This window comes from Spermophilus citellus, assembly GCF_964194105.1.
Source record: "Spermophilus citellus genome assembly, chromosome: 5".
In the NCBI taxonomy this organism is placed as follows: Eukaryota; Metazoa; Chordata; class Mammalia; order Rodentia; family Sciuridae; genus Spermophilus; species Spermophilus citellus.
Genome location: NC_138186.1, coordinates 160656105 through 160717052, shown reverse-complemented (window position 1 = coordinate 160717052; position 60948 = coordinate 160656105). Strand labels below are relative to the sequence as shown.

The following is a 60948-nucleotide window of genomic DNA, read 5'->3' as shown; positions in this document are numbered from 1 at the left end:
GCCCTCCGCCACGCCCATCCCTGTCGGAGACGCCCCTCCTGCTCTCCCACCCGCCCCTCAGGACAGCCTCGCCCCTCTCTACGCCCCGCCTCTCCCCGCCAGCTCCGCCCCCACAGCTCTCCGACCCGCCCTCAGGACAGCCCCGCTCCTCCCCGCGAGCTCCGCCCCCGCCACGCCCCCTCAAATTTGGCCCTCAAGAACTACGCAGTGTTCCCGTGCTGGCCCGGAAGTTCTCGCCAACGCTTCCGAGAGGTCTTTTAAAACCCGCGCGTGCGCTCCACGGGGGTGTGGCTAGCTCTCGCCCCTATTTCCAAGCTCTGTGCAGCGTCGCGAGACCTACTCTGTCCCGAACTTCCGGTTCTGATGGGCCTAGTTCTTTGGGCCGGCCATGCGGGGCGGGCTTCTGTGGGGCGCTGCCCGTGTTCTGTGGGCTGGCCGAGCTGTGGGCGCAGCCCGCCGGCCCCTAAGCTGCAGTAGCCCGCCGCTGGAGGAGCTGTTCGCCCGCGGCGGGCTTTTACGGACCTTCCTCGAGCGCCAGGCAGGGTCAGAAGCCCAGTTACGAGTCAAGGGGCCAGAGTTGGTAGCGGTCACCAAACTCCTGAGCGAGAAGGAGCGGGAGCTGCGGGAGACCGAGCACTTGCTGCACGGTAAGGGCCGCGCCAGGGGAGCGGCGTCTGAGCGGATTGTTTTTCCTCCTTTGCCCTTTCCATTAAGCCACTGGCCAGGTGTCCACACTACTGAGTTTGAAGCTCTTAACTAATTTGCAGCCTCTTTTTTTTGTTTTGCATGTCAGGTCAAGACATACTTACACGTGTTCTTTTCTCATTCTTCCTTTTTGGCGCTCTTGTGCTCCCTTGCCACAGTGCTCCGCCCCACTTTATTTCTTTGTTGCCTATCCTCTGGCAGGAGCAAGGACAAACAAGGCACTCTACCCAGTGATGGGCTCCAGACCAGTGTAAAGAGGTGCGACTTAGGATTCGATCTTAAATCTAGGAATGTGCATTTTCTACAGTTTCTCAAGTGACTTTCATGCATTCGAATCTGGAATGGGCTGAACTTTCTGCACTGCTACCAGCTCCCAGGGATGCCAAGGTGCTGGTCCATGGGCCACACTTTGGGTGGCAAGGTTCCAGAGAGGGCTGCAGTTTATTGAGGGACACAGAATTAATTATACAGTTGATAAATGAGAACAGATATATAGAGATGAAAAAAGACCCAAGTAAAGAATTTGTTGGTGTTTTAGAGGTGTAAGAGCCTAACCATTATTAATAGTTTATTGATCCCTTATCATGCTTGAAGCTTTACTAAGCTTTCTTTATGGGTTAATTCAACCAGTTCACACAAGCTATGAGGTAGGTACTATGAACCCCATGTGACAGAAGAGGAACCTGAGTCATAAAGGTAAAAAGCAGCACAGATTATATATGGAGCCTCCACTCCATAAGATCCACTCCAAATCTCACTCTTTTAACCACTGTTCTCTTAATCTAGGAAGAGAGATAAGGGGAATGGCAGTTTGGAACCCTTTTGTAAGGAAAATCAAATATTAATCTAAGATAAGAGGTTGATTTATCCTGTTGGCAGAAGGGAGCCAACAGAAGTTTTTTTATTAGGATGCAAATGATAGAGTTGTAGGAAACCTGAAGTGTGGCAATTTAAAAGTCACCCTGGAATGGGATTGAAGATGCCATGAAAAGGGGGGCTAATGGAGTAGTGTGAGAGTTAAGAAGAGTCTAAGTGACTTAAGAGAAAAACAACATGTGATTTTTTTTTTTAAAAGAATTAATTAATAAATGGTATTGAGAAAAAATATCTTGGGGAAAAATTAGATTCATAACTTAAGCCAATCTTAAAATCCAAGTGGATTTTAGGAGTATTTTAAAAATCAAACTTAGAGATGTTAACAGACTGTTAGAAATTGTTGCTAAAAGAAATTGTCATTCAGGAAGTCTTGAGATATTATTATGTGGCAGACACTACTAATTACCAAAAAAATATGGAACAACCTTTTAGGTGCTTACAGCTTAATGAGGAAGAGAGATGTTTAAGAAGATAAGTAAAAACAAGTGGGTGAATGTTTTAATTTCTATATTAAAAAGCAGAGTGTAATAAAAGGAAAAGTTGGCTTTTAAATGGATCTTGAAGGATAAGCAAGGAGTTGTAAGGTGGATCAAGAGAACAGAATTAAAGGCAAAAGTGATCAGTAAGAATAAAGATACTAAATTGGGAAATAGAATAGGTGTTGTGATAGTATAAGAAAAACCTGAAGCCAGAAAGACAATTAAGAACCTTGCTTGACAAAAAAAATACAAATTTTTTTTTTTTAGACTATAAAAAGTTAGTATATGAGAAGTGACATCTTTCTAAAGAAAAGTCATTGTTGGCACCATTGTTGAGGATGAATTGGAATATTCTCCAGAAATTAGAGTGTTAACAGAAGAGAAATAATAAATCTGGCATTGTATCTCCAGCAGTTTGGATGGGAAAAGAGGTGATGACAATAAGCAATTACTTTAATGGTTGGAGCAAGATACCCCTCTAGAATGGGGAAACTATAGTTGGTGTCCTATAAATATTTTAATGTATGATATTGAAAGACAAAACAATTAGTATATTACCATTCCCTATGAATAATTCCTCAGTCTAAACCCTCTAGAACTTCTCTGTCCAGTGTAGTAGTCAGAAGCCACAAGTGGCTATTGAGTGTGTAATGTGACTAATTTGAATTGAGATATGCTGTAGGTACAGAATCTCAGTAACTTTGGAAGCTGAGGCAGTAGAATCATAAATTCATAGTCAGCCTCAGCAACTAAGTGAAGCCCTAAGCAACCAGACCCTGCCTCAAAATAAAAAATAAAAAGGGTTGGGGATATGGCCCGGTGGTAAGCCATATCCTGGGTTCAATCCTCACTAAAGAAAAAATTTTTCACATTTTTATACTAGTAACACATTGAAATTATAATATCTTGAATATACTGGTTTAAATAAAATGTAGTCTTAAAATTAAACTACTTCTAGACTCTAGCTCCAATCTCCTTAGCCTTGCAGAACCGAACATTTCAGAACTGGAAAGGCCTCATAGAGTCATGCAGTTCAGAACTTTCATTTTACTGATGTCACCCAAGACTCCAGAAGTTGGGTCTGTTGCTCCAAGAGCAACTTAGGGGTTGAGTTTTAGCTAGAATTCATTTTTCTTTTCCTTAACTGCACATATTATCCATTTCACCTAGTTTCTTCCATACCATATCCTGTCCAGTGTAATTTTCTTCTTTTCCACCAGTGCGTCCTGTACTTATCTCCATTTTGCTGATATCATAAGCTCTCCTTCAGCTAATTCTTTCCTTTTGCACAACTCAAAAATAAACTATGACTGGGGATATAGCTCAGTTGGTAGAGTGCTTTCCTTGCTTGCACAAGGCCCTGGGTTCAATCTCCAGCGCCACAAAAACTGACTGAAAAATAACTCTTTAAAGGTACTGCTATTTAAATATTTAATCACATAGTGCTTTCAGTTATTATTATGGATTATTTTTTTCTCCTCTAGAAAAGTATAAAGAGAAAAAATGATCTATATTCCTGCCTTAAGGGTACATCTTATATTCCTATTATCACCAGAACCCCAGAAAGGTTGGTTCTTAACAGATAAGCACACAGATACTCTGTGAACAGAGTTTGATCTTTCACAGAAAGAACAATTGGTAATAGCTAAAAAAGGGTCCCATTTTCTCCTTTTGTAGGCTGTCTATTATCTATAGAATAAATGAGGGAGTATATTATGTACGTCAAAAATAAAAATTCAAAGATGAAACAAGGGTAAATCCAGAGAGACAGGAGCATTTCACAATAAAGGTTAAGTAGGGTACTTAATTATACTAAGGAAATATTTACTAAGACAATAACTTTCTACTTTTTGATTCAGTTTTGGTTTAAGTTCCCCCTCTGGTTTTTTGATCTTGCTAGATGTATTCATTTGTTATTGTTTAGCCTTAGTTGAAAAACTAAAGGTTTGTTTTTTAATAGTTAGATTCATTTATACTTAACCATCAGGGGAAAAAAAGTTTCTCTTCTCACAGCTACTTGCTTACGAAAACTAATGTAGAAATGCTGCTTTTAATGTAATTATTAAAATGACAAGATAGACATTTTATTTTTCCCTTCAGCTATACTAGCAATAAACCTGTTACCCCGGAGACTTGTTAGCAGTTTAATAGTAAGTTAAGAAAAACTCAATTGCTGCTTTTTTTTTTCCTTAGATGAGAATGAAGATTTAAGGAAACTTGCAGAGAATGAAATAATTTTGTGTCAAAAAGAAATAACTCAGTTGAAACATCAGGTACAGTATTGGTATAAAGAACAAATCATGTCATTACTTCCTATGTATTTTATTAGAAGTTTATAATAAAATCAACAAGTAAGTAACTAGATTTTTACTATTCAGAATAAGCTTTTTAACTTAAGTTTTTCCAGTCTTATTGAGGAGTAATTGACAAAAATTTTATCTACTGAAGGTATTCAATGCATACATTATGAAATGGTTACCACTATCAACAAACTGGTCTTTAAAGTGGAAAAAATATATTTAGTGTGGTCCTATTTTTATACCAAAAGGATTGTAGAGCTCTCACAAAAACACAAATGTCTCATTAATAGCACTTTCTGGAAAAGCAATAAAATATCTCCCCTCTTGTTATTTTAAGGGATCAGAATGGACAGTGGGTAGAAGAGGTTATAAAGAGATGACAGACTGTGGGCACCTCAGGGGCAAGAATGTGTCTTTGTGTCTCTAGTACTATTAGAGTGCTAGTCCTAGAATTCCAAAATGACAAGTTTTCTCTATTAAGTTTAAAAAACACAGATGTGATTTGAATCCTTTTATTTTTTTCCCCCTTTGAGGCTGTAATTTTCAAAAGACTAGTGCTTCTTTTGCATATGTACTGCTCACAAGGAGTTACCTACTTTTTAATAATTGAACAGGGAAGTGTTATAAAGCATATAAGATCTCCAAGGAAAAATAAAATCAAGCCAGTAAGTTTAAGATGAATTTTAAAACATTTATTATATTAATAACATTGGTACTCCATGGAAGTACCAATTTAATTATATGGTTTTAATTGGCAAAATGGTTGAATAGTACTCAGCAATGTTAAATTATTTGCTTAGAGAAATTTTAGGTTAACTATCTTAAAGTCCTCTATCTGATCATTTAGCTTTTTTTCTTGTTATTAAGTTTCAAATAATTCTTAATTATAGGAGGGGTAATATTTTATGTTTACAGATTATCTGTCTTTTGGTTCCCTCAGAAGAAACTGATGAAAGTGATTTGATCCTGGAGGTAACTGCAGGAGTTGGGGGTCAGGAGGCCATGTTGTTTACTTCTGAGATGTTTGATATGTATCAGCAATACGCTGCATTTAAAAGATGGAATTTTGAAACCCTGGAATACTTTCCAAGTGAAATAGGTAAGTAAATTGTTTAATTTATTTTGGCACAGTATAGTAGTATATTACTTATCTACATGGGACCTAGAAAAAGGGTTGGCAAGACCATGACTGGGCTTCAGAACTTACTTGTAAGTAAGTCTTAAGCTGTTTGATGCTCATCATTGATTACAAGCATAGCAATTTTGAACAGCTTATACAGTCTAATGGATATTCATTCAGTACTTAATGCTGAATGATTAATGGTCTCTAAAAATGGACTTTACATGTTTCATTGATGTCAGGTAGCACCGTAAATGCTTTATGTTTAATCATCATAAGCAATAAAGATTAAATGTCAAAGTAGGCTTGCCAAAATGAGTATATTTGCAATCTCTGTTTATGTTTTGTGATTCTTTTAAATATATTTCAGGATAGTAGATATAATAGTTACTTATAAATGTCAGGAATAATAAAAAGAACCTATCTTCCCTATATTTTCAAGGTGGCCTTAGACATGCATCTGCCAGCATTGGCGGTTCAGAAGCCTATAAACACATGAAATTTGAAGGGGGGGTGCATAGAGTACAGCGAGTACCAAAGACAGAGAAGCAAGGCCGCATCCATACTAGCACCATGACAGTGGCAATATTACCCCAGCCCACTGAGGTAAGGTTAGTAATCCCCCCTTTTCTAGCATAGTGCCCCTTGTCCTCCACTCCCCAGTAACACTCAAAATTTTACTGAATTGAGTATTTCTTTCTCTTAGTATTTGGCCTTCCTCACATATTTTGAGTTAATTCTAAGAATCAATTATCTTAGTTCAAAATGTAGTTTTACAAAAGATGGTAAGAACTAAATATTTATAAATGATCCAGTCTTGCTTTATCAAGTTACTTTTCTCCACCACTAAAATAGACATTGTGAGACCATCTCTCTAGGTAAAATAATACTAACCTACTTAAATACGGTTGGGTAGCCTTAATAATGACTTTGCTTTTTGTGACTGGATCCCCAGATATTATTAGAGCAAGGATAATTAGTTAATACTTCATAGCCCAATCACATTAACATTGTTATGATGGTTCCTAGTGAGTATTATTTATTCTTAAAAAAGTAATTCTCAATCTAGTTTTGTATTTGTTTTTTAATTTCTCTTCTCCCAAAAAGTGATTGGTTTTCAGCATTTTTCAAAATGAAATATACATGGTTTGAGAAAGAAATTTAATGGAGGGTTTCTGTTATTAATTTTGAGAGAAAAAGTGCTGTTTGACTCTATGTAATAGGGTTAATAGAGTTTCTTTAGTTCTGATGTTTGTGTGAAGCATAGATGAGGAATAGTTAAGGGAGAAAGTAAAGTAGAATAAGTAGCAGGAATCAAACCTAGGTACTAGTCACTTCTGGTTTAACGTTTTGGAGATGGTAGGCACTTTCAGGAAATGATGGGATACTGAGGTCCCTATTACCATCTGACGCTTCTAGCAACTAAGAATTATGTAGGGAGACATGGAGGGCTTAGGGAATGGTAATATTCTTATTGCCAAGATTGTGGACATGTCATAACGCAGTTCATAGCTTATGGAAACTTTTAAACATAGCGCTTTTTATAATGACTCCTAAGACAAAGTGTTGTCCTGATGTCAGATCACAGTGTATCCACTGAGTCTAGACTCTTAGCATCTTGGCTTTTGCTGTTTCTACTTGTCTTACCTTTGCCTTTAGATGTGTTTGAAACAAACCCTGCACTCAAGCTACCAATTTTTCCCCCTGTGCTAGTCTTTTTGAACTCAGAAATAGTCTACAAATCTCATTTTAGCTTAACACATTTCTAATAATAGCTGTTTTGTTGTTCATGTGGTAAAAAGGGAGTATTTGCAGAGAAGCTAAGTCTAGTTTTTGAGGATTAGAAAGGATTTGTTTTTGTTCTGTATTATACTTAGATTCCCTACTCTTCTTTAAAAAAAAAAAAAGGAAAAAAAGGTCTAAAAATAGCATCATTCCAACTATTGTCTATTCTTAAAATTTTAAAGTCTCAACATGAATAATATACATGACATGTATTTATTAAACAGTTCATCCTTATCTACATAGTTGATAAATGTAAGTTTTTAAAATCTTTTTAAACTTCTCTTTCTATGTATAGATTAATCTGGTGATTAATCCTAAAGATTTGAGAATCGATACTAAGCGAGCTAGTGGAGCTGGGGGTCAGCATGTAAATACCACGGACAGTGCTGTCAGGATTGTTCATCTTCCAACAGGTATGTACTTATTTTTTTAACATAAAACTAAAGAGTCGCTTTCTGAAGGACTTGACTCATTTTCCACTGCAACAGACCCTTTAGTCACCCAAGGACTATATATTTATTAAAGACAGTTATCGATTACTTGATTTAGAATCTGCACACGATACTCTGCAGGATAATCTCAAAGCCAGGAAAAGAGGGAGTTCTGAACCCAGGGAATTTCCATGTTAATGACTATGAAGAGAAAGTACAATCTTTCTAAATGGCCTTCTGAAAATTATATTTAATATTCTTAGTTGTTTAAGAAAAATGATCACAGTGAAGTAATTGTCACTGGTTATATATCTGAAAATGCTCTAAATCACTACTTCTTGTCTCTTTTGGGGAGAGGGCAACATGGACTCCTTTAAGAAAATGAAGCACTTGATGTCCTACCCAGAAACATACCTATATACATGCAAAGTTTTGCATATAATTTCAGGGTCATCTTCCCGTTGAGTTCATTCACACACCTATTAGGCAAAGGGACTGAATCTAAATCTTTAAGTCTCCACTATACACCAGGTAGAACTAAGTGTGCTTTACCAGCCTTAATATAGTGATTTACATGTTATAAAGAGTATTTGGAATTAGCAAACTTCTGCTATCTAGAAAGAATATAAGAACCTCTGTAACTGATCTCAAATAGGCTTATGTCCCATTAACAAGAAGTGGTTGATGGGAGTGCTAGATTGATGTTTTTATTCTTTTAAATATGGGAATATCCTCATGTTAAACTTCAAGGTCAAATTTTATGTAATATAGAATATAATAACAGTAATGAGAATAAAGAAAATCCTCAAAAAACATTAATAGTTTTTTTAACTTTTTTCTATAATTGTTATTCAAAAACTTATTGTAGTTAGCTGAGACTAGGAAAATAATCGAATGGTTTGTGTTTATTGTTTAATTATATATGTCTTCAGTATGCAAATGCATTTTGCTATAGTTCAGACTTAAATTTCACTTTTGATAAACTTTAAAAAGCTATTTAAGTTTAAAGTCTCCTTTTTATATGAGGGTCCTGTTTTTCTCCCCTGAAAAGATAGAAAAAGAATGAGAAGGAAAAGGAGTATTCCTTCATATTAAGTAAAGAAGATTTTTCTATTAAAACTCTAATTCTCATAAAACTATTCAGGTGTTGTTTCTGAATGCCAACAAGAGAGGTCTCAACTGAAAAATAGAGAGATGGCCATGAAAAAGTTGCGTGCAAAGCTGTACAATATGCATCTAGAGGAAGAAACAAGTAAAAGATACAGTGCTAGGAAGATCCAGGTAAAATTGAATTTAAAAAAAAAAAAAATGTTTCCACAGGATAGAAAATGTTCTTAAATAACTGAGTTTTTTATGTCCAAACTCTTTTCATGTATTGTCAAAGGCAGAAAAACAACTCAAGTAGGTTGACTGAGGTATATACCTGTATTACAGTAATTTTGCTCCCCTGCCTTCTATATTCAAAGGCATTCTCAGATTTTGTCAGTTACTGAAAAAAAGATATTGAGTCCCATTCCCTTAATTTTTAACCCTTGGAAGGCAAGTATGGTGGCATACACCTTTAATCCCCTGGGGAGACTGAGGTAGGAGGATCACAAGTTCAAGGTTAGTCTCAGCAATTTAGCAAGGCCCTGAGCAACTTAGTGGAACCATGTCTCAAAATAAAAGATTAAAGGGGCTAAAGATTCGGCCAGTGGTAAAGGAACCCTGTGTTCAATCCCTAGTATCAAGGAAAACAAATTTTTATAACTCTTGCAAACTGAACTGAACTTTTTTCCTTTAATATTTTAATTTTGTAACTTACACAGCCCTTTTAAGACCTCCTCAGTACGGGGCATTCATCATCTTATCAACACTCAAGATGGCTACATTAATTCACAGAGATTATGTATACAATATCACTATGCAGTAGATACCATTTGTCTTATTTTTATGTGGTAAATTTAATCTATATCCTGAACTCATAGAGCATTGAAGTGGTGGAGACAGAATTCAAGTATTAATCTTTATGATTTTAAAGCCCACATTCTTTTTTTATCACATCCCATGTCATTTAGAGATTTAACACGTTAAAACTTGAAGATGTCTTGTTTTGTGATTCAATTGTAAATCAAGAATTTAGTGAGAGTAAGTTAAGTTTGTAGGTCCAAGTTTTCCTGATCTAATTGTATCTCATATCTTTCTTTATACATGTATAGGTTGGAACTAAAGGAAGATCAGAGAAAATAAGAACATACAATTTTCCACAGAACCGGGTCACAGATCACAGAATAAACAAATCACTGCATGGTCTTGAGACTTTTATGCAAGGAGATTATCTACTGGATGAACTTATACAGTCCCTGAAGGACTATGCTGATTATGAATATTTACTAGAAATTATTTCCAAAAAAGCTTAGGTTGGTTTGTTATTAAAGTATTTCATATGCTCAGGAAAATACTATAGCACATCAATTGTGTATACTCATGAGTATTCTCTTAAAAAAAAAAGTTTTTACAGTGGTAAGCAATATACATATTCGTAATGCATAATTAATATAGATCTCAGTGCATTAGTAAAACATGATTGCTGCAAATCTTGCGGTCTTCTGTACAAGAAACAGATGAACTCATTTGTTTCTGTAAGATCCTTAAAATTAAATATTTTAATATTTAATCGAAAAATTTCTTTAACTTAAAATATAAAATAGAAATATGACTGTAGATACCATAGTAGTCAGAAGTCCTGTCATTAATTGAATTGGTAATAGAATTAACAAGTGAGAATAAAAGAACACTTAGGGTACTCTCTTTCAGTGTACTAAGACCGAGAGTACACAATGTAAGACCACCCTTGCAAGGGTCTTTACTTCCCCATGATGGAGTGGGGCCTATTAGAGGGTGTGGGTATATCCCAATCAATGATGGAAAGGTTCCTGGTTTGCCCAGGGCCAGAGCTGGTATGTAGCTGGTGCATTAGGCCTTGGCATTGCACCTCAAACTCTGAAGGACTGGTAAACAAGAAGGTTTCTGCCAAAGTATGAACAAAACTGGATGGTAAGCCTTAGTGCATTTCCATATCTAGGGTCTTCCAGAGAGGCAGAACCAATAAGATAGATAGATATATATATGGAAAGATAAGATTGACACACATGATTACTACATGAAAAGTCCAAAATGTGCAGCACGAGGGAGCTGGCTGGAGACCTAGGAGAGTGAGTGGTGCAGTTCCATTCCTAGGTAGTTGACTAGAAAACTCTTGCTTAGGGGAGGCTGGTCTTTTTATTCTATTCAGACTTTCAGTTGATGGGATGAAACCCATTGACATGGAAGGAATCTGCTTTGTTCAAAATTCTCTGATGGAAATGTCAATTTTAAAAACTGTCTTAACACATTTGGGATTTTAACAATATATATTTAAAATTGGGCTGGGAATGTAGCTCAGTGGAAGGTGTGCTTCGTATGTGTGAGGCCCTGGGTTCAATTCCTGGCACAGCAAAAAATAAATAAGATTTAAAAATAAAATACATATTGGTGTATTATAAACACATGCAGAATAACTGGCAAATATGATCTGTGAGCTGACATGGGCTCCTACTTCATTCACTATTTATTCCTAATTAATCAAATGGAATTCTGGAAACCCATGAAACTTAGATAAGAGTACAGAACCATCCTAATTCTTAATATTTTAAGATCCCTCAAATTTGTGTATGTTTGCCAAAACACACAATACAACTGTATTAATTAAAAACCATTCATTGTCACTGCTTATGCATGTCACCACCATGCCTACATCACTAATGTTGACCCCTCTGCCTAGAAAACTTACTCCACTTACTAATGCAGATTTAAGATCCAACCTAAAAGGCATCGTGTCCCCTATAAATAATTAACTTCCTTCATCTGTATTCCATAGTACTTTACTGTATGCTATGTGTAGTCTGAATGTGTCCCCCTAAATTCACATATTGGAAATTTAGTTTGCAATGCAACAGTGTTGGGAGGTTTGGCTTTTGGGGAAGTGTTTGGGTCATGAGGGAGGGCATGAATGGATAAAAGCTGTCATAAAAGGTCTTGAAAAAAGGGAGTTGGGCTCTTTTTGCCCTTTTATCTGTCATGTGAGGACACAATACTCAAAGTACCTTCTTAGAAGCATAAGAATCTCTCCGCAGGTGCCGAATCCTTGATCTTTCTTTGATTTCTTAGGTTCCCAAACTGTAGGAAAATTTGTTCTTTATACATTACTTCGTTGTTCTTTATACATTACTTCGTCTGGAATTGTTACAGCAATACAAGACAGTCTAAGATACCACAATATCTGTATGGCAACAGTTACTTCAAAATATTAATTTACTGGTTTATTTGTACTTTTATTAAAGACAAAATTGTGTGCTAAGGAATAGAAAAGGATGAGTCAGCTGGTGCCCAACCTAAGGTGGGTGCACTACTGAGGATTTTTCAGTTTTGGGGTGGGATACTCTGGAGCTTCAGCTCTTAGCCACACAATTATTAGGGCAATGAACACCCAAGATTCTACACTGCTGTAGTGTGGTATTCTGTAGGTAGGTGTATGAAATCCATTTTTAACTTGTTTATGGGGACATGACCCTATTTTAAGGAACATCTGTTTATCTAGACCTTACACTATCTCATTAATGCATAAGATTGTGTTTTCACCATTCTTGTCTCTTTAGGACGTGACATCACAAGCAGTAATACCTGAAGTATTTTTTTCTAGAAATTTGGTGTATTGTTCATAAAGAACCAAAACTGAACTTATTTAAGAGTTTACAGAATGAACTAATCAAAACTCTATTAGGTTGAATGACAGTTTTGAAGCCATAGATAACTTTCAAATGAAAAATCATAATCCTCTATAACTCACCATTAATGGTACCACTTTCCCTCTCTCAAATTTAAAATATAGACCCCTTAGATTCCTCTGCTTCACATTCAATTTACTGCTAAGATCTATGTCCTCTCATCCTCTCCAATTCCATTACCACTGACTCTTGTCCAGAATTAATTCTCTCCTGGTATACTAGTTACCTAATTTCTCCCTGCATCCTCTCTAGATGCTGTATAATGCTGGCTACAAATAACCTCCAGATTAATCTGTCTACAAAACAAGCCTCTGATCTCAACATTCCTTTGCTCAACACTGTAATAGGTCCCCACTGCCAAATAAAACTACAACTATGCATACAATACATCCATGACTGGCATCTAGCATCACTACTACTCCCCATTAGGGAAGTGATTTTACATATCTACCTCCTTTATGCTCTGTCAAATTAAAGACCCTTGCATGTAAGCTTTCCTCCATTTTGTTCCTTATACTGTAGATAGCCACCTCCTCCAATTCTCTCAAGAGATATACCCACAGCAGTGGTTCTCATTCAGAGGAGGCTCAACCCCCATGGAATTTCTGGCAATGTTTTAAGAAAATTACACCTTGGAAAGGTGAATGAGAGATGAGTGATGCTGCTGAACACCCTGCAATGCACAGCATAGACTCCACAATTTAAAAAAAAAAAATTATCTAGCCTAGAATGTTAATAGTGCTGATGTTGAGAAACCCTGTCCAATGGATTACTCCTTTATCCTGGCATAGAATCAACCTGTGTTCTATAAAAATTCCTTACTGTAACTTCAAATGTATTTGATCCACCCAATGTTCTATTATACCCTTATGTTGTGCACCTAATTCCATCCTGCACTTCTTGACCCCTTTATTAAAAAATGTTTAATGTTATAAAGCAAGCCCACATATAATAAGAAACGAGGGTAAGTATACCATGTTTCAATTATTCCCATATACATCACCCTATATGTCTTGGATGCACTAAATCTGCAAAGAGAGTTGATCACCAAGAATAAGGGCAATTCTCTAAGGAGTTCATTTGCACCTAAAAACCCTGCAACTCTGGTGTTGATTTGCATAAAAAAGAGGTCTGTGCTTCTATTGACATTTTCTAACTTTATCCCTAAAGATGAAATTAACAGGTGTCATGAGCTTGTTAAAAGTAACAGTTAAGAATAATCAAAGCTCAAATCAATTAAGTAATAAACTAAAAAGGAGTGGTACAAATTATTCCAACATGTAACTAACTATGCTTGACTATATTACCTTATTAAAGTTATTTTTCTAATAATATGTCAGCCTTCTTTGGGGGGGGATCCTGCTGAACAACACTTGTAAGGGGTGGTTAAGAGCCAAAGGTTATATTCCATGTGCTCAACTAGTTTAATGAGAACCCTTCCCCACTCTCAAATTTCCTACCTCTGCCCATATCTGAAAATAAAGTGAATAAAGACGATTTCTAAAGTCAAACAGGGAAGTAATATAAAAATGTGGTCAACAACCAAGACCCCAGTAAATGTTCCAAAGCATAACAGAAAACAGTAAATGGACTTTCTGAATCTCACTCCTAGTTGTCATGAGTTTGGTCCTTTGAGCCTTTCATCTTACCATGTGAGAACTGTTGTCAGAAATCTTCCCACTCCACAGTTTTAGTTCCCACAAAGTGAGAATTGACTTCAAAGCACAATTACCATAAAATAAAAATAATGCCAACATCTTTAATGAATTAACATTAGTTATTAATGTTAATGTTAGTTGCACAGTACATAAAAGAACTTTATATAGTTTTAATATTCACTCAACAACTCCTATGCTAAAATCCATTGGACAGTTACCCAAAGCAAGAAAAACTCTTAAAAAAGTTTACATGGAAACCTACAACACCCTACAGGATCTAGCTTCTCCCTACCTCTCTGCTCATTATCTTCCTTTTTCCTCCTTGCTCAATGAGTTCTAGCAAGGAAATTTGGTCTTCCCAGCTCATGTAGCTGTCTGCACTGCCAGCTCAACAAGTAGACAATGGTTCAAAGCGTCAGAAACTGTTCTGATCCTCCAAAGTTCTTAAAACCTATGTCTCTCTCCTCCCCATTCTTGATTCATTGTTTTATGTTTTCTTAATGTTTACTAGTATCCTTGTCAATTCCTTTCCCATTTCCTGAAGGACAGGACTCTTTGTCTTTCTAACCCAGTATTTCCAGGACCTACCACCAGAGTCAGGCTAGAATAAGGTGAATGGGACACATGCTTCAGGTACAAAACTTAAGGGGCTAACATATTTTAGCACCCAAGATTAATATTACTGTAATGGAACATTATGAAATGAAGATGCAAAAAAATATGAATTAATTATAAAAATTTTAGGTAAAGATGGATCCAGCCAGCACTTGTATGACTCATCCTAATCTTGGCCCTGCCTCACACAGGAACTGTGTGAACCAATTGCATTTAACACTAACTGAAAGCCAACTGCCAACTCTCCCTTCCTGAGACTACAGGAAATTAAAGGAGGGGAAATAGTAAAAGGCGGGGATTGGGGATTTTTGAAAACATACATCCTGTAGCTTCACTTAAGGAGCCAAAACCTGAGTCCAAGGAATGTACCCTCACCACTTAGGCGCATGCTCAAATAATACCAGGTTCGGCATCAGTAATAATACGGTGCAATATGTCAGCAAAGATTTAACAATTACTACATCCACTCCTGTCATCGCTAGGAAAAACATTCACCCAGCCAGAGGTCTTCAGTTCAAGAAAGTTGGGATTTTATTTCTTTGAACAGCACTAATGTCTCTTGCACTTAGCCCACGGAGGAAAGAAAAATCAGGAAGGCATACATACAAATTCAGTACACTTAACGTCGGGGGGTAGAGAATCAATGGTGGTTGAACAACTACAGCCGAAAATACACCTAAACGCAATAGCAAGGATTCACGTTCCGCCACGCCGGAAGGCGTAAACAGTAGGCTCCATTCTCCCGCCACAGGGCGACTAGCTTCAGGGGCCCCGCCTCTATACAAGGTCGCGCACCTACGTACCGCTACCTGCTCCGCGCCCGCCGCGCCCCGCCCGCTCTGGAGGGAACCGCGGGGCACTACAGTGCGCAAGCGCCAACCCGCCAACTCTCTGGCCTCCCGCCAAAAGCGCCTGCGCAGAGGCCTTAGACGAGGGGAGGGGCAAAATTAGGAGGGAGAGGCGAGCGCGCCTAAATCCTAGAGAGGCGGGCTCCGTAGGGCTTGGGGGAGGGTTCGTCTTCCGGAAAGCCTGGATTCCTGGACGACCACAGTCGCCGCTCACCGGATTCCCGCTTGTGAGACGATCGAAGAAAGTTGGATATCGTTTGTTCCCGTCAGAGATCTTCGGAGAAGCCAGAGCTGTCTTCTGGCTAATAATGGGGCTTGAAGGAGGGCCGTTCCCAGGACGGCGGAGTGAACTGCGGAGGGTGTACGCATGCGTGGTAGGCTCTCTCCACGTGCAGCTGGACCGCGGGCTCCCTGTCCTCCTAGGCCCCGCCCAGACTGCAGCATCTTTGGGGACTAGTGGAGCAGGATGGAAGGGGGTTGGGCTTCGCGGCTCGGCCCCGCCTCAGCAGCCTTCAATTGGGCGTGGGCGAGGACGTCCCCTCCCATTGCCTTCCCATTGGCGCGCGCGTGGGAGAGACGCTCCTCATTGGGCCGCGAGGATTTGGGCACCAAATTCAAAGATTTTAAAAGTACCAGCTGGCGCCTTTTAAGAACTACAGCCCTGTGAAGCAGGCACTCGTTTGGCCGCTGGTGTGGCCGAAACCACACCTGAGGCGGACCCCAAGTCCACTGGCATGAGCTGGCGCCCCTGCAGCTGCGTCACACGGCCTTTCTCCTGCTCTTGCAGCTCTTGCTCCTGCAGCTCCAGCGCGCTGACAGCCGCCGGGCGCCCTCGCTGCCCAGACGGTGAGTGAGGGGAACCCGAGTGTAGTAGCGCATTCAGTTAGGGGTGCATGGTGAGGGACGCAGTCTGCTACACCTGACCCTGCATTCTCCCCAGCCTGGTCGCGTGGCCTCTCGCAGGACCCTGGGGCGGGCGACGGTCGCGATGGTTCTCAGATGGGGGGAGAGAGAAGTCTGGGGTTCTGAAAGGGGAGGCCAGATGTGTTGGGAAGCGGTGGCTGACCGCGGGGTCCCGCCGCCCATGCGGAACCTGGGCTGAGCTGCGGGGAGGTGGGGCGGTGGCAGACCAGGTTGCAGCTAATCCCGGGAAGGTCGGCCCGCCCCACCCGCTTGAATGGGCGCCAAAATGCCCCCTCCCCGCCCCCACCCGCGCTGGAGCTGACAGGCTGCGCGCGGGACATCCCAGGGCCGCCAGGTGCGTGCCCCTCTCCCCGCACCTCTCTCCTCGTCCTCTCTTCTGCATCCACGCACACCTCTCAGCCCAAGCCCGCTCCCGGATGCTCCTCCTGGGGCTGGCTGGCGGGCGCGGGAGATCCTGCTCGCGGTGATCTCCCGCCTCCCGAGTCCCGCGCCCGCAGGGGACGGCCCACCCACCCCGCCGGATTTTCAGGGTCTACTCCCCTCTCCCGCCAAATGGAGAAGACCCCCCCCCCCGCCCCAGTCCCACATCGGACCAAGCTCCATTGGGACATCCAGACAAAAACGTCAGTTTTATCCTTTTTTTCTCTTTTTGCTCTGTAACTCAATCTCAAGGCCTAGATTCGAAAGGGAAGGGTTAAAATAAAAGCACTTTTTAATACAAACCTGTGAATTTGTCTAGGGTATTTAGCCAATTTGTGAGAATTGAAGAAGTGATTTTTATTTGGCTGTATTCCTGAACAGCTACATAGTCCTTTATTACAAAATTTAGGTAGATTGGAGGGCACTCCAACGCTTATTTTTATCTTCTTTGTTGCCATCTCTAAAAGAAGTCCTAATGCATTATTTTACCTCACAAATGGCCCCAAATGGAAAAAATAGCAAATCTGTATTCCAGTGTTTGGTAATGTCTCATTCATTAGAAAAGGAATCAAGTAGTAAAAGAAATTAATTTTAACGGGTTCAATAATATATACTTCTAAAATATCCTGATACCTAACTCTGCCTTCGAAAATCTGAACGTTGATGTCTTTATGATGGAATTTTTTTTTCCTCCAGTTTTCTAACTACCTTTCTCTCTTAAAAGTATTTACTGCTTCCAAGGTTTTATTTCCACCTGTTTACAGATTTGAGAAAACTAAATATCACATCCAAATACTTTTGAAAGTAGGCTTTCCTAAAATTTTCTGTTGAGGATTATGGCTGATTTACAGCTTTGGCTATAGGTCTTGGCTCTCAAATTCTTAAGGAATAAGCATGTGTAGCCTTGTGCACATGGTGGTTATCTATAGAGTGTCTAGATTGGGAAGTTAAATGGAAGGTCAAATTTGTAGAGTTTGTCATAATACCACTTGTTTCATGATTGAACTGAGTTGGTTAATAAGAGTTTTTTAAAATGCAGTATTTGAGTATCATTAGTATCTGTTTTAGGGAAAATGAGAATAGTAATGGAAGGACACTGTTCCAGTTAACAAAGGCTGGGCAGATATTTTCATTTGAACTTGGATCTGTTTCCCAAATTTTTGCTTTGGAGGATATTTTACTGCTTTTAAATGTTAATGACATGCAACTTGAGGAGTATAAGGAGTTTAATTTCTTCCTCCCATTTTATAGACGAGGAAACTGACTTTGAGAAAAAGTCATTGCCTTTCCCCAACTCTGTAAATAAGGCTGTACATTGGATGGCTCAAACCTTAATTCCTAGGGTATTGTTATTTCACTTTCCCTGGTCATCAACATCCAGTACATTAGCAACATAATTATGTCTTTATCCTCCTACATAATAGACCTTGAACCTACCCAGTTATTTTCATTTCCACTTCAGTCACCTTAGTCCCCAACTCTGTACTCCTATGGTAAAATACTTTTAACTAACCTCCTAGCCTTCACTTTTACCTTCCTGCACAGCTTTACCACAGCTACCAATGATCTTTTTAAAATGTAAACCAAATTTCTCTCCTTTATTTGGAACAATGCAAAGGTTCAACCTACCCTATGACTGTTCCACTTCTCCAACATTATTTCTGAGTCATTCTCCCCATTTTACTAAGTTGCAGCACTATTATTACTCTTTTTTGAACATTAAAAATTTACGTTTTGCTTGCTTGTGTTTCCTTGCTTCCTTGTGTTTCCCTGAATCTGGAATTTTCCTAACAGATTTCCACAAGGCTTCTAGATTTCAGAATATCACCTTCTCTAAAGGTCATCCCTGATTAATGTCTTCCTCACTCCATACTATCATTAAATATTGTATAAATGAATGAAGAGGCAGAACTGGACTCTTGACCCTATTTGCTAACTTCAAGAGGCTATAGAATCAAGTAATAATCTCTCCCTTTATCTGGATAGTATCAGGTCAATTATGGATACAGATAGTTCCCAAAGAGTTTGGGAACACTTGACTTGGTCTTTGGAAAGTACCTGACTAGTTAAAGGCATGCTCTTAGCCTTTGCAAGCAGTTTACTTCTGCTTCCTTTCCTGTTGACAGTGGTATTTAAATCAACCTACTTTTCAGTATTGTTATGGAGATGAAAAATTCATTACAGTCACTTCATATGTTAAAATTAAATCTACAACCAGTATCCAGATTTTATTTCCTTTCTCAAATAAAAACCACCAAGAGCATCCTGTAGAACCAAAAAATAAGGAATGTTCAAAAAACAAAATGATGTGTCATTTGCAGATATGTCAAATGAAAGTCAGCACCAGCTGAAAGAGCTTGCCATAGTGAAAGCTGGAACAAGTTGAGAAAAAAACTTTAGTAGTATTGGATTATGATTCAAAACCCATGAGTCTATGCTGATATAAATGGTTGAAAAAGGAAAGAAATGGGATAAAATAGATAAAATCTGCAGAGAGATTCCAAAAGATTATGTATTTACATCCCTTTGAAAAATAGAAATTTAGACAAAAAGTACAAAAGTCAGCACTTCTCAGAAGTATAAGCTGTATAGTGATTTTTCTTTTTAAATACTATGATATCAGGAGGTAACCGAAAGGAGAATAACCTGATCAGTTCAGCCTGGTGCTTAAGATAAACATTGGAAGTGATAAGTTACTATATTAATAACTTTTACCTTCTATAGGATGTGATGACAGCATTTTATTTGTGTCTTTTTTTTCCTAAAAACCCACAACCCCAAACCATAACAAAAACATTAAACAAATACCCATTGATGGGCATTCTATAAGGAAAGTCAGAAATTGGCACAAACAAGGGGTGTCTACTGGAACATGACAGTGGATCTTGGATGGGATTCTGGAGCACAAGAAAGCAATAGGTAGAAACTGAAAACAACTAAAATGTGTATTTTACTTAATAATGCATCAATATTTGTTCATTAATTGTGACATGTACACCATGGTAATCTGAGTTAGGTACTGGTGCTGAATGTATAGGGGATTCTGTAGGGTTCAAATGGAAATACAGTGGCTGGCGTGTAAGGCTCTGGGTTCAAGCCCAGCACCAAAGCAAAAAAAGAAAAGTGTTGGCACCATAGTGATAGGTACAGATTCTAATCTTGGTCTTAGCTAAAATATTAGGAAATGCTGACATTTTATGTCCGTCTTCATTGTGTCAGGCACTGTATTGTTTGTTTGAGATTGCATCATAAGCAATAGCAGTTGTGTTAAGGAATTTACAGTAAGCTTACAAATTTAAAATTGATTGAGCTAGGAAGCAGGGTTTGATGTGGTCTAAGAAGACCCCTCAAAAAATAAAATGAAACATGAAGCTTAATGTGAATAATAAACTAGGAGTTAACCAGACAAAGGCAGCCAAAAAGATATTCTGGGCAGAGAAAATATATACCTTGAATGAATATATAACTTCTTGCATCATAAATTCTGGCTTTTTGATCACTTGTAAACAGATTTGTGCCACATTCCCAGGTGAGATAGTGGAAAAAGCAGGGGATTTACAGTCCAGTGTTATGGCTTTCTTATCTCATGATCAGATCTTTTGCAATCTACTTAGCTGAGTTTGACTCTGCTCCATTATCAAAACAGGGTAATGATAACTTTTTTTTTTTTAAGTGAGGACTAATTAGTGGTTTGAGAATATTGGAAATCGCAAACTTTTAAACAAATGTAAAATATTTGAATCATTGCTAGCTGTATTTTAAAGGACTGTCTATTTAAGAAATGGTGTTGAATAAAAGAGGTTCTATAGGACATTTTTCCCAAACCTAGGTCCTAGAAACAGGGAATATACCTTTGAAAAAGGAGTTCCTGGAGGTCAGCTTCATGCCTCTTTGCTTTAGGCACCTAAAGTAAAAATTATGCCTTTGATAGGCTGCTTCTGTTTTTTTATCTTCTCATATAAATTGTGATCCTATGTAAATCAAACTTAATTCTCTAGTTGACAAGAATAGGGGAAAAAGCCTTGATTGGTGTTTTTTACCAATAAAGGAAACCACTTAATTTGTTCTTAGGATTAGGGTTAATTGGGAAGTTAGAATTTACTTATGTACTCTTTTTTAATATTTTTTTTAAGTGGACAAAATACCTTGTATTTTACATTTATGTGGTGCTGAGGATCAAACTCAGTGCCTCAAGCATGCTTAGGTGAGCACTCTACTGAGCTACAACCCCAGCCCTATTTATGTACTCTTAATGTCCCTGAACTCTTAGTTAAAACTTAATTTTTAGGTTTAGTGGGATACTAACGCATAGAACTGTCACTGTCTGCTTTAGGAAGTTAAAGGGAGCCTCCAACTGCAAATTTACTTGATAGAAAGGTATATTTGTGCTTTGGATTGAAAAGTTTTGCTCTCAGTAAAACCAGTTATATTAATATGGACAAATTACCAATATTTAGTACATAAAAACGTAGTTTACTTGGGAATAAAGGAAATGTTGCTATTACCACCTCCCTTGTGCTGTATTTGGTGATAATTGGTTATTGAAGACATTTGTTGTTGCACCTTGTGGTTGGGGGCTGCTACTGATGTCTAAGAGTAAAGGCTGCTAAACAGCCACATTGTCGGGGGAGCACATAAGAGCAAGAATTAAGTGAGTAGAGATAGAGAAACCCTGCTTTATGCTGCCTTCTCCATGTGTCTTAACTAATGTCTTGGGCACTGAGGATTGTGTAAAAGCACTGATTAGATCTTTCACTCTTTTAAGGTTAAGATTGAATCAGTAATTAAGAATTCTAATGAGTAATGTTCAGAAATAGTTACATGATTTGTTGATAGTATTTTTTTTTCTCTTATGCTACTTATAACCAGTATGTTGTCTTAAGTTGTTTAAAGCAATTGCACAGTAATTCACACCTGCTGACCTATTCCCCTCGAGTTATTAAATATGGTTTTATAATGATTGGAGTGTCATGTTTTATTTGTCAAGTCTTAATTCTTACTGGTAGCTGAAGTACTTTGATTCTTTGGTTAATTAGTCATGAAACACCTTTGCTCAGTGATTGAATATAGCAACATTTTTAGCACGTTAAGCCAGATATAGAGAGATGTCCATTTGACTGAGTTTATTCATTACAGTATACAAACACTTTTAAGTATATCTGCACAGTCACCTAGAACCTCAATCAGAATAAAACTTGGAGATGAAAACTGGGAGTTCAGGTATACATTAACGTATGAATGTTCAAAGTCCAGGGTAGAAACACTGATTCTAGAAATGTTTGTGATTACTTTGAGGATGATTTTAACTTTGGGCCCTACTCTTTGTCATATCACATTCCTCATTTGTTACATGAGTTCAGATGTATATGGTTCCTTTTCCCATTGTTTTTTACTTAATCAAACGTAGATTCTAAATAGTCAAATTTTACACATATATAGATTCAAAAGCAATCTGTCCTGAAGTCTTCAAGAATATGTATGTCTATAAGATTTAAATATTTCCACATGTATTGTCATTTCAATTAAACTTGGATAATTTCACAGCTTTATAGGCAAATGCATGTAGGCAATACATAGTTCTAAGAGAATGCAAAGTTATTGAATCTTGCATATTCCAATCTAAATTTTGCAATTAAGAAGTAAATGTGTTCTTTTTGTAGGTTGTAAAGAAGAAGGTTACACTTTTTCTGGCAAAATGAAGTGTGATTTTAATTGTAACCATGTTCATTCTGAATCGAAACTGGTAAAACCAGATGAAAGTGGAAGACAAGGCTCCTACACTCCTGCATATTTAGAAGGTTCTTGTAAAGACTGCATTAAAAACTATGAAAGGTTATCATATATTGGGTCACCAGTTGTGAGCTATAGGACTAAAGAACTTGAACCTAAAAGCAAACCCTTGCATAACAAAGAAAATCAACATGTGCAACAAACACTTAATAGTCCCAATGAAATAGAAGAACTGGACACCAGTAGACTTTGTGAAGACAGTGGGTATTCCTCATTTACTCAGCAAAGTATCCTCAATGAATATGAAGAGAGTAGCTTTTCACTCGAGGAAGATTTCAGAAACAGCCCACAGTCCTGCCTACTACAGACACAAAGCCCAGAATATCCCAACAAAAACTTGCTGCCAGTTCTTCATTTTGAAAAAGTGGTTTGTTCAACATTAAAAAAGAATGCTAAGCGAAATCCTAAAATAGATCGAGAAATGCTGAAGGAAATTATATCCAATGGAAATTTTAGACTCCAGAATATAATTGGCAGGAAAATGGGCCTAGAATGTGTAGATATCCTTGGTGAACTCTTTCGAAGGGGACTCAGACATCTCCTAGCAAATATTTTGACACAGCTCAGTGATATGGACTTAATCAAGTAAGTGTTATTGCTTATTAGATTATATGAGTATAATCTACTATACATTTCTGTTAGATATCTCAGTATCTCAGTTCTATCAGCTGATACAAAGACTGATGTAGTAGTCTGACAATGTTTAATTGAAATAATGACTGTTTGATCACTGGCACTTATTTCACTACTTGTGTGCCACTAAGATGAAAGAAAATCTTATAGAAGTATGTATTTAATGTGATCATTATGAATTTCATGTTCACTGTTAGAAAACTGTGTTTCTATTGTTTGGCATCTTTTGTTTCTTTTAGTTCTGAAATTTGTAATTTATTAGTTATGTCTCTGGAGATAAACTACATATCTACAGTCTACATATCTAATACGCCTATGACTTTTTGCCACGCTTGAAGTATAAAATGTTTTTAGACCAGTTTTATAAAGCACAAAGACTGATCCTTAACCTGGATATACGAGAATTATTTGATGAGGAGCTATTTTAAAAATATAGAAACCTGAGCCCCGTTTTAGACCAGTTAAACCCAAATGACTAGCCCTGGGCATCTGTCCTTAAGTCTCAAATGCCTAAAACCATTCTAATGGATAGTTTTTGAAAAACACTTAAATTAAATTTCATTTTTATACTTAGTGTGTTTCTCTACTATATCCATCTTAGCATATTTTTGGTGCTTTATTTGTTTCTTTTGTGATCATTTATTTTCCAGTATGTCCAAAGTGAGCACAGCCTGGAAGAAGATTCTAGAAGACGATAAGGCAACATTCCAGTTATACAATAAAGCAATGCAAAGAGTTACTGTAAGTCTTTGCAATTGATGTTTTCTTTTTAAAATACACTGCTACTACTCTTACCTTTAGAAATAAAGGAGAAATAGGAAAGAAAAAAAGTAATCCAGAAACCCTTTCCCAAAAGGAAAAATGCTTTGCAAATAATTTTAGCCTTTCCCAGAACTGATTAAGAAACCAAATTCAAAAAATAAAGGGAATTCCACCTCAGTTATTTACTTATTTATTGGGTTCCCTCTAGAAATAGAATGCCCAAACTAATAAGGGAGAAATAACTTAAGTTTTCATGTACTGACCATCTAGCCAATCTTGGAAAGAGATTTAATTTGCAATTCTTAGTTATTAATAGATGGCGATGGCCATGCCATCTACTGGTGATAGGGGCTACCCGGGCATGGTGGCTCACACCTGTAATTCCAAAGACTCAGAGAGGCTGAGGCAGGAAGATAGAGAGTTCAAAAGCCAGCCTCAGCAACTTAGTGAGACACTTAGCAACTCTGTGAGACCCTGTCTCTAAATAAAATATTTTTTAAAAAGGGCTGGGAATGTGGATTACTGGGTTCAATCCTCAGTACCAAAAAAAAAAAAGTAATAATAATAGGGGCTATAGAAATTATACTTTTCTTGCCAGAAAAACAGTAATATCAATATATGGAAGATTCTTACTGTGGAAAGGAAATATGTTTATATTTCTAAAATACTTGGTAACTATAGATGTATCTAAGATTGAGATCAATGCATGATTAAAAGTTTGGGCTTTAGAATTGGACAGGCTTAGGTACAAAAATTTGGTGCTACTACTAAATAAATGACTTTATACAAGTATTGCTTGATTCTCCAGGTGGAATTTCTTTACTGGTATTAATGAAAACTCTAGTATAAAAGACTATAAATCTGTTAAATACTATGGTGACACTTATACCTGGCTCGTGCCATCTACTGGTGATAGGAAGAATGACCATTTGTTCTGTCTTTGACATTGTTTATGTTTAAATCATATATTAAATAAATACCTCATAGACTACACATATAAAGTGATTTCTCAGTTTCTGATTCACTTTCCACCAAGAATTAGGCTTTAAATTCTGAATAGTTATTGTGGCTATGTTGAAGCATGTGCAGCTACATTAGATGTAGGGATAAGTTCCTTTCAGTCCTGTTTGACCTTTCCTATGTGTACAAATCTAAGTGATTGGTTGTTGAATTGATATAGCAAAGGAAATATTATAACTCCTGTTGAAATTTCTTTAATTAGGAAAACAGCATTAAGTGTTCACCACATGCTTCAACCAGAGAATATGTTATGTTCAGAACTGCATTAGCTTCTGTTCAAAAATCTGCAACACATATTCCTCCCCCAAAAAGTGTGCAAACAAAGTTATCCAGTCAACGTGATCCGAAAAGTTCTACTTACAGTCGGCACAATGAATTCTCTGAGGTAATTTTATGTTTAATAAATGAATTACAAACATGGGGCATTTACTTTTTAAAAAAACTTTTAAAGAAATAGAAAATAATTTTTCAAGGTCAAAATATAACTTAGCTCTTAGTAATAACTAATGTATTCTCTTCTAAATTGGAAGAGATATTGATGTTCATTGAAATTTAATTATATCATAATTAGAACAATTAGGGAATTAATAGTTCTTCTGCCCCCTTCATTTCAACTCTCAGAAATGGCTTTAAAAGCCAGGTGCAGTGGCACACACCTGCAGTCTCAACAGCTCAGGAGGCTGAGGCCAGAGGATCATGACTTCAAAGTCAGCCGATGGCTTAAAAAGAACTCAAGGTAAAAGAGCACCCAACTCCTCAGTAGCTAGGAAGGCTTTATAGAAATGGTGGCATTTAAGTTATTCATTGATGTGCAAGTAGCCTTCAGTGTCTATTTAAGACCTAGCCTGAGGTAGAAGGCAATATATCTAAAAGTGGCAGTGGCCACTGAATCCCCTGACAAGTAATGTTGTCACCCATTGAACAATAGTCTCCTTAAGGGAAAGAAGTCTTATGTGTGATGGTGGTGCTTTAAATATGTAAGGGGGAGTAGAGGTACCCTTCTTGTTTTTACTATAACTAAATTACATTCAGTCCTTACTAAAATTTATGGGTTTTGTTCTTTTTTTTTTTAAGGTTGCCAAGACTTTGAAAAAGAACGAAAGCCTCAAAGCTTGTATACGCTGTAAGTCACCTGCAAAATATGATTCCTATTTACAACGTGCAACCTGCAGAAGGGAAGGCTGTGGATTTGATTATTGTACAAGGTGTCTGTGTGATTATCATTCCACCAAAGACTGTGTGAATGGCAAGCTCCTGAAAGCCAATTGTAAAATGGGTCCTCTTCCTGGTACTAAGAAAAGCAAAAAGAATTTACAAAGATTGTGATGTTATTAAATCAATTATAAATGTGCATGAGGGTTAGTTAGAAAATGTTAGGTTTTAATCTTATCCCCCAAAAAAATGGTTGTGATTTTTTTTGCTTTTTATATTGAAATCAATGTATCTGGGATTTTTCCCCCAGTAAATAGAAGACACGCAACTTCTTAAAATATTTTACGACTTAATGTGAAAAAGCTTAAAATTCTCAGTACAAAACAAAATTTAAATATTTTTTTAAAAAGGGAAAACTACATAGTTACTATCTACTAGCATTTGAGACATCTTGTTTCACTAAATTAATACCAATTAAAATATCAATTTCTGGAGTCTTAATTTAAATGTTTGTTTACCTTTCTTAAACCTTTTTTTCAGTGTATATATTTCTCAAGAATGTATCCTTTGTAAAGTCTTCGTGTTTTCCTTATTTCTGAAGTTGGTTTTAATATTTTTGTATATGTGTAAGTATGTCTATTTTTATGTGTCAAAGTAAAAAATAAGTGTATTGTATATACCTATAAATAAATTTTGTTATGAATAAAATTGTTATGAACTTAATAATATCTGCCTTAAATTTTTATGGTTATCTTAATTCTAGAAACGAAAGAGGTTTGGAATTAAGAAAAGGCCCCTAAAATATAAGGATGGAACTCACAGATATCTCAATAGGCTCTCAGAGAAGTTTTAAGGGCTTTGCCCTTCATCTCAGCAGAAGTCAGGTAGCAGTTTTCCCCAGGTGGGGTAAACTCTTCTTTTTTAAGCAGCTTTATTGAAGTAAAATACCTCAGTTTCCATGTGCGTAACAACTATGAGGCTTTCCCCACAAGAACATAACCTTTCCTAAGTTTTCTCTACTGTTCTGCAGTTCCTCCTGTCCCTTCCCAGGCACTCACTGTTCTGTTTTCTTTCACATTAGTTTGCCTTTTCAAGAACTTAATATAAATGGAATTAAAATGTATTGTTTTGTCTGCATGCTTTTGCTGGACATTATTTCAAGATTCATCCAAGTGTGGACGCCAGCAGTCCATTTCTCATTAAGCAGTATGCTGCTGTTGGATATACCAGTTTTATTCACCCTTTGATTGATGTTGGCTTTTCCCCTCATTTTTTGTTTGGTACCAGGGATTAAACCCAGGGGCGTTCAACCACTGAACCACATCCCCAGCTCTTTTTATATTTTTTAATTTAGAGACAGGGTCTCTCTGAGTTGCTTAGGTCCGCGCTCAGTTACTGAGGCTGGCTTTGAACTCACAATCCTCAGCTACCTAAATTGCTGAGATTACAGGCATGCGCGCCACAGAAGCCGGCTTTTGTTTGTTGGTTTTAAATAAGGTTCTGTAAACATTTCTGGAAAAGTATATTAAGTTATTTTCATTTGTCTTGTGTAAATAAGAGCAGAATGGCTAAATTATACGGAAAATGTTACATTTATTTTATTTTTAGAAAAGATTTTGTTTTCCAAGTACCTGTACCATTTTATGTTCTCAAGCAGTATATGAGAATTCCCTTTATTTCACATTTTCATCAACACTTGCTAGTCAGTCATTGTAATTTTAACCATTTTAATGGGTGTGAAGTAGTATTGTTTTAATTTATATCTTCCAAATGACTAATGTTTAGCACCTATTCATGTTATTTGGCTTCATACATTTTCTTTGGTGAGATGTCTATTTTTTTTTAATTGAGATCTGAGAATATATATTCTGGATCAAGAGCTTTATCGGAGTGGGCCTTGTCTCTTCTAGTGTCTGGAAAAGTTTTCAGTTTTTATGAAGTTGAGATGTTTAGTTTTCTTTTCTGAATCATGCTTTTGGTGTTTTTATCTAAGAAATTTACCTAGTCTAGGAACATAATAATTTTTCTCCAGCTTTCTTCTAGATATTTTATAGTTTTCAGTTTTACACTTTAGTTTATGATCATTTGCAGTTTTGAATATGATGGGAAGCATGGATTGACACCTGGTTCCTGTACTGTTTGCATACAAAGCTGCTCTTTGTTCACTGAGTTGTATCTCAAACTCCAACATTATTGCCTTCATTTCTTTAGTTTGGAAGTCTTAAAATTGGGCAGTGACAGCCCTTTGTTTTTCTCTAAATTTTTTTCCTGCTGTTTTGTTTCTGTTTTGTCCATTCTGTTTTATTTCTGTGTAAATTTTATAATCAGCTTTACCAGTTTATTTTTTATAATAAGCACGAAATATGTGATGGGTTTTGGCTAAGATTGTAACAAACCTAACAAGGAGTTTTCCAACGATGAACACAGTAATTTTTCCACTGATTTTAGCAATGCTTTATCTTTTCATTATATGCACATTTGTGTCAGATTTATCCATTACATTTTTTGTGCTAAATGACTTTGATTTTCGATGATTTGTTCCTAATATATTGAAATGCAATTTGTTCTTATATATTGACCTTTTACCTTGAAACCTTGCTAAATGCAATAAGTTACAATTTTCAGTCTACCAGATTTTCTATGTAAATTATCATATACAAAAAAAAAGTTTATTTTTCTTATTTTAATCTGTATACCTATTTCTTGGCACATTTTACTGGCCAAAACCTCTGGTATAATGTTTGATAGAAATGTCAAAGGAGAACTCTTTTAAATTTTATTATTTACATATTTATTGGTACCAGGATTGAACTCAAGGATGCTTAACCACTGAGCCACATCCCCAGCCCTTTTAAATTTTTATTTAGAGATGTGTTCTCACTAAGTTGCTTAGGACCTTTCTATGTTGCTAAGGCTGGCCTCAAACATGAGCTCCTCCTGCCTCAGCCTCCTGAGTCACTAGGATTATAAGTGTGTCCGTGCACCTGGCTACATTTCTAACATGAAGAGAAAATAGGGTAGGGAAGACAAGAAACTTTGAAATACTTTAAGCATGAACATGGAAGAAGCAGGTGATAGGAAGCAGATAACAGCTATAATAAAGGAAGAATAAAGCATAACAGTAAATTTTTTAAAAGTAGATGAGGGAATAGGAAAATTTAGCTACTTTGGGGGAAAAAGTGAAGAAGCCGCAAAAAGAGACAAAATTCAAGGTACAAAAACACAAATGTAAGAACAGAACAACTCAGACCACAATATAGTTTTACCTCACGTAAGTAAAACCAGGGCTAAATAATAAATGAAGAAAAGAAGCAATTAAAATAAAGCAAAATTATATGAATATATTAAATGTGTTCACACAGTGAATGTGCATGGCACACAATCAGAATGGAAAAAAAGTAAATTAAGTAATATTTGAAAAATTTTAAAGTAAAAAGGGGAAATGTATGGGGGAGAAGGGGTAGACAAAAAAAAAAAAAAGAGAAATATAGGACTTTTTTCCTCCGTCAAAATTCTTGGCATGGGTGGATTTCCATTTTTCATTTTTGGGCTCTGAACCCTTAGCTCAAGGGCTGGGTTGTTCAGTCCAACATCTTTGTCTTCCTTGCATGTTGCCAGCTGTTGTGGCCAAGAGCCAAAGCTGGTTGTAGTAACTCTTAGTTTCCTGTCTCCCAGATAGGGATGGGAAAGAGGGGTGAATACAGACATGCTGTGTACTCCTGCATTGGGGTTGGTGTAGAGCTCTAAACCAAAAGTTCCAGTAGTTGGAGTTTAATCCAGCTGAACTTTGGAATTCTGTTGGTGGATATTTTAAATTTAATCCACAACCCCTATTGCTGGGGAAATACCAATGGCTGAATGTCCATGTCTCAGGCCTCCCATCCATTCTACTTTGAGAGTGCAGAGTCTAAACCTTCACAGGTCTCACATTCACCACTATGGATGTGAATTAGCAGGGATCAGAGCTGGATTGCAGATGCTTTTGTGTGGCCAAAAGTGGGGCATCCACTACAAAAGGAGCTTGCTCTCCTTAGCAGTTTTCTTTGGGCCTATTTGAGTTACACTTGTCCAGGTACACTCTGGGGCTCCTAGTAGATACCTGCTGAGTCAGCTGCCACTTCCCTTACGAGTTCCCAATCTCCTGCCTTGGCTTGCTGTCAGGCCAGGCTTATAAATAGTTCTTGTGCTGGTGACCCTGGTTTCTACCCAACTATCTGCCCCCATGAGCTGAGTGATTTTGGTTGCTTTTCACTCAATGACTTCTTCCACCAATTCAAGTCCATTAAGATCAGCCTCCCTCTCTGTTCCACAGGTTCTTCCAGAACAGTTTTTTTTTTTTTTTTTTTTTCCTGCCACACTTTTCTCTGCCTGCACTCCCCCTCTGCTCAAGCAGACCTGGCTGCCACCAGCTCTGCCACCCCAGGCTAGCATGTCTTTAACATATCATAACTTAAATTCTGTGTCTCTGTGATTTCTTTTACTGTCCAATATTGAATTTCAGTGAGTTCCCTTAGTTACCCACCTTGCTTTTTAAGTCCAGTGCTAAGGAACTGCTGGGCAGGGCTTCTTTCCTCTAAACCACCATGTTCTCTCCTTAAAATTTTCCTTAACTGTTAATGCCATTGGAAATGGAATTGATCCATGATTTCTTTTGGGTATTTCTTGTTGGTTTATACAAATGCTGATGATTTTATGTTAAAACAAGTGCAACTTTTACAAAAACCAAAACCAGACAAGGACACTACAAGAAAATAAAATTACAGGACAACTCTGTTAAACAAACATGTAAAATTCTTAAAAAGATGCTAGCAAACTGAATTGAACAGTACTTAAAAGGGTTGTTTACCATGGCCAAGTCAACCTAAACCTGACATGCAGATCCATTAATGTGATACAACACGGAGACAAAATGAAAAAAAAAAATCACGTGATCATCTCACTAGATGCAGAAAAGCATTTGACAAAATTACATGAGTAAAAATCAGGTATAGGAAGAATGTAAACATCCTTTCATGATTAAAAACAACTCAACAGCTGGTCATGGTGGCATAGGCCGGTAATCCCATCAACTCAGGTACTGAGGCAGGAGGATTCAAGTTCAAATCCAGCCTCAGCAGCTTAGCAAGGCCCTAAGCAACTTAATAAGATACTGTCTCAAAATGAAAACTAAAAAGGGCTGGGAATGTGGCTGATTGGTAAAGTGCCCCTGGGTTCAATCCCCAGTACAAAAGAGAGGGAGAGAACGAAAGAAAGTGAACAATTATGTATAGATGAGCAGAAGTCTTGTCTCACACTCTTTGTTTCGAGATACTAATTAATACTGAGAATATCTGGTCTTCCCTGGAACTCTTGAGACTTGGAATTGATTGGCCTGGATTTGATACTGGCTTAGGCACAGGGTTATAAGCCAACATGTCCTTGTGTAAAGTGCTCAATAAAAACGGAACTCACATTCCCAAGCCCAAATAGGTTTGGGCTGATTTGATCACAAAAAGGGATTATTTTAAGCCTTCTGTATCAGTGAGAATATATAACTTAGATATGTATTTTACTATACATGGTATTTTTTAGAAAATGTTTTTTATAAAGTCACAGTACTCCCCAAAGCTCATTGAAACTTTTTTCTTGGTATTCCAGCATCTACTAATTGCATTGAATGCAAATGAAATCTATTTCCTAAGATTCCTTAATTGGTTTACCTTGTGACAAAAATACATACTACTTTGAGAAGGGTCCTTAAACTGACCTTGGCCAAAAATATCTTAGCTAAATGGCTAGCTTCAAAAAGACTCCCTTTCCATGGCTTCTCTGGTCAAGCCAATGTATTCTCATCCTAACAGAGCATGGAACTAACTAGTATTTTTGGTCAGTTGGAATTTAATGGCAGATTAAGTCTAATAAAGTTAAGGTTTGGCAGTCCAATAGCTATGTTGTTGCTTATAGATAGTAGGGCTTTTATTTCAGTATTTCTGCTAAAATGTTGATGTGCTCATATGCATTGAAACTTGAGTATCAAAAACGCCATATTAACATGGAAGCACTGAAGCCTGCTTGCTATTAGCCAAGGGCCATGTTGAATTGTTATCTGGCACCCAGAGTTCAGCATTCCCAAGTCCTCTGTCTGGTTTGTCAAGCCTGGTTCATAACAACTTGAGGACCTGCCATAGAGGCTGCACATAAGGACAAAATGGTAGTGACTCTGCTAAAGCAGTTTCTTATACTTCTGCTCTGATTGTTTCCTATTCCCCCCCACCCCAAGTTCTGCTTGAACAATGTGAAAACACCACCACAAGGTGGTGCTCTTTTAACACTGTCCTTTTATTCATATGAAGTTGGATATAAAACCTGGTGGAACAATGTTATTACTTTTCTTTTCCATTTATGTTGTCAGCTTAGAAAATGATATCCATACATAGTATTAAGGTAAGATATTTGTAGATATAGGCCATTGACCTGTTTTTCTCAGTGATGAAGTTCACTAGTTTTGCTTTTCTTCAACATTTTGAAACATTATTTACATAAAAGAATTTAGATCTGCACTAACCAATGCAAGAGTGACTTATAGCTGCCGAACATTTAAAATGTGGCTTCACGTTGAGATGAGCTATTGCAAAATGCACACTAGATATGGAAGACTTAGTGTGAAGAAAACCAAAACTCCATCCACAATTTTCATTTTGACTTCACAGAGAAATGATATATTGACTTAAATATTATAAAGACCAGTTCATCTGTTTATTTTTACTCTTTTCACATGGCAACCAGGAAATTTTGGATTGCATAGATCCCTTACTTCATGTTTCTATTGGGCAGTGTTGGTTTAAGATCATACAACAAATAGGTACCCCCGGAGTTTTGTGGCACTATAACCTGTGTGTCATGCCCTAGTACCCTAATACCCAGGTCTTATAAGTCAAGTTCTAGATGTGGAGATGACAGCTTGTTTTCTAGCAAAGTGAAGAAGCAGATCTCATTTAAATAGACATTGACTCTTTCTTTCCTTCAGAACCTCACACTTGTGATTTTTCAGTAACGAGCACTTCATTTAATCCCTGCCCCACTCTCACTCCCAAACTGACAGGAAACTGCTATTACCACTGCAGGTCTAGTCCTTGTGTCACTTTTCCCTATAAAGTGCTTCCTAACTACTTCCAGAGTTAATAAATGAAAGATCTAGATGTAGTCAGGCTAACCGACTCTTCCTTGGGAGATAGTGCATCTGCCACTGGACTGGGGCTTAGCCTCCACATTAACAGCAGAACCTGCTCTGGCCCTTGCAAACCCTTCTCTGTTTCTTTGACTCTGAAGTAAGTTTTCTTCTTCTTCCTGCAGTTTGAAGTTCATAGAGGACTTTAACTTTGGGGAAAATTTTAAGTAAAAATACTTGGGTGTTTTTCAGAACTTTCTCATTCCAGGGGTAATTTAGAAGAGTAAACAGCTACATATGGTCTAATGCCAGTGGATGAGCATCCTAAAGAATCCATGTTCTAGGCCTAAGATATGAGAGATCATGTTCTTTCTCTCTAGAAAAACTAGCATTTACACAAAGTCACAGATTCTCAGAAGACAACTATAAAAGCAATCTCTAAAGTCTTCCCTGTCTTGCTAAGAGACCAATAGGAAGATAAAAGAGAGTGGTGGTTTCTCCACAGTCTGGACAATAGCAAAGCAACAGTCTTTCTGAGAGTCTCCTGGCCTCCCAGAAATGAGGACTTTGTCACAACTAAGACTGAAGGACAGAGAGAAGAGGAACATAAGAGAGCAAACTTTCTGCCCTCCCTCAGCAGCTGGAGCACAGGATCCATATCATACAGTGTCGGTGACGTCACATTAGATGCCATGCTATCTGTAAGTTGCAGCAGTCAACTGACATTTAACACCCATTGGCATTAAACCACTTGAATGTATAGTTTGATGAGCAAAGAAGTACTATCTTACTCCACATGGGCTTTTGCTTGGGAGATCAGGGAGTAAGGGTTGTGAAAGCCATCTGGGAGGACTTAGGAGGGCATCCTCCTAGGAATTTATCAATCCAGAATATTATAGCAGCACAATGAAGGAAAGGCCACATTTCCTCTTAGCTGTCATGCCTGGAAAGATAGTGTACAACAGATTCATGGTCATGTGTTTGGAATGATGATAGACACCTTTTTACTTAAAATTGTTTCTGGTAAAGTCTGCACCTCTGCTCTATATCCCTGGAAATTTCACCTCAAACTGCCCTGGCACACCTACTTGTGGTCTTGCTTGATTTTCTTCTGTCTTGTTGCTAGATTTTCCTGCCCTTTTCCTAAGCTTGGGAACTCCAAAGGAGCGGAGAGTGTTAGGAAACTTGTTTTGAACTTTTCCTACTGCACTTAGTCTTCCCATTCCTTACTTACCCACCAGAGGGCATAACAAACCTAGCTAATACACAATTTGCCACTATTTTCTTCAGTACATGCATTTGAAACTTTCCTGACTTGTTTAAAATGATTCTCAGTTCATCACTCCAAGGTATTGTGGTTGTAAGTAGAGTATTGGAAACCAAATTCCTTGAGTTTAGATGCCTATTTTGCTATTTATCCACTCTGTGGTCTGAGAGAATTCCTTAATGTTCTCTCTGAGCAAGAGTGTTCTCATCCCTGTGAAATGAGAATAGTAGTAACTTGCTTCACAGGCAACTGTGAGGTTTGATGATTTTAGACACTTGTCTTGGAATCGTGTCAGACGTACAGTAAGCACTCTATGAGAGTTGCTATGAAAGTTTATACTGCTGTCATTTTGAGTGTCAGCTATGTGCCAGGGCCTGCTTACATGCATTGTTTTCATTCAACATACATATGATGGGGAAGTCCATGACCATTTGCTCAATGATCTGACCCAAATGATAAAACAGTGCCTATCTCATTGTAGGTATTCAGTAAATGTTTTAAATAAGTGGAAGATAATGTTTATACCCATACCTATACTATGGATCTTGAAGGTCCCTGTGTTGAAGAGTTGGTCATTAGCCCATGGTGCTATGGGGAGGTGGCGGAACCTTGCCACAGTCTGGCTGGGCACAAACTACGAGCCACTCAAGCAGGAACAAACTTTATTTCTGAACTCCCCCAAACGCCACCCACGCATTCCTCTCAGGGACACCACCCGGAACTCCCTCCACCTCCCTCCACCACCTCCCTCCACCGAAACTTTTTCCAACCAACAACTCTCCAGGAATCCCTATGAGAACTCCAAAGTAGCGGAGTCAGGAGCCCTATTGCCGGACAGCAGGGGTCTATATACAATTGAATACACAGCCTGTTTCAATCCAGCATCATCCAGTCACAGCAATTATACACAGCTTAACTTAATTATCATCATCTTAATGGCTCGCCTCTCAACCATTACTTCTGGCAAAATGCCAGGGGCCATTCCCACTCGGATGTGGCTCTCAACAGAACCTTCAGGAGAAGGAAGTTAGGTCACGGGAAATGTGCCCTTGAAAGGGGTATTGGGAGCCCAATCTCTTCTGTTTTGCTTCCTCCTTCAAGAGGTGAATAGGTCTCTTCTGTATGGTTTTGTCATGATGTTCTCTGTCACCACAAGTCCAAAGCCACAGGGCCAAGGTACCATCAGCCTCTGAAACTGAACCAAAATAAACCTTTCCTCTTTTTAAGATGACTCCCTCAGGTATTTTTTTTTTCTCAGTGATGGAAAGCTGACTAATACATTCATGTTTTCAGGAAAAGAAACAGGTTCAGGGAGTTGATACAACTTTTGGATCACACAAATAATTGGAATTCCTTGTATCTTACTCAAATAGGTCTAACTCCAAACACAATCTTCTTTACATAGGGTTTTCTAACCTTTAAGTAAGGCTGAGAGTATTGAATAAAACGTGTTTTGAGTGGAGTCTTTCAACTGTTGAGTTTTTATACTGTAAGAAGGAAGAATGTGAGGCATTCCTTTAAGTACTACTTTCTGAGGATTGTTTCCACTGGAATTCGGTGGTTTAGCAAAGCAAAGCTAACGGAAGGCATCGCTTCATTATTCACAAGCAAGTCTAACAAGGAGTCATAACTCATTTTTCAGAAGGGATTTTATAAGATGTTTTCTGTAGCCAAGTGGATTAAGCAAAATGTAGAGAAAAATAACTTTAAAAATCAGCTTTACACTCAATTCACGTGTTTGGAGGGGCACATGAAAGTGAATAACATGGCTGAATACTCTAGTCCTTGGTACTCAGCAAGAGGGCTGCGGGCCATCAGGATCAGGATCAGCAGGAAGCTTGCTGGAAATGAAGTCCCATCCCGAACCTACTGAGTCAGAAGCAGCATTTTGAAAAGATACCCAGGTCATTTATAGACACAAGAAGTCTTGAGAAACTGTTCTAGCTAAACCAAACCATTCATTGTGGAAAACCATAAATGATAGATTCCCATTAACTAAGTAATCACAGCTTAGCATGTTTCAAAAGTAAAGCAATGGAAGACAAATTATGCTAGGCACCATACAACTTCAAAACATTGGGTGGTGGGAGGAGCATGCTCTGGAATGTGTTCTAAATGGAAAACTAAAAAACAAAACAAAACATTTATTTCTTCTTAGAATTGTACACTCTGCCAATTTAGAGCAGGTTCCTCCAATTTTACAAAAATGATTTCTTGTGTGGATTACTTGTGTGAGAGGTTTGACTTCCTTTTATTTGGGGGCTTACATGACTTGAAGTCATTTTACTGTCAAAGGTACACTTACGCTGTATGTGTGAGTCATCAAAATGTTTTTCTTAAATCCAAGGTGAAGGTGAGTAGCCAAGCTACAATTGATGGGACTGTCATTCTTCATGACAGATGTCTCACATTTGATTATAAAACATTTCTGCCTAAGAAAAGGCAGAAAAATCTTCAGTGATATATGTAGGTCTCAGTTATATGGAAATATATTATAAAAACATTTCTACATAGTATGTTGCATATATACATGGGCAAATATTTTATATACATACACATCTGTTATATGTAGACTACACATGTTTACACCTATTGGTACCATTTTAATGTTATTTTAAATGTGTGTAGTTTATATATAATTTAAAGTAGTTTTAATAAAATTTACAATATCTTTTCAAAAGTAGTACTCATCATTTTTTGTAATAAAAATTGATACATGTCTTAAACGTTCTTTTTAAAGTTATAACAGTACTAGCACTAAAATATCTTTGTAGGCTTTTCTTTTTTTATTGCTCAACCATATCTGTACAGTCTAGTATTATTAGAAATTATTCATAAGCTATAAACAATAGTAGTAATAAATTCTTCCAATGATTTTCAGAATTTCTTTCATTTAATTACCTATACATATTTTTTCATCTGCAAAAGCAAACTCTTGGGCGTGGTGGGTTCACCTGAAAAGCACCGTGCTTTAACTTTCAATTTGATATGTATTTCAGCAAAACAGGGGGTTCATCCTGCTGAGAATGGCTTTGTACTTTGTGAAACAGCCATTGTTCACTTGCTCTTCTCTCTTGCTACTACCATAGAGGGTGAGCACGCACATGCCATATACCTTGGCTATGTCTTGGTGGTTTGGGGACGACCTATTTGAAAATGTAGTCAAATTGAAGATTCCCTCAATAGCACTAGTGTAGATCATTACCAATGGAAAATATTTGTGATGCTTTATTTGTTACATTTTAATATATTACTGTTGAGTTTAGTTGAAGATGATTTCAGTGTACTATGGAATTCAGAGGCAAGTTCCTGATCTGATGATTTAATGTGTGTAAGTAAAGAGATCACCAAATATAAAGAAAGCATATTGTGATTGTTTTTTTTTTTTTTTTTTTTTTGTCAGTTAAATACATTTCATGGAAACTTGATCTCTGAGGATTCATAAGCAACACTTTGCAGGATTTTCTAGGGGCATAGTTTTTGTGATACTCAAATGAATAGAGAAGTAAAATTAATATTTTTACAAACAGAAAGAGTTCATTAGCTGAATACCCTTAATCCACTCCTTATAGTACTTTTAAAGGTATATTAGACTGGGGCCGGGGATGTGGGTCAAGCGGTAGCGCGCTCGCCTGGCATGCGTGCGGCCCGGGTTTGATTCTCAGCACCACATACCAACAAGGATGTTGTGTCCGCCACCGATAACTCAAAAATAAGTATTAAAATTCTCTCTCTCTATCTCTTAAAAAAAAAAAAAAGGTATAGTAGACTACATGTTGAATTCTCCTGAGGAATAGAATCTAATGGAAAACTGGTCTCATTCTTGAGTGGGACAATTCTACCTTGTTATTTCTTTACATAGATTAACTATATTTTCTATGTGGACATTTTAATCACTTGTCAATTTTTTTGCTATTGAAATCCTGGTGGGTAGAGTTTGGTTTTAGTAACATTTACATATTTGTTCCAGTTTATTTTTTAACCCATTTTACTAAGAATACAGATTTTATTAATTTGTATTTTTTTAAAATGTGCCATCATGAAGGGGATCATAACGTGCTAATTGAATTCTTTTAATCTTTTAATCTTTATCTCTATCCATCTTTTTAGTTCCAACATAATTTATTTTAGAATTCCCTTTGTCTTTATCAATACCACTGGAAAAAAATGTTATCAGTATTTTCAGTGACTCAGCTTTTGGTTTTTTTTTTTTTTTTTTTGCTTTTAATTTTTTTAGTTTTCTCTATATCATGAGTTTCTGCTCTTGTCCTTACAAGTTTCTTCTTTACTCATCTTTGCATTCCTGCCACCATTCTAGTTATATTTTCTTGAATTAAACAAATATTGTTTACAAATTTCAATTTTTTTTGTTTTTTTCTTTAGCTTATCCAATCAGGGCCATCAATTTCTTCCTCAATACTAAATCAACTATGGGCCAAAGGTTTTAATATGTATTATTTTCATAGGCATTTCAGCCCAAGTGTTTTTTCTTTGCCATTACTATTATTTATGGGGCTATAAATTACTTATAAATAAATACTTTTACATTTCTAAATGAATAGAATTTCAGGCCTATCTTTTTGGTTTTGATTTTAACTTCATTTTTCAATAGAAAATGCAGTGAAGAGATAGTTTATATAATGATTCTCTGAGATTTGCTTGGGCAACTAGAATGAACTTCAATATTATAAATGTTTCATGTTTGCTTTCAACATATATGTTTTCTTTACTTCTAAGATACAGACTTCTATTCATGGTTGAGAACTGCAGTTGTGAACCTTAATCTTTACTTATTTTTGACTCATCTGTCAGTTTTCACAGAACTCTCGTGCTGTTATCTATTTCTTCATGTCTTGTTATCAATATATGATTTTTATATTTTGAGTCCAGGTCTTTTGTACATACTGCCTCAGGATAATTAGATCTTTTCTGAGAATTCTCCCTTTTATCACACAGTAGTGAGCCCATACCACTCAGTATATTTTTGTTACCTATTATTTAACCTGATAGTAGTTCGGCTCTATCAGATGTTAAGGGCTGAATTGTGTCCCTTCCCCAGGTTTATATAAAATCCCAACCTCCAGTATTTCAGAATGTAAATGTTTTTGGAAGTAAGGTCTCTAAAGAGGTGATTAAGCTAAAGTGAGTAGAATGGGACCCTGACATAATATAACTGGTATCCTTACAAGAAGAGGAGACACCAGAGAAGTGCATCACAGGGGGGCGGCCATGCAAGAAGAGAAAGAAGGGGTGCATCTGTAAGCCCAGGAGAGCGGGCTCAGGAAAAACCAATCCTGCAGACACCTTGATCTTGAGCTTCCAGCTTCCCTTCTGGAAGTATGAGAAAATAAATTTCTGTTGTTTTAACTCACCCAATCTGGGGTAGTTTGCTTTGGCAACCCTAGCAACTAGTATATTTCCTTTGATGAATATTTGCTTGAAATATCTATTTTTATCTAATTACCACTTTTCTGTGACAGTTTATTTAATTGCTTTAAATTTAATTGCTGTTCCCTTTTATGATATCTATTTTTTGTTTCATTGTCAGGTTGATAATTTCCTTATTGTTTTATGTAGTTGCTTTATTGTGAATTAATATTTGGCTGAGACTGTGTTTTTTTTTTTTTTTTTTGGTGTGTGTGTGTAGGTCTTATGAACTTATGCTATGAAAGTATCTTTCAGAACTGTTTCTTACTTGCAAATATTTTTCACCAGGCTTAGCTTAAATTTTTCACTTTGAAATTCTACCTTCCCAACACAAATATTTTCAATTTCCAGTATGCTTTCATCTCTACTCATGCCTAAGGTTTCTATTAACATAGAAGGTTACTCTCCTGTTTTGTTCTTTTACCCTTAATACCCAAACATGAAAAAGATTTCTTGCTACAAGTCTTATCTGCTGAGCAGTCTTCTTGCCAGTTTAAATGGAGGGAGAGCTACTGGGAGATCCTGATTTAGGATGGTCTTCTTAGATCCTACTTCCTGCCTTAGACTTTGTCCTAGACTTAATTTCCTGTCCATATATCGTCATTCTGGAAACTATAAGCCAATCTTATTCATAAACATGAATACAAAAACTCTAGCATGTTATTAGTAAATGAATATAATAATGTGTAACAAGGATAATACACTGTGAACAAGATGAATAAGTTGGAATTATATCAAGAATGCAAAACAGTTTTAACATTCAGAAATCAATGACTATAATTTTCCACATTAACATAATAAAAAATTATATGATCATGGCTGAGTGTGGTGGCATACATCTGTTATCCTAACAACAGGATGATCAGAAGTTCCAGGGCAGCCTCAGCAACGTAGCAAGACCCTGTATCAAAATAAAAAAAATTAAAATGGCTGGGAATGTAGCTTAGTGATTAAGTGTCCCTGGTTTCAATCCCTAGTATCACAAAAAGTGTGTGTGTATGTGTGTGTGTGTATACATATTCATATATATGTGTGTTATGTGTATATATATATATATATATATATAGAGAGAGAGAGAGAGAGAGAGAGAGCGAGAGAGAGAGAGAGAGAGAGAGAGAGAGATAGCAAAACAGAGAGAGAGAGATCAAAACATTTGACATTTGATTAAATTCAATACCAGACATCTGCTTTCAAACGTGCTTCTATGAGTTAGGCATTAAGCTAAGCACTTGACACAACCAACTCATTTGACCCATTTAATACCCTTCTCTCTGATCCCTACCCCTCAACAAAAGCCTGAAAACTCTGTTATGGTTTGGATATGAGGTGTTCCCTGAAAAACTCATGTGTTAGACAATGCAAAAGTGTTCAGAGGTGAAACAATTAGATCATGAAACTTACAAGCTAATCAGTAGCTTTTCATATTTTGAATGGATTACTGGGAGACAAACTCTAGGAAGGTGGGGCATGACTGGAGGAATTAGGCCACTGAGGGCTGTCCTTGGGGATTATATCTTGTCCTGGGTCCTCCTTCACCTCTCTGCTTTCTGGATGCCCTGAGCTGAGCAGCTTCCCTCCGCCATGCCCTTCTGCCATGATGTTTTGCCTCACTTGAGGCCCAGAGCAGTGGAGTCAGCTGAATGTGAACAGAGACCTCTGAAACCATAAGCCCCAAATGAACTTTTCTCCTCTACATTCTTATTGGTCACAGCAATGAAAAGCTGAGTAACACAGTTTTTCAGCTAAGTGCTCTTATTTTACAAATGTTTGAACTGGGGCTCACAGAAGCAAAGTTGAGCCCAAGTCTATCTGATCTCTACGACCTTGTTTTAGACTTGAATTTCAAATACCCTCCTGACTATTCCTCACATATGGAAACCCAGTATCTTGGTATTTTGCTCATTTTTTTCCCCTGCATTTCTACCTATGAAATCTCTTTATGTGGAATAGTTTGATAATAAACAGTGCTGAAATTTAAGTCCAAGTGTAACATTTTTGGAGAGCTCATATTTTTGGTCCTATCCCTAACTGAAATAAAATACTACATCTTGTGAAATAAATTTTGGAAATAATAAGAAGATATTTGGGGAATAAGAACCTTTATTGATGCCTCTGAAATCATACCGCATAGATGTCCATCTCCTTTTTCTATGACTAAGACTGACCTTTATAGAGGCTTTTGGTTTCTTTGCTCCTTCTTCCTAGGGCCATTAATGACCATCTCAAGTGAAGAAAGAAAAAAATATGACTTGGGAGTGAGTCATGGGGAGAAAATTATGAGGTATCCATTCCCAGATGACAATTATATTTAGGATAATCTACCTTTCATTACATAGAGGGTATGGATGAAATTACTATTTTTATTGATTTTTCAAAATCACATTTTTAATAGACTTCAGAAGTTTTTTAAGTGATAGCATCTTAATAAGATTATAAGGAAAACATCAGAAATAAAATGATATTTAAAAAGTGATTTAACATCATATAAACAGCTTTCATATTATTTATTCTCTTTGCATATTATACAGTAAGCAATGTGTCAATTTAGGGGAACTAATTTCTATTTCTCATTTTCCCTGCAGTTTTAATTTCATTCCAAGTTTATTTGATATTGAGTGCTTTGCCAATTGTTCTTTAAATCCATTCAAAATGTATTTGACATAACTTTTGCTCTATACTATTGATTTAATAGCTTTTACATAGCAAAGCACTACTAGCTGGAATAATTGATGATGTTGAAATCCTAAGCATATTATTCGAAGTGACAGATTTATTCATGCAGATTGAATAATGTAAGCATGAATGAGAACTGTGTATAGTATTATTAGATAATATAACTTTGAAGAATCTGGTCTGTAATTATCATCACAGCTGAAAGAGAAATGAAAGTTTTTAAAAACCCTACAACATACTTGATAGCCTGATTTTTCTCTTATGATTATGATGAAATATCAAAACACATTAGTTAATAATTTAATTATTCAAATGTGCTCATAAAGATCACATAATTAATAAAAATTAAGAATTGGAAAATAATAAATAGGTTATATTGACGAAAGAGTATACAAAGTCATTATGTATAACAGGTAGGAATATCTAAATACCTGTCAATTATTTATCTCCTTCTGAACTTTGAGTATGCATTTATTTTTAAAGTATTTCTAATTATTAGAAACTATTTTTTCTATTTTTAAATTATTCTTATAACATTATCATACATTTAAAAATTCAGACCATAAAGGACATTTATTTATTTATAGATATAGAGAGTACTGGTGGAGTGGTTACCAGGATTATTATCAAATTGACCTTGATGTAAATTAACCTTCTCCAAATAGTTGCACTGGAAAAAGTGGATAGAATGAGTTTGGAAATATGCAGCCTCAGTGGTATCATAGGTTAATCATTCATTCATTCATTTATTATACACAAGGTGTCAGACTCTGTTAGGCACACAAGATACATCTTTGAAAAAGGTGGATAAAGGCCTTTCTGTCACATTACCTATAGCACAGATTCCAGAGGGAAAAATAGAGAATTAAACAGGAGTAATAAGGTGTAATAGGTTTTATGGATCTTTATATCCTCGCTATGCCTAATAATGAATAGCTACACCATGTCCTCCAGGTTCATCTGTATTGTTACAAATGGCAAGATTTCCTTTTATAAAGCTGAATAATATTCTGCCTGATGGCTCTTATATGAGATATTCTATAGTAGTCAAACTCACAGAATCAGGGAAGATAATAGAGATTGACAGGATTTGCAGGATGGGATATCAGGGAGTTGTTCAGTGAGCATGAAGTGTCACTTGTGCTACATGAATAGGTTCTAGAGATGTGCTGTACAACCATGTGCCTGTGGTTAACAATAAGGTCTTTGCACTTCAAAATTGGTTAAGGGTCGATCTCATGTTAAGAGCTATAACCACAAAAAGGTAAAGGGAAGGGAGGCACAAGGAAACTTTGGGAGGTGTTGGATATGTCTATAACCTTGATTTTGGTGATCATGATGCTGGTATCATGGTGTCTACATGGTGTTTCCAAGCTCCTTAAATCCTACACATTAAATATGTGCAGTTCTTTGCACATCAATTATACCTCTGTAAAGCTGTTAGAAAAGAGGGATGGAAGGAAGAGGTAGAGATTGAAAGAAAAAAATCTTCTAGGCAGGTGGAGGATGATCAATGGCCCAGAGTCAAGTGAGGGCATGTGGTGGAATTTGAAAGTGATGGAAAGTAAGGCTGGACACCCATTCTCTAGTTCTGGAAGCTCTGGAAAGTCAGATATGGATCCGTTCAAATGTCAATAGCAACTGCTATGGTTTGAGTGTGTCCCTTAGGCATTTGTGTGTTGGAAACTTCATTTCCAAAGTCGTATGTTAATGGTTTGGAGGTGGAGCCTTTGGGAGATAATAAATATTAGCAGAGATCATGAGGATGAGGCCATCATAATTACTTTAGTGGCTTTGTAGGAAGAGGAAAAAAGACTTGAGCTAGTAGCACTTTTGCTCTGTTTTGCCATACACTACCTCAGGACTCTTGAAGTCCCACCAATAAGAAGATCCTCACCAGAAGCAGCCCTTTGACTGTGGATCTTCAGAACTGTGAGCTAAATAAATCTCTCTTCCTTGTAACTCACCCATGCTCAAGTATTTTGTTACTGCAACAGAAGATGGGCTAGAAGATTGATTAGAAGAGTTTAAAGAGCAAAAGAACATGGTCAGCTGTTGCTCTTTTGGTAGATTACACTCACTGTTTTATGTAGAGTGGATTTAATTATTTTTTTTTCTGTTGTGAAAATGAGGGTAAAAAGAAGAATGCCCACAAATTTTCTCTTCCAAGAAGAAAAGATGTCAAAAGTCAATTATCTCTGGGATAATGAGAAAGTAGATTAGGCTTTTTGGAGGGCTTAGAAAGATAACATAGGTTTCTGAAAAACAAAAGTTCTGAGTCACTAAATGAACTAGGAGAACAAAGAAAACTAGTTAAATTAACCAGTGATTATTAACAACTGTTGATTTATTTATTCTTTTTATAAAATTTTATTTAATGTCTTCTATGTACTTTAGTTTGTGCTAGGTATTGGATCCAAGTGAACAAAACAGACGTGATATCTTCCCTCGTGGAATTTGTAGCCTATACATTCTGAACCAGGATGTGTATGACTTTAATGAGTTTGAGCTCAGCTGTTCGAATTTTGTTTGTTGTAGTGGCCTTCCCATCTCCCGTGTCTCCCACAGTCCTAAAATTGAGCCATTTTATTTCCTAACTCCATGTTTGTGTTTCCCCCTTCCCCTAGGGCCAATGTTGCCACATGTCATGGGAATACATGGTCAGTAGGGACCTCAGTGTCAGTTACCTTTTGGTTCAGTTATGTCTTTCTGTGGCTCCTGCTCTATCTTTGGTAACCATGAGTTTCCATAAATGAGTTTCCTCATTTGTGCTTGAGTGTTTGGACCCTGAACTTGATCCAGGGTACCCAACATCCCTAATTCCATTGCTCTCTATCATAGTTTGTCCCACACCACTTAGGTGGATATTCTGGTTGGCAATGATGATGTTATGATGTTGATGATGATGATGGCTAAAAACAGAAATTTTAATGCAAACCAATATTATTTTCACTCAGTGCTTAGCTCACATCACTTATGGTTTCACTAGCCTTTTGTAACTTTTAATTTTGGAGTTATCTTATAGGCTTATGGGTTGGGTTGACATGTCTGCTCTGAAACAATAGCACCACAGACCCAAGTTATTCACTGATGTTATATGTTACATGACAATTTTTTTTCCAGTCAAAGTTTTGTTGGATTGTTGGGCTGAGTTTCAAGCACTTTAAATTTTTAAACATTGAAATCATTGTGTTTAGTGGAGATTGAAACAGTTATTTATGTAACTTCACAGTTGCTAAGGTTTTAAAATGTGAAACAACTAAATTTTAGTACAAAAGTCACACTTAAATAAAGCTAGCAGTAGTTCAATGTCAGTGCTTGTAGTTTAAAACAATTTTAAATATGTTAGTCAGATTAATTCAGTCAACACGTACTTATTGGACAGAGTATGTTCCAGGCACTGCCGCAGTCTTGGCTGGGCACAAGATCACGAGCCACCACACAGCTTTGTCGATTCAAACAGCAATTCTTTATTCCCGAACTCACACCGGCCTCTACACACACATTCTGGGGAAATTCCAGTTCTGCCGCCGCCCAATTCACCTACTCCACGAGGCTTTTTTTCCCAATACTTTCTGAATCTCACGAGAACTCAACGGGAACTCAGGCAGCAGGAATGCCCTATTCCCAGCAGCAATAATCTTCAACCTGGAACTTCCCTAAAACCCATATTGTCTTAAACTGGGAACACCTTAAACTTGTCTTAAACCGGGAACACGCTAAACCCAAGGAGCGGGATACTTCCTCAAACCTGCAGGATACACCCTAATCCTGGATCCACCCTCGTCCTTGAGCAGGGTCACCTTTCTCAAACACACATGCAATGTCAACAGCGAAATTCCAAGGCAAGTCCATTTAACATGGGGTACCTGGCAAGGAAATTTCGATGCGTCATTCCTACTTGGCAATGGCCCTCAGCAAGGCACTATGCACAATACTGAGTAGAAAAAGCATACTCCTTGCTAGTGAGAAGTGACACCTGGCTTTTCAGAGGTGGCAGCTTGGCAAAGTATGCATCATTGGTTTGCAAGTTTATAAAGGCTTGCAGAGCTGATTTATATAATCACTAAATGTTCAAACTAGTAATAGTATTGTGTTGAAAACTGTATTGTAAATAATTAATTATTGTATTGTAAATAATTAATTATTAATTAACAATTCAATTTATTAAGCATCCAAATTGTTAATTTGGGCTCTGATATTTTGCTACTTCATTATCATTAATACTGCTTCCTTTCTGTCCTTACTATTATCACTTTTTTTCATCAATCAAGATATAAATATCTACTTGAAACTAATTCACCAATAGATGCACTTATTTACTACTGACTCTATGTACAGTGCTAAGGGGCTGAGAGATATTTGGTATTCTGGGATCCGAAGAAGAGGAAAAACTCTTTTGGGATCTGGGCAGAGGGTGAGTTTTTGGACATGAAGAGAATAGAGATGGGTGACAATTTCATGGGAAGAGATGTAATTTGGTCTAGACTTGGAAGTTTGGGTCCGTGATGAATAAGGAGAGTGAACTCCCTTGGCAGGAGGGAAAGAGTGTGAATGAGAGTAGGGTTTCAGGAGTGTGTTCAAAGGAATGAAAACTCTAGGGTGTGGTGAACACTGGAGAATATCTACTGGAAGTTTACTGAATAGTAAGTGGGATCAGATAGTATAAAACCAAATTATGAGAGAAAGAATCTAGAAACCAAGCAAATGACGTAGGTAGCCACAGAGAGTGTGTGATACACACTGACTTCTTTGAAAAGCAAGAAGATGGACCATGCCAAAGTAGTCCATATGAATAGAACCAGGTGAGATGGGGTTTGGACACCATTTTCTCTTTTCCCTTGATTCTGCTCAGAACCCAGTCTCCTAATAAGATCAGGGAAGCCAGTAGGACATCATTACATAATATTCAATTATTAAGATAATTTTTATAATAATTAAGATAATTTAGTGACTCCTTTTTTGCATACTGAGAGTTTTTTTTAACTTTGTAAGAGGACTAGCCTTTTTTTACATTTTATATAAATCTTCAGATTCTGATTGGTAAAAAGTGTTACCTAATGAAAAACTTTGATAAAAGAATAAAAAGCAACGTAAATTTAAAGCTTTAGTGAAATAACAGGATGAATCAGCTACCGTTCTCAGAAACTTTCTCACTCTTTTCTAGTCAGTCTATTTAATATCAGAAGGAATATGGCTAGTATCAGAGACCTCAGTCCTCCCTGGTAATAGTCATTCTACCAGTACAACAAGATAACATACCATACTCATGAAATGGAACCTAACCTCTCTGGGATTCTTTGAGAGGCTGTTTCAAAGGTGCTGTGGAGTCTGGCCTGTCATACACGCTCCACAAGATCAAATGCCAGTGATGGGATTTGTGCAGCCCAGATGCCAAAGGCTACCCAACAAACTGAACATAAAATTGCTGAAACTCAGGACAAAGAAGGAAGGGCAAAAAGGGATTAATTGCTAATTAGGATTTGAAGAAAACATTCATTTGTTGTTACTCACATTTTTAAAGGTTATTCAACTGTGTTTTAAAAAATATTAAAATATTAAATCATCTTTGTGTCTTTTAAAATGGCAAAAATAAGAAATTATGACTATCAGGAATATAACTTTAATATTTTTACATGTGTGTTTACTGTAGTAATAAAATTTTAATTTTCACTGGGAAAAAAAATAAAGGAAGCAGATTGTCATTTACCCCTTTGTGAATTAAATGATGATGAATATGTACTCAGCACTGGTCAGAATATTATTCCTATAATGGCCACTTTCCCTAATTTCCTAAAACTTAGAACAAGAAAATTTGAATAGGTGCCAGGGGAGAACCAGGCACTCACATTATTATAATATTAATGCATAAAATTGGGGCTGGGGACATGGCTTAGCAGTAGAGCTCTTGCCTAGCATACGTGAGGCACTGGGTTCAATCCTTAGCACCACATAAAAATAAAATAAAGATATAGTGTCCACCTATAACTAAAAAACAAATATTTTTTAAAAAAAGAACTGATGAAGCTGACACGACTTGTTCTGAGGAAAATAATTCAAATATGTGAGATTTATTCTGAGAAGAACAGAACAAGAAAAAAGTAGTTTGAATAAATATCAGTAAAAAAAAATCCTTCCTTACAAGTTAATTCAACTAGACGGTTAAAACATTATCTTCCTATGGAGATATTTTCAAGTAAGATGGACTCACATTCACATGTTCATTCATTCACCACGTATTTTTTTGAGCAGTAAATGTATGCAAGATAGACAAGAGTTCTGGTCTCAGATCTTAAGTTATAGTAGGGGAAAATAAAATAAATACATAAATGAAGTTACAATTTTACATATCAAGAAGTACTACAGAGCCAGGCATGGTGGTGCACGCCTGTTATCCTAATGGCTCGGGAGGCTGAAGCAGGAGGATTTCGAGTTCAAAGGCAGCCTCAGCAACTTAGTGAGGCCCGAAGCAACTCAGCAAGACCCTGTCTCTATATAAAATATAAAAAAGAACTAAGGATGTGGCTCAGTGGTTAAAGTACCACTGGGTTCAATCCCTGGTACCAAAAACAAAACAAAACAAAAATATTATAGAGAAAACAAACCAAGGAAAAAGGCAAGAAAATAGCCAAATTGAGGCGTATGTTTTGAATGGGAAAGTTAGGGAAGTTTCTTCACCAACATCGATGCTGAAATTTGAGTGGTGAAGGGAAATAACCCTTTGCAATCTGGAAGAAAATCATTGTGGACAGCCTAGTTAGCAAGGATAAAGCTCCTAAATTGGGGCTGAACTTAGGATGCTCATGGAAGACAAGAAGGCCAACGTGCCCACAGAATAGAGGAGAAGAGGAAGACTAGGAGATGAGATAGTTGGAATGCAGTTTCTGTAGGTTCTGGAAGCCACAGATGGGGAAAAAAGCTCTCATAGTAGTCCTTCATTTAAAAGAAATCAGAACTCTACTGATAGATGGGTAGACATACAAATAATAAGAAAAAGCAGAGAAACAAACCATCCCAAACAACCCGTAACACTTAAACAACAGACTTCATTGACACCACAGTAAAGGAAATGTCAGAGATAGAATTTAGAAAATTTATAAACTGTTCTATGAGCTAAAAGATGATGTAAGGAATGTATTTAGAGAGAAAATACAGGAGTCGAAAGATCACTTCAATAAAGAGAGATTCAGCAAAGGAAAACTTCAGACCAATATCTTTGATGAACATAGATGCAAAAAGTCTTAAAAAATATTGGCAAAGTGCATGAAAATGCATCAGAAGTTGAAATCCCATGATCAAGTGGGATTCATCCCAGGGATGCAAGGCTGGGTCAACATATGGAAATCAATAATGTAATTCATCACATAAATAGACTTACACACAAGAATCACATGATTATCTCCATAAATGCAAAAAGATCATTAAACCCACAAAATACAGCACTCATAATAAAACACTAGAAAAACTAGGGATAGAAGCAACCTACTTCAATCTTGTAAAGCTATATAAGACAGACCCAAGGCCAACATTATTCTGAATGGAAAAAATCTGAAATCATTTCTTCTATAAACAGGAACAAGATGGAGATGCCCACTTTCACCACTCCTACTCAACATAGTCCATGAAACTCTAGCTTGAGTAATAAGACAAGAAGAGAAAATGAAAGGACACAAATAGGAAATGAAGGGCTCAGACTATCTTTGCTGATGACTTGATTCTCTATTTAGAAGACTCAAAAAGCTCCACAAGAAGACTTCTAGAGCTCATAAATGAATTTAGCAAAGTAACAGGATAGAAAATCAATACCTAGGGCTGGGGATGTGGCTCAAGCGGTAGTGCGTTCACCTGGCATGCGTGCGGCCCGGGTTCGATCCTCAGCACCACATACAAACAAAGATGTTGTGTCTGCTGATAAATAAAAAATAAATATTAAAAAATTCTCTCTCTCTCTCTCTCTCAAAAAAAAAAAAGAAAATCAATACCTATAAATTATTCGCTTTCCTATACTCCAATGATAAATGTGCTGAAAAAGAAATTATAAAAACTATCTCATTCATAGCAGCCTTAAAAAATAAAATATTTGGGAATAAATATAACAAAAGAGGTGAAGGATCTCTACAACGAAAACTATAGAACACTATAGAAATTGAAGAAGACCTAAGAAAATGGAAAGATTTCCCATGTTTTTGTATAGGAGGAATTAATATTGTCAAATGTCCATCCTACCAAAAGTGTTACACAGATTCAATGCAATTCCCATCAAAATTGCAATGACATTCTTCACAGAAATAGAAAAAACAGTCATGAAATTCATTTGGAAAACTAAGAGGCCCAGAATAACCAAAGCGATCCTTGGTGAGAAAGCAAATCAGGAGGTATCACAATACTAGACTTTAAAGTATATTGTAGAGCACTAGTAACAAAAACAGCATGGTATTAGCACAAAACACACAGGAAGACTAATGGAATGGACTAGAAGACATAGAGACAAACCCACTTAAATACAGTTATCTCATACTGGACAAAGATGCTATCAATGTACAGTGGAGAAGATACCTCATCAACAAATGGTGCTGGGACAACTGGAAATCCATATGGAGTAGAATGAAATTTAACCTCTATCTCTCACTGTGCACAAAACTTAACTTGAAGTGGATCAAAGACTTAGGAATTATACAACAAACCCTGCATCTGCTAGGTGAAAATGTAGGGCCAACACTCCAACATGTCAGCTCAGTAACTGACTTTCTTAACAAGATCCCCAAAGCACAAAAGTAAAGTTAAAAAAATCAATAAATGAGGTGGCATCAAAGTCAAAAGTCTTCTCACAACAAAGGAAACAATCAAGAGTGTGAAGATGAAACCTACAGAATGAGAGAAAATCTTTGCCACCTGCTCCTCAGATAGTGCATCAACATTTAGGATATACAAAGAGCTCAGAAAAACTTAACACCAAAACAAACAAACAAACAAACAAACAAAAAACCCAAGTAACCCAATCAACAAAAGGGCAAAGGAACTAAAAGACACTTCTCAAATGAAGAAAAATGAAGAGTCAGCAAATGTATGAGAAAATGTTCAACATCTTTAGCAATAAGAGAAATGCAAATAAAAACTACCTTGAGATTTCATCTCATTCTAGTCAGAATGGCAACTATCAAGAATATAAGTAACAATACATGTTGGCAAGGATGTGGGGGAAAAGGACACACTCATACATTGTTGGTAGGACTGCAAATTAGGACCACTCTGGAAAGCAATATAGAGATTCCTCTAAAAATTTAGAATGGAACCACTATTTGACCCAGCTATCCCACTCCTCGGTTTATACCCAAAGGACTTAAAAATCAGCATAGTACTGTGATGCAGCACAATTCATAATAGCTGTGGAATCAACCTAGATGCCCATCAATAGATGAATGGATAAAGAAAATGTGGTGTATGTACACAGTATTACTTAGCCATAAAGAATAATGACTTTATGGTATTTGCTGGTAGATGGATGGAACTGGAAACTATCATGCTAAGTGAACTAAGACAGTTCCCCAAAAATCACAGGTTGAATGTTTTCTCTGATATGCAGAAGCTAATACAAAATAATATTGTTGGATTTTAAAAAAAACAATAGAAGTAAGATTAGTGAAGTAAATAACGGGAAATAAAAGGAATGAAGGAGGGATGGGATAGGGAAAGTCAGTGGAATGAGTATGATCTAACTTTACTCTGTACATATATGAATATACCACAGTGACTGTCACCATCATGTACATTCACAAGACACTAATTTTAAAAAAAAAAGAATAAATAGCAGAGAGATTAATAGAAGAAAGAGAATGGGGTGGGAGGGAGGGGAAGGAGAAATACTGGGGACTGAATTAGAACAAATTATATTCCATGATTTTATAATTATGCCATAGTATATTCTATTGTCATGTATAATTAAAACAATAAAAATATTTATAAAAGAAGAGATAATAGAAGGAAGATCAATAGAGTAGAGGTAGGGGATTCCGGGAGCAAGGAGAGAAGGAACATAGATAGTACTGGGGATCAAAATGGAGCAAACTTTATTATCTGCATTCTTAAATATGTCACAATGGACCCTAGAATTATGTAAAATTACAATGCACTAATAAACATAAATAAAAAGATAAGGGGCTGGGGTTGTGGCTCAGTGGTGGAGTGCTCACCTAGCATGCATATGTGAGGCATTGGGTTCTATCCTCAGCACCACATTAAAAAATAAATAAATAAAATGAAGTTATAAAAAATAAAAAAGATAAAATAAGAAAATATTATTTTGACCTCAAATTTACATTGCTGAGTAACACTAGCCATTAGATTAACCAAAAACTGTTTTGTTTTCAGGTATATTTGTTCCTGGCTTATTGATATGATGGAATAATTTAATCATTTAATTCTTAATGAAGTAGATAGAGAAGAAGGAAGTTAGCACATGTCAGTAGTACCTTACTGCATCATTTGCACCCTCTCTAGAGTTTCCCATAAGGTATGAAGAAAAGTGGCTCTGAGGTCACCAAGGGCCCATGGATCAGAAGCCTGAAACTGTGAATTTGCTGTTACCTTTATGATGTTCTGAGCCATGTCAGACCTCCACCCTTAGGACTTCATGGTAATGTCCTTAGTTCCATGGGTCCCTCACTGTCAAAACTGCTTCTTTCGGGGAACACTGAAGGAAATGGCTGTGAGTCGCACCTACCTTCACCTGTGGTTCCTAAGTGACACTTATTTCAAGGTCTCCGTTTTGGTATTTCAAGAGAGTCTGTTCAAGAACAGACCAAGTCTATGACCATATTCACTGTCATTCCTCTAAATTATCCTATGTTGGGGTGTAGGAAAGCTGAAGCTAATTAATAGAATCCTCAAGTGAGAAATCATATCTTTCTCATTAATTCTTTAAGCTTCTGCCAAATTCATCATTTCCCACTAGTGCTTAGAATAGTGATTTATACACAGTAAATTTTCAGCATATTTTGTTGAGAAGGAAACTTCACTGACAACATTTAGTATTCTTTACGAAATTTTTGTTAATAAAACACATGATAGATGTTTATCACATTTTGTTGATAGAATGGAAATGATACCAAGTATTTTTGTGAAATTATTTATACAAATAGCATAAGAAATTATCTTTCACTAGAAGCAAGACAGTAAATACTTGTTTTATTCTGATGTAAAAATCTGCTGATACTCTTTCTGATGTATGACTTAGAATTACTATTTATTTTACTTTGCCTACTGCCAAAAATGATTTGATGCAGCATGTCATAATTCAATGAAACAAATCAACAAAAACGTACCAATACCTCCTATCCCAATTGAAGCATACAGTACTCTGTGGTGGTTATCAAGATGGATATGGCATGTTCTCTGCATCCGAGAAGCTCACTGTCTAGCGAGGCCAGTGATTAACTGTAATTATAATGCATGTGGTCAGCTACAGTGGTGATATGAGCAAAGTGCTCTAATGCAATAAGAAAAGACAAACTCAATAAGAACACAAAATCATTGCAATTCTGAAAAAAATGATTTGAGTCCTGCATTGGATGGAGACATATATAAAAAGAAAATTTGAACCTAAGACAAAAAGCTACTGTAGTTGAATTCTCATATAAGGGGAATCATGAGACTTTCTCAAGAAAAACGTATTATTCTTATAGCACTAAATTTATCATGTTTGCCTTGAATGAGTGTGATGAAAAAAACTGGTGCCACTTCATGTACAAATACAAATGTATAGGAAGTTTTCTTTCTTTTTTGTGGTACTGGAGATTGAACCCAGGCCTTGAGCATGCTAAGGAAGCACTCTACCACTGAGCTATTTCCCCAGTCTTGGAATATTTTCTAATAGTGTGTTTCTATGTCAATACTTGACAATGACTGGCAATAAAATTATATAGTATATCTTCATGAAGACATTGCTGCAGAAAATGAAGGTGTTATCAGATGAGAATTTTTTCATGATTTGATTTGATATGAAAGGTTAACCTAGAAGTTCTGTACAGTAACTAGCAGGTACTACAGTCCATAACAGAGTATTGCTGTCCACTCTTGGTAGACCTGCAAGTGTGGCAACACTGTTTTATAACTGTCTTCCTATAAACACCCAATAATCATTTTACTGGCAGCATCATCAGCTAGATGTTCCTTCTTCTGCAATTTGTTTCTCAAATTCTCCATTGGTCTAAAAGGCAGGCCATTAAAAGCAGAAATCAGGCTCTTTGCAAATAAGGTTTTGGCAGCTCTAGACTGTAATGTATTTGGGTTAGTCAAGGAAAAAGATATTACCACAGGAGACTGCATCATGCCATAAATTATGTTGGACAGGACTTGGGCAAAATCCTCATAACAGAGGTCTGTCCAGAGGCTAGGTGGAAGCCAACACATGTGGGAAGGGAGGAGAGCAAGAAAACTCCCTGTAGAGAAAGGAGTTCTCCAGATCCTTGTTTCAATTCTTCTGAATAAATAACCTGCCACGTTTATACATACTGCCATAGTAGTGTCTGTTGTATTCTGTTGCGTGGCTGTATAACCAATATGATCCTGCAATCTGTACACGTGGGAAAAATAAGAATTCATACCCCATTTGAATCAAATGTATGATATATGATATGTCAAGATCATTGTAATGTTTTGAGCAACTAATAAATAAATAAATAACCTGCATTGGGATTGCTCTATTTTTAATTCATTTAGGTAACTCCATACTGTTTTCCATAGTGCTTGCTCTTTTCATTTCCACCAACAGAGCACAAAGGTCACAGCTTTTCTATATCTTTGCCAATACTTTTTCTTTTCTTTCTTTCTTTTTTTAAACTCTGGTAATACTGTGATGTATTTGTATGTCTGATGACTGGTCATGTTAAACATCTCTTCATATACTTATTGGCCATTTCACTGAAAAGATATCTGTTCAAATCATTTGCCCACCTTTAATTTGTTCATTGTATTACTGGGTTGTAGGCGTTTCTTATGTGTTTTGGATATAGATGACTTATCAGATGTATTTGCAAGTATTTTGTCGTATTTGGTATCTTGATTTTTACTCAGTTGATAGTTTTCTTTGCGCACAGACACTTTTTAGTATAATGTAGTCTCGTGGTCTATTTTTGGTATTGTTGCCTATGCTTTTTCGGTGCCATATCCACAATCAAAGTTATAACGCTTTTCCTCTAAGCTTTCTTCTGGGAGTTTAACAGTGCCAGTGTTACATTTAAGTATTTAATCCATCTCAAATTGATTTGGGGAGGCACATGGCATAAGGGTCCAATTTCATTCTTTTGAGGGTAGGTGTCCAGTTTCCCCAACACTATTTGCTGAAAAGACTATCCTTGGTGTCTGGGTGCTCCATACTGTTCTATTGATCTATTAGTTTGTTTTTATGCTATGCTTCTTTGATTACTATAGCTTTGTAATGTATTTTGAAGTGAGGTTTTGTCCTTTCTCAAGATCATATTGTCTATTTGGGATCATTTGTGATTTTTTTTTTGGTGGGAGGGGATTCGATGGGAATTCATTTAATCTGTAGATCAATTGCATGAACATAGAATGTCCTGTATGAACATTTTGTAGCTTTCAGTGTTTAGGTCTTTTGCCTCTTTTTCAGAGTATTTGTTATTAGTATAGAGAAATGCAACTTTTCTTTTTCTTATAGCTCTAGGGATTAACCCCAAGCCCTCATGCATGCTAGGTCAGTGCTCTGCCACTGTGCTACATCCCCAGCCTACAACTATTTTTTTAACGTTCATGTTTTATTTTGCAACTTTGCTGAATTTGTTTATTAGTACTGATTACTTTTTTGGAGGAAAATGGGAAATAACAAATCTTTATTGTTCACAGTATAGATGCTAGAAATTTGAAGACCAAGAGCTAAAAGATTCCACATCTGGAGAGGACACTCTTGAGTTTGCAGGTCTTCTCATTTTATCCTCATGGTGGAAAAGAGCTAGATCTCTTCTTTCTCTCATGAGGACACGAGACGTCACTGGGGATGCCTCATGACAGAGTCACTTCCCAAAGTCCTGACTTCCAATACCACAATAAGGTTTTAATGTGGGAATTTAGGGGAGACACAAGTATTAGGTTCATAACACTTGCCTTGTTTCTGATTTTAGAGGAACATCTATCAGTTTTTACCACTGAGTATAATACTAGCTATGAGCTTTTCACATATGACCTTTATTATGCTTTATTATGTTGTCTGAATATATTTCAGTGTTGAGTGCATTCATTCAAGAAAGAACATTGACCTTTGCTAAGTGCTTTCTTTTACATCTATTTAGATGATTATGTGATATTTGTCCTCAGTTCTATTAATGTAATGTATCCCAACCAATGATTTTCATATGTTGAGTCATCTTTGTATATCAGAGATAAATCCAACTTGGTCGTAATGAATGATTCTTTTAATGTATGGTTGAATTCAGTTTCTAGTATTTTGTTGAGGATTTTTGCACCTATATTGTATTATTCAGTTTTTTATTATTATAATGAAATGCCCGACACCAGTACTTATAAAGGAAAAATTTATCTAACTCAGTTCAAAGCATGGTACCTGCATTAGCTGAGTTCTGGTAAGGACCAGATGGTAAATAGCAAATAGTGAAGCACAAGTGGAGGAAAGATCATATTTGAAAAGTCCAAACAGAGAAAGAGACTGGAGTCCCACAGTCCCTTCCAATGTTACATCCCCAAATACCTAAAGACTTCCTGCCAGGTCTGATCTTTTAAAGGTCCATGTATAACCACTCTGGAAACCAGTCCTTGATCACAATGAACACTTTGGGGACACTCAAACACACTCAAGCCATGGCATTCTGCTTCTGATTTCCAAGGGTTCATGCCCATGTTACAATGCAAAATGTAACTTTCAACGTTGCTCAGAAGTCCAAGTCCAAAGTCTTATCTGACAGGCAAGGCAAACTTGTGAGCTCCTGTGGAGGAAAAAATAAAGTTACATACTACTAAGATACAGTGGTGGGATAGGCACAGGTAAACATTTCTATTCCAAAAGGGAGAAATGGGCGATTAGAAAGAAGGACCTGCTCAAAGCAAAAAAATAAATAAATAAATAAATAAATCCTAAAGCTCCGTGTCTAGGGACCTGTATACTCTGCAGTGAGGGGTAAGCCCCCAGGGTTTTGGGAAGCCCACCCCTACAGCTTTGCTGGCAGCAGCCCAAATCAATGCCCTCTCAGGCTAGTTTTGCACACTGGCCTGCAACTTCCCCCAGCAGGCATTGCAAGGTGCTGGCACCTCTGCAGCCTAAACGTTTTATTTTCAGTTAGTAGTTAGCTCTTGAGTTCTTAGTTCAACAGAGTTAGAAGTCTCTTATTCTGAAATTCTGGAGATTTATTGCCATTGAATGTTTTTCAATAATATTTGAGATTCTGTGATAGTTGCTATTTCCATTTAAAAATATAGACAGACTATGCTTTCTCTGTGAAACTTTGTTTTGGAAATTGCATTCATATATTTAGAATTTATTATGCATTGAACACCTGCCTGCTATAAAAACTAGAAACCTATTATAAACTGATTTTTAATGAAAGGTATAATGCTGAAAGGTGGGATGAAATTTGGATCTCCTTTATTTATCTGAAATTCATGATTCTTTATTGTGTTAAAGCTAATGCATGCTTTTAAACCTTATGATATATTATTTCAGCACAGAAGATAATCATAGTATGCATGATAACTTCCTTTTTAAATAACAGTTTTCAGAGATTCAAAGTTTCTCATTGCTTAATAAATTTTATGCCATACTATTTAAAACCTTATAGAACCGGACTGGGGTTGTAGCTCAGTGGTAGAGTGCTTGCCTAGCATGTGTGAGGCACTGGGTTCAGTTCTCAGCACCACATATAAGTAAATAAAACAAAGGTCCATAGATAGCTAAAAAATATTTAAAAAATAAACTTATAGAAGACAGCTTTGAAGATTAGTTACCTTTTATTTTTCTAATAAATTACAAATTCTCTTCTGATATTCTTCAACAATAACTATTATTTGATGTGTAAGTAATGCTGGAGAAATGTTGCATAATTCATTGACCCGAGGCCAAGGGAATGCAGCCAAAGAACTGAGATGGTAGTAGACATCTCTTCAGTCGCCCCAGGTCAAATAACCACTAGTTGGAATGTGGGTTCTGCAACTTCCTTTTGAATGAAGAGATTAGAGTGGAGAAGAATTTCCCATAAAATGTGGGTGGGAGCAATCTGGTTTCAAAAGAAAAAGGGGAAAATGCTTTGCTGAAAATAATAAATGTTGACATAAAATGAAAATGGTAGACACACAATATAATTAAAAGATAAAAATCACAGAGTACAGAAATAGAAAAATAGAATTAATGAAAAGAAGTACAAATTCAAATTTGAAAACTATTTAAGCAAAAGACAAGCCTACTCAACACATGTAAAATTTAATCAGATATAAATAAATAATTCTATGATGATTCTGTATATACACACATTATTTTTAGTATAGAATGTTTTTAAATTTTTATTAAAACATATATTGGTTAGTTATAAAACCTACCTGGAGAATATACAAGACTATTGTGAGTATCATTAAAAACTTAAATATCTGAAGAGAGACAACATATTTCAAAATGTAAATTTGTCATAGTACAGAAATAGAAGATAACCATAGTTCAAATTGCAATGGAGTTTTCAAATTGACTTGTAACATATAACATGAATTCATAGTATATGGTAAAAGAAGCAACAAAAATCAGTGCTGTTATGGAAAGATAAATTACAAATTACTTTATTTCATTATATGGGATCAGTACTAGTGACACGTTTCCTTTATCTGTTTAGAATTTAATTACTATAACCTTGAAGTATTTTTTTGGAGCACCTCTTTTTCAATCTGAACTTTTCAAAACTATTTCTTCCTGCTTATTGTAGATAAATTTTAAAAATTGTTTTGTCAAGTTCTACATTCATCCATTGAAATATTAACATTTGGGCTGGGGATGTGGCTCAAGCGGTAGCGCGCTCGCCTAGCATGCGTGCGGCCCGGGTTCGATCCTCAGCACCACATACCAACAAAGATGTTGTGTCTGCCAAGAACTGAAAAATAAACATTAAAAAATTCTCTCTCTCTCTCTCTCTCTCTCTCTCTCTCTCTCTCTCTCTCTTTAAAAAAAAAAAAAAAAAGAAATATTAACATTTTATGTTATACAAATTAAACAGATGAAATAAATTTAATTTTTCCATCTATAATCATAACAGATGTCTTTTCATTTACTGAAGTTGCTAAAGAAACAATCTCTTGAGATGATTTTAATTCTCTTCATTTAGAAGTCCTATATATTGTGTTAGATTATATCAGTAGACTGTGGGTTCTGCAGCTTTGCTTGGAATGAAGAAAAATGCATTCCCTTTGAAAGTATGTTTATTATTATAATCAGTGGGTCATTTGACATTCCATAATGATGGTATCTAGAAGAGAGCTATGGGTTTTTAAAAATAATAATAGCTGTGTTATTTTTTGATTGCTTACTGTGAGATAAATATAAGACACAAGCACTAAATAGCAAGGCTTTATAAATATGAATTCCATGAATTCAATACTTTTGGTTCTCCCTTGATGAAAGGTGACCCTAAAGCAGGAAAAAAAGAACTAACTAACTAACTAAATAAATAAATAAATAAATAAATAAATAAACAACTCAAAGGCAACAGACTTTCTTAGAGTTTCCATATCTGTGCTAGGACTACTCCTATTTTCTTGCATGTTTTTCCCAGCTGTCCTTAACACATTAGTCAGAGTTATCATAGTGATGAATGTGCCTCATCATTCAAAATATGTAGCATAGCTGAGTTGGGGATTGGTGCTTGGTTTGTCTCTTCAGACTGTTCTTTGCCTTTAAATATCCTTTTGAACTTTTTTGTTGAAAGCGAGGCATAATTAATTAAATAAGAAGTTGAGATAAGTAGGTCTTTCGTGTGAACTTTTGGGTTTGTCTGGCTAGGAGTTAGGCTGTGGTAGCTATTTGCTTTAGCTGTTGGTGTCAGAAGGTAAAATTTCCTCTTGTGTTCTTGGATTTTTCTCTTTTGTTGTTGGTTGGTTTCCCTAAAGACT

At 36.6% G+C, this 60948-nt stretch overlaps 2 protein-coding genes across 5 annotated transcripts; both read left to right on the top strand.

Moving 5' to 3' along the window:
• The first annotated feature begins 269 nt into the window (after positions 1 to 269).
• MTRF1L (mitochondrial translation release factor 1 like) lies at positions 270 to 11857 on the top strand. 4 transcript variants are annotated; one of them, XM_081294913.1, is made up of 7 exons: positions 271 to 647; positions 4254 to 4333; positions 5276 to 5459; positions 5923 to 6086; positions 7561 to 7678; positions 8841 to 8977; positions 9895 to 11688. In XM_081294913.1, exons 1-7 carry the CDS (start codon positions 389 to 391, stop codon positions 10093 to 10095), a joined length of 1143 nt encoding a protein of 380 aa, XP_081151039.1. In that variant the 5' UTR covers positions 271 to 388; the 3' UTR covers positions 10096 to 11688. The 4 variants fall into 4 exon arrangements, with proteins under 4 accessions (XP_081151041.1, XP_081151039.1, XP_081151042.1 ...); XM_081294914.1 differs by lacking the exon at positions 271 to 647 and having other exon boundaries at positions 5301 to 5459; positions 9895 to 11857; XM_081294915.1 differs by lacking the exons at positions 5923 to 6086; positions 8841 to 8977; positions 9895 to 11688 and having other exon boundaries at positions 270 to 647.
• Positions 11858 to 16356: 4499 nt separating this feature from the next.
• FBXO5 (F-box protein 5) lies at positions 16357 to 26766 on the top strand (the record flags this gene model as incomplete). Its single annotated transcript, XM_081295660.1, has 5 exons — positions 16357 to 16468; positions 22627 to 23341; positions 24040 to 24130; positions 25374 to 25556; positions 26246 to 26766. The coding sequence occupies 5 exons, from the start codon at positions 16357 to 16359 to the stop codon at positions 26495 to 26497; spliced, it is 1353 nt and encodes a 450-aa protein (XP_081151786.1). The 3' UTR covers positions 26498 to 26766.
• Between the last annotated feature and the right edge of the window lie 34182 nt (positions 26767 to 60948).

What these genes read in the sequence shown, in the direction of transcription:
- MTRF1L (XM_081294913.1), top strand. Translation starts at nt 389, where the DNA reads ATGCGGGGCGGGCTTCTGTGGGGCGCTGCCCGTGTTCTGTGGGCTGGC. An exon ending in GACCGAGCACTTGCTGCACG is followed by an intron (nt 648 to 4,253) that starts GTAAGGGCCGCG and finishes TTTTTTCCTTAG; the next exon opens with ATGAGAATGAAGATTTAAGG. An exon ending in GATTGTTCATCTTCCAACAG is followed by an intron (nt 7,679 to 8,840) that starts GTATGTACTTAT and finishes AAAACTATTCAG; the next exon opens with GTGTTGTTTCTGAATGCCAA.